General features: G+C 32.4%; 4 protein-coding genes across 9 annotated transcripts in view; 2 read left to right on the top strand and 2 right to left on the bottom strand.

Annotated features, from left to right (window-relative positions):
- Positions 1 to 22610: 22610 nt before the first annotated feature.
- Positions 22611 to 32456, bottom strand: LOC133678947 (peroxisome biogenesis protein 3-1-like). 3 transcript variants are annotated; one of them, XM_062101471.1, is made up of 7 exons: positions 32089 to 32456; positions 31684 to 31845; positions 31393 to 31589; positions 31128 to 31258; positions 27304 to 27431; positions 26535 to 26762; positions 22611 to 23072 (listed from the first exon to the last, which is right to left on the bottom strand). In XM_062101471.1, exons 1-7 carry the CDS (start codon positions 32100 to 32102, stop codon positions 22811 to 22813), a joined length of 1122 nt encoding a protein of 373 aa, XP_061957455.1. In that variant the 5' UTR covers positions 32103 to 32456; the 3' UTR covers positions 22611 to 22810. The 3 variants fall into 3 exon arrangements, with proteins under 3 accessions (XP_061957455.1, XP_061957456.1, XP_061957457.1); XM_062101472.1 differs by having other exon boundaries at positions 31684 to 31801; XM_062101473.1 differs by lacking the exon at positions 26535 to 26762.
- Positions 32457 to 41883: 9427 nt separating this feature from the next.
- On the top strand, positions 41884 to 43892 carry LOC133678552 (small ribosomal subunit protein RACK1). The gene is made up of 2 exons (XM_062100901.1): positions 41884 to 42927; positions 43626 to 43892. The coding sequence occupies exons 1-2, from the start codon at positions 42040 to 42042 to the stop codon at positions 43722 to 43724; spliced, it is 987 nt and encodes a 328-aa protein (XP_061956885.1). The 5' UTR covers positions 41884 to 42039; the 3' UTR covers positions 43725 to 43892.
- Positions 43893 to 64282: 20390 nt separating this feature from the next.
- LOC133677811 (alpha-dioxygenase 2) lies at positions 64283 to 68381 on the top strand. Its single transcript, XM_062099935.1, has 10 exons — positions 64283 to 64440; positions 64561 to 64821; positions 65251 to 65400; positions 65532 to 65665; positions 65799 to 66015; positions 66435 to 66580; positions 66814 to 67041; positions 67344 to 67546; positions 67659 to 67902; positions 67986 to 68381. Exons 1-10 carry the CDS (start codon positions 64348 to 64350, stop codon positions 68209 to 68211), a joined length of 1902 nt encoding a protein of 633 aa, XP_061955919.1. The 5' UTR covers positions 64283 to 64347; the 3' UTR covers positions 68212 to 68381.
- A 765-nt stretch (positions 68382 to 69146) lies between these two features.
- Positions 69147 to 72089, bottom strand: part of LOC133678084 (beta-glucosidase 44-like) — a 6024-nt gene continuing 3081 nt past the window's right edge. For 3 of the 4 annotated variants that reach the window (XM_062100274.1, XM_062100277.1, XM_062100276.1), the window contains 4 exons: positions 70553 to 70770; positions 70421 to 70452; positions 70238 to 70340; positions 69756 to 70126 (listed from right to left, as the gene is read on the bottom strand). In XM_062100274.1, the coding sequence (XP_061956258.1) occupies positions 69849 to 70126; positions 70238 to 70340; positions 70421 to 70452; positions 70553 to 70770 (631 nt within the window). In that variant the 3' untranslated portion in view covers positions 69756 to 69848. Of the gene's footprint in view, positions 69538 to 69755; positions 70127 to 70237; positions 70341 to 70420; positions 70453 to 70552; positions 70771 to 72089 lie in introns of those variants that run through there. The other variant, XM_062100275.1, reaches the window with a different exon arrangement.

Genomic DNA, 72089 nt, shown 5'->3' with positions numbered 1-72089 from the left:
ATGGCTACCAAGTAAATTTGTGTGTATATATACTTTATTTCACACTTTCAATGTTCATTGTTTAAACTATTTTTCTATATCTTTTGTCAAGTTAATTAGAAAAAAAAAGAGTTGAGGGGTTTAATTTAGTAGCACTCGTTAAAATTAAAAATTAAATAGATTAATTAAATGGAAAAAAAATATAATTAACTCAAATTACTTGTAGGGTTTGATTAATTGATCAGTTCCTAAGCAAAAGGAAAAGAAGTGTAGAAAATGATGATGATGGATTTAGGTACGGAAGTTTTTTTTAAAATAATTTAATTGTGTTTTTTACTATTATCATTACAACTTGTTATTTGATGAAGAGAAATCTATAGAGATTTAGAATGAGATAAAAACAAACATAAGAAAGATATGTTTTTATTCTGAGACTAAAAAGTTATTCTTGGATTTTAAGAGTGTAAGGAGTTATTAAAAAAAATAAAAATTATCAAAATTAAAGTTAATATAATGAAGGATAAAGAAGCAAATTCTTAAATATATTGAATTCATAGAACTAATTGTAATATTATATTGAGTTTAAAAATATTTTTAATATAATGCTATTAAAATAAAGAGGTAATTAAAAAAAATATACAAAAAAAAGTAATTTAGATTTTGTTTTAGCTTAGAGATCAAATTATAGCAGAGAAAAGATTACCACATCAAAGCTAAATACTATAGACAACAAAGCTAAACTAAAAAGATTTAGCCACTAAAACAAAAAGTAAAGCCAATAACCCATATAACTGTAACTATGGGGAGTAAATATATAGTTTTGTAATGTCTAAACAAAAGGATTATGGTTATAAATGAGTATGGAGAGATTGAATTTGAAAGTGACATTAAAAAAGGATGAGATACGATCACTTAAGGATTGTAGTGATGTTGAGTATCTAATTGAGATGGAAGCTTTGGTGACTAGAAGATCACTTAACATTCATATTAAAAATGATAATATAGAAAAATAAAGAGAACATATTTCATATCAGATGTCATATAAATAATAAGGTAGATATTATGATTATTGATAATGAGAATTGTGCTAATATTGCTAGTACTATACTTATTCGAAAATTAAATCTGAACACTATTAAACATGAAAAACTTTATAGACTTTAATGATTGAATGATTGTGGAGAGTAAGAATTACAAAACAAGTGTTTATTTCTTTTTCAGTTAGAAAATATAAGGATAAGGATTTTTGTGATTTTGTGCCTATGCATGCAACTCATTTATTATGGAGGAGACTTTTATAATTTGATAGAAAATTCAAGCATGATGAAATTAAAAATAAGTATCTCTCGATTAGGATGAGAAGACACTCTCATTTGTACCATTATCCCCTAGAGCAATTGAAATCGAAAGGAGAAAGTGAAGAAAAAAAAAGATTAACCTTGTAAGGATGTGAGGAAAAGTCAATTTGACTGAGTTTCTAAATCTTTATATCCATAGGATTCATATTAGTTGGCATCAGAGCCAAGAGAGAAGGTTAGATTTAGCCAAAATAGAAATTAGTAGTGATTCAACCAAGAGATAAGAGAAGAAAGGAAGGGCGAGAAAATAAAAGAGTGGGAAAAATTAAAAGAAACATGTTAACTTTTATGTAAAGGAGAGTGAGATTAAATAAACTTATTTTTCTAACATGCCTATGACTTTACTTGTGAATAAGAATGGAAATTTAATGCTAAAAACCTTGATCATTGTCTTCTTAGTGTTTTTGTTTTCTTATTATAGGACTTTAAGGATATTTTTCCTGATGAAGTTCGTAATAGGCATGTCAATTGGGTTGAGTTCATAAAAATATTCCCATATATGATAAAGTAAAAGCAAGGTAAGGAAAATATAATGGTTGATGCATTTTGTGGAGGTATGCACTTCTTTCAACTTTAAATGCTAGATTATTAGGATTTAAGTATGTGAAAGATTTATATGTTGAAGATGATGATTGTTGTTACCCATTTTTGGGTTCCCCATAAAAAATGAAAAAAAATATAAAAAAAATACATAAAAAAATATATTCGGAAGGAATAAAAAAAAGAGAGGAAGAAAGAGGGTAGAGAGGAGAGGCTACAAAAAAAACAAAAGGATACAGCTTTAAAAGAACGAAAGAAAGGAGGAGAGATTGAAAATACCAGAGAGAGCAATAGGGAGAGAAGAAGAAGCAAACTGAACAGAAACAGAGGACACGGTGAAGATATAGCACAACGCCACCTTCGTCTTCGTCTCCTCAAAACTAGGTATGTTTGCTGCCTTTCTCGTTTCCTGTAATGTGATGCCTTTTAATATGTAGAAACGAAAAGAAAATCATGCCAAAACCAACATATGAGACCATATGTATCATGCTTTGTTTTTTTCCGTTATACACTTACATAGGGAAGGGGATGAATAGTGCGAAGGTAATTTAATTACCTTCACACTGTTCATGCACACGTGATACGCTTGCATGTGCTGAAAGGAGAGGCTGGTCATTGGCATGGGCCAGTGACCAGGTTGGCTAGGTCCAGCCCAGCCACTGGGTTGGGCTGAGCCCGGCTCGCAAAAAAAAATATTTATTTAAAAAAAATCTGATTTTTCTGCAATTTTTTTATATGTTGTATTTTAATCAATAGCGGTTTGTATTTTTATACTATAAAGATACAAATTCAGTATTAAAATTCCCGATTTTCATCAAGAAAAAAAAAACAAAAATATTTTGTTTTCTTGCATACGGCCAAGTCTCTCAAAACTAAAAAATCATATTGTATTTTCATACAACAAACAAAATTTCAAAAAATATGTATTAGCATGCATTTTGGCTTTAATAACCAGTTTATTAAAGTCACGAGAACTAGGCTAATATTTCAAAAATTTCAAAAAAATTTATTTTGTTCTCTTTTAATATCTGGGGTTATGATCTTATACGTAAGACGTGTTCCAGATATTAAATTTTTTTTGTTGGCATTTGACCGGTTAGGTTTTACCCTATAAGATAAGGATCTCCTTACCGAAAAGAACTTTTCTTAAACCCTAGATGGACCAACAATTAGAAAGCACGACAAGACCTCAGATTTTATCAAACAATAAAACAATGCAGCTTACCTTTGGTAGGGCGTATTTGGGGTGCTACTACCTTTCATTTACGCAACCAGTCTCCGTATCCGATCTCTGAGACCAGTTAGGGTTCCTAGTGACCAAGATACTAGGTGACGACTCCCATTCCATTTTTCCACTAATAAAAGACGAGAATTCCTTGTCTCACCACATTTGCCATATGAGATAAGATTTGGAGGGTGGATGTTTTTGCCGCGACGCTGCATACGTGCGACAGAATGACGACTCCACTGGAGACCTCATGGACTAAGCTTTGTTTTTGTCTGATAATTGTTTTTTGTTTGGTTTGCATGTTTTTTTTAATAAGCTTATTTTATTTATTTATTTATTTATTACATGTTTGAATTTCTGTACATTTATGTTCATGCATTGTATAGAACTGTCTCATGCATCATATACTTTAATTTTTGGTAAGCACACACAAGCTTCTAAGTTAGGTGAGGAATTAGCAATCTACCCTATGACTATTGGTCAGGGTTCAGATGCGTGAAACACCCAACTCATATCTGAGTGCCTGCTTGGTAATGGTAGGCATACGTGCTTTAACTGTTCCTTGCAACGCCCCCACACTGTCTTTATAAAGATCGTCACAGGGCAAATATGAGACCCTTTTGAGACTAGATAGTCAACCTATCCTTTGTCTCACTTAATGAATAGAACATGTCCTTAGGTTGTGGGTTTTACCTTTTGTTTTGCATCAAAGTAAACCCTTTCTGAAGCATATTGAACTCAAGACTTATGGTTGACACAATGACCGTTACTCAGGAAATTTTTGTTGTGGAGCAAAAATAAAAATGCAAGGGTTACGACCATGTCTCAACCCTAGAAGGGCAAACTCATCATATAAGAACATACTCATACATTTATCATACATGTTGCCAGGTGAAAACATAGGTCCCCTACCCAAGATTTGCTGCACCTGAAAGATGGAAAATGAAGAAAGAGTTCAATTAGAGGCCCATTATCAAAATAAAATTGAGAGCATCAAAAGTGAAGTAGCTACACTTACAGATGTGCTTGAACAAGTGCTGAGCTCTAAAAATGGAAAATGGATTTTTGCACAACCTCCTGTAAAAACACCATCAATCCACATCCCAGGGACAACTCAAAACTTGGGGGCAGATTCAATAGCAGAACAATATTTTGTGCCTATCGCCCCTATCCCATCAAGTCAAGCTCCCATCACCGTGGATTTAACAGTAGATGGACCCCCTAGCAATAGATCCACTGATTTTGTGAACTACGACAAGTTGTTTGCTTTGGAAGAAAGATTAAGAGCAGTTGAGGGTAATGATTGGTTTGATCCCATTCGAGCAGTTGAAGTGTGTTTGGTACCAAACATCATAGTACCAAAGAACTTTAGGACACTAGAGTTCATCAAATACACTGGATTGGAATGTCTAAACACTCACCTTCGATCTTACTACAATAAAATGGCCGAGGTGATTCATGATGATAGGATGCTGATATACTTTTTCCAAGATAGTCTCACTGGATCTGCTCTGAGCTGGTACATGAGACTAGACAATATTAAGATCAAGACATGGAAAGACCTGGTACACACATTCTTGAAGCAGTATAAATTTAATCTGGAAATTGCTCCTGACAGAACCATCCTAATGGCTATAGAGAAGGAAAACCAAGAGTGTGAGGGCATACGAGCAAAAATGACGAGATAAGGCAACATATGTTCAACCTCCACTGATAGATACATAAATGGTGATATTGTTTTCCAACACCTTTCAATCCCTTTATTATAAACATTTAATAGGAAGCTCAGCTCAACATTTCTATGAAGTTGTGAGGATTGCTGAAAGAATTGAACAAGCTATGAAGAGGGGAAAGATTGAAGGTTTTACCATGAATTCTAGAACAATGATGAGAGATGACTCTGAAGGTGGATGAACAAGAGGCAAGTTGAGTGTGTGAAAGGTGATGTCTTTAGCTATATTATCCCTGAACATCTTCAGAATGACAAGTGATAAAAAATGCTTGCTAGAAAAGTTGGTCCAAGAATAGCAATGAATTTTCAATTATATTGTTATGGAATTTTGCTATTTTGCATTTTGTTTTGGGAACATATCTCATTCTTTAACAAAACATGTTTTTTCTTTGTCTCTTTGTTGTTTTGAGGTCATGAGATGTTTAGCAGTTCATTTTTGATAAAATATTTTGATCGAACTCCAACATGCAATTAAGGCTAATCAATCTTGAAAGATTAAAAGTATTTTGATTTCAGAAATGACTCGATGCTTGTTAAAATGATATGGGGTGACCAAACAAATTTTGAGCTCACACATGAAACTGAATCACCCCCATGTAGCTAAGTTTTAGCAGTATATATAATGACATGTAATGGATTCAGTAGTTATGGACTCACGAATCAAGGTTCTTGCAAGTCCAAATCATTACACTAGCCGAGGTCAAAATTTATTGGTTCACACCAACCTTGCTTGAAATGAGAAAAGGCCATCTTTGTTTTATCCTTTCACAATACTGGAAATATATCATTTGTAATCCCATTTTGAGCCTGATAAAATATTTTTTTCAAAAGAAACCATGACCAGGATCACACCTCACGTTGTGGGCAAATAAGAGAAGATAAAAGTGAAAGGGAAGGCTTAGAACCAAAGTCTAACGTTTGAGAGAGAGTTAAAAGAAAGAAGACCTAGACTGGGGGTATGTTAGAAAACTGTGAGAAAGGCTATGTGAAAGCCACATATAAAAAAAAAGAGAAAGAAAATTGCCTACACTTAAAGGCAGATCAAAGATAAAGGAAGGAGAATGCCTATTGAGTCTAGGAAAGACAAAAAGAAGTTTCAATCAAGGAAAGACATAACAAATGTCAAAAGTCGATACCATAAAAAAAAATATTGAGCTACATACATGACTTTTGGCATCCATAATGATTGAGATTGGTTATTCATCAAAGAAAAAGTTGGATTTTCATTATGACTTATGTTAAGAGAATTCTGATATTTGAGGTTAATAAGGTTATATGTCGATTTCTCAACAAAGACAATAAGATAAAGAGAAATAATGAATAGTTGATGTTGATCCTAGGTTTTTGAAACCCTTAAACACCTTTTGAACCTGTAAAATTCCTTTCTTTCATTGCCATAAATCATAGCCTACATTACTTGCTTTTAAAAGTCCTTTTCAATCAAGTAAACAATTTGAACCAATAAATGACGCTCTCAAAGCTTGAAGAATTTTTTTTTCTATAAGAGTCGTGGCTTCATGGATTAAGCTACTTGTTATTATGCATGCTGATAAAATAAGTGCTAAAAAAAAGAAGAAACAACCTTTCTTGATAAAGCTTGAGTTCTGACTTTAGCATCTTGTTTTTGAAATTCACAAAAAGGTCACTTCATCACAGACTATCAAAAGATATATCCAAGATCAGATATCAAAATTAACACAAAGAACTATGAAAAAAACCATTTTAATCTTTTAACGGGTCAATTTCTGTTTTCAAAATACAAGATGCTCAAAGGACTTCATCTATTGAATGGTGCGTGTTGGGTCTTTATGACCAAAGAAGCTTGAATTTCAAAAATACTTTTTTCTTAAAATAAGATCTCTAATTTCATTTCAACAATTAGACTTTGAATAGATATGATCTTTGAAATATGAAGTTGATTCCAGAACAAGAAAGATTGTCAAACAAGAAGAGCATCGATCGAGTTTGCAAAATCCTTGACAAAAGTGACATCAATACTTTTCGACACTTTTTGAAAAGTTGAGCAGCCGGGGGTAATACAGTGGACCCTGAAAAGGAAAAACAAGCAGTATTCAGATCAGCTAGGGGGCAATAAAAAATGATTAAACAATGAATCGGTGAACTGAGGACAATGTGGTTCAAAGAAAGATAATTAATTCAGATCATTTTGAAGGTAAGTCGATGGCTGATTAGCAATCTAAGATGAAGACGACACTAGAAAACCTCTTGAGGAGTGCTGGTAGGATTCACACAACTAATCAAAGAACGATTCTCGAGAGAATCCATGAGATGAATGATTTGTTAAGCTCTTTCATGATGAATTAAGCAACACCACACTTGGGGGGCATTGTCAAGCTTGATAAACAGTGAAACCAGTAATCATCGAAGACAACTTAGGATAGGCGCTATATTTACAGTGGAGTGGATGACTAGCACATGAACAGGCCAGTACATGAAAAAGCAAAGAAGGCTTTGGTTAGCAAACAAAGGCACCCTATGACAAAGGAACATCAAAGAGAGGGGGACCTATATTTCAAATCAGGTAAAGATGCATGCATGACATCTAACCTCAAAGAATTGCACATATATTTTTATTCGTTACAGGAAAATCTTCAAAAAAAGAAGAAGAAGAAAAAGTCCAGCAAGATTGAAAGAAAAAAAGAACAAGAAAAAATAAAAAAAGGAAAAAGAATCATTAAACTGATAATAAAAGAGAATCATTATTGTGACCCTAGAACGGGAAGAAAAATGAGAAGAACCCTACCATTAGAAAATTTTCAAAAAAAATAAAAGAAGCAAGTTCAAATCTTGCCAATAGGAAGAACATAGATTTTGGTTCTAGTTAAAGGGGATCGTCAGAAGGGATCGCCAGAAGGGATCTTAGTTTAGCCTAACCACACAGATTTTGGTTCTAGATTGCCAGATGAGATCTTAGGTAAACTCAATCAAAAGGGCAGGTCGCCCTTGAAAATAGACCAAAGTGAGTATGTGTGGGCAGGTCGCTCGTGAAAATAGACCAGTGTGAGTGTGTCGGTTAATTGCCCTTGAAAATAGACCACTGTGAACATGTGTGGGTAGGTCGCCTATGAAAATAGACCAGTGTGAGTGTGAGGGCAGGTTGCCCACGAAAATAGACCATGTGAACATGTGGGCCGGTCGCCCCTGAAAATAGACCAGGATGAACATTTATGGGTAGGTCGCCCGTGAAAATAGACCAATGTGAGTGTGAGGGCAGGTCGCCCATGAAAATAGACCGTGAGAGTGTGTAGGATGAACAAGCTTACTATGCAAGACATTGATGATGTTTTGCTTCGTAAGCATTGTAAAGAGGGGGCATCTGTTGTTACTCATTTTCGGATTTCCCATAAAAAATGAAAAAAAATACAAAAAAAAATACACATAAAAAAATATATTCGGAAGGAATAAAAAAAAAGAAAAGGAGGAAGAGAGAGGGCAGAGAGGAAAGGCTACAAAAAAACAAAAGGATACAGCTTTAAGAGAACGGAAGAAAAGAAGAGAGATTGAAAATACCAGAGAGAACAATAGGGAGAGAAGAAGAAGCAAATTGAATAGAAACAGAGGACACGGTGACGATATAGCACAACGCCACCATCGTCTTCGTCCCCTCAAAACCAGGTATGTTTGCTGCCTTTCTCGTTTCTTCTAATGTGATGCCTGTTAATATGTAGAAGCGAAAAGAAAATCATGCCGAAACCAACATCTGAGACCACATGTATCATGCTCTGTTTTTTTTTCGTTACGCTTGCATGTGCTGAAAGGAGAGGCTGGTCACTGGCATGGGCTAGTGACCAGGCTGGGTTGGCATGACCTAGCCCAGCTTTGCAGGCTGGCTAAGTCCAGCCCAACCACATGTGTTAGGCTGGGCCCGGCTCGTAAAAAAAAATATTTATTAAAAAAAATCTGAGTTTTTTGCAATTTTTTTTATATGTTGTATTTTAATTAATAGCGGTTTGTATTTTTATACTGTAAAGATACAAATTCGGTATTAAAATACTCGATTTTCGTCAAGACATTAAAAAAACAAAAATATTTTGTTTTCTTGCATATGGCCAAGTCTCTCAAAAATAAAAAATCATATTGTATTTTCATACAACAAAGAAAATTTCAGAAAATATGTATTAACATGCATTTTGGCTTTAATAACCAGTTTATTAAAGTCACGAGAACTAGACTAATATTTAAAAAATTCAAAAAAATTTATTTTGTTCTCTTTTAATATCTGGGGTTATGATTTTATAAGTAAGATGTGTTCCGGATATTAAATTTTTTTTATTGGCATTAGACCGGTTAGGTTTTACCCTATAAGATAAGGATCTCCTTACCGAAGAGAACTTTTCTTAAACCCTAGATGAACCAACAACTAGAAAGCACGACAAGACCTTAGATTTTATCAGACAATAAAACAATGCAGCTTACCTTAGGTAGGGCGTATTTGGGGTGCTAATACCTTTTATTTACGCAACCAGTCTCCGTACCCGATCTCTGAGACCATTTAGGGTTCCTAATGACCAAAATACTAGGTGGCGACTTCCATTCCATTTTCCACTAATAAAAGATGAGAATTCCTTGTCTCACCATATTTGCCATATTAGTTAAGATTTGAAGGGTGGATGTTTTCGCCGCGACGCCGCATACGTGCGATAATGATTTTGGCAAAATATATAAAGCTTGTGAGAATTCAACATTTGACATTTGTTTTTAGGGTTGATGGTTATTTGTTTAAAGAAAAAAGATTATGTGTGTGTCTACTTGTTCTATGCATGAATTGTTTGTTCGTGAAGCTCGTTAGGGCAATTTAATGTGATATTTTAGGGTTGTTAAGACTTTGGATGTTTTGCATAAGCATTTTTATTGGTCTAAAATGAAAAGAGATGTGCAAAGAACTTATGATAGGTGCATAATATGTAGACAAGTATAAAAGTTTTTCTTATGGTTTGTAAACTCATTTACCAGTACCTAAGGAATCTTGAGTTGATATATCTATGAATTTTGTTTTAGGTTTGTCCAGGTCAAAAAAGGATAGGGATTCTTTTTTTATGATTGCAGATAAGTTTACTAAGATGATACATTTTATATCTTATCATAAAGTTGATGATGTAACTAATATAGTTGATTTATTATTTAGGGAGATAGTTCGGCTTCATTGTATTCTTAGAAGTATTGTTTCTGACCGTGATGTTAGGTTTTTTAGTCACTTTTTGAAGGTTTTGTGAGTTAAATTAGGAATAAAATTGTTATTTTCTACTACTTGTCATTCACAAACAGATGATCAAACTAAATTAGTTAATAGGACTTTAACTACATTATTAAGAATCATCATTCAAAAGAAATTGAAAAATTAGAAAGATTTTTTTTCCATTTATAGATTTTTCTTATAATAGAAGTGTGTATTCTACTATTGATTATTCTCGTTTTAAAATTATATATGGCTTTAATCCTTTGACTCATTTGGATTTATTTCCTTTACCTATTGATGAAAGAGTTAGTCTTAATAGCAATAAAAAAAATACATGTAGTAAAGGCTCTCCATGAAAATGTGAGGCGAAAAATGCAAAAAATAAAATAAAATACAATGAGAAATATATATTTAAAGCTAATAAAGGGCAAAAAATGGTTATTTTTAAACTAGATGATTGAGTTTGGATGCATATGTAAAAAAAGTGATTTCCTCATCAAAGAAGATCAAAGTTGATGTCGAGATGAGATGGATCATTCCAAATTCTTGAAAGAATTAATGACAATGCTTATAAAGTGGATATACTAGGCGAGTATGTTGTTAGTGCTATTTTCAATGATTCTAATCTCCTTTTATTTGATGTAGATGATGATTATAAGATGAATTATTTTGAAGAGAGAAGGGATGATATGGTTAAGACTACACCAAAGGATTCATTAGAAGAGTCAATTAGACCAATTACAAGATCAAGAGCCAAGAAACTCAAAGATACAATCAATGGTCTTATTTAGAGTATTTGGGCTAAGATGAATTTCAAGAAACTTACAACTTCAACAAGTGATAATCAGACCTTAGTCATTCTAATTTATATGCAAGAGAGGCCCAATCCATCTATAACATATGGCTAATTATTTTGCAATGGTGGGCTAATTAATTTCAATAGTTAGAGGCTTATTTTTTCTAATTTATAATTTTGCTCTAACAAGCATAATTTTTTATCCAACCACTGAATTAGACTAGAACTTTACCAGAAGTTTCCAAAGATCTTGTCCTATATTGATTTAAAATTTAAGGGCAGTTATACATCAAGAAAGCCTTTATATAAGGTCCAAAATCTGCTGTGCATGAATTGTATTAGTTTTCTAGTTGATTTATGATTTTTTTCTATTTTATTTAAAATTATTTTATTATTTTCCTAGCTTTGTTTAAGATTTTTTTTACCTATTATAAATAATTTTATTTAGCTTGTAAAAATAAATTAATAAAAGATGGATTGATTACTCAAAAATAATATTTATGTGTGAGAGTTTGCTCTTACTCTTGATTTCTTATGGAACTACTTTAACTTATCAAAGAATTAATCGAGCTTCGTGGAATCTTATGTACTTCTAGCTCATGTCTCTTTATAGGTGATAGGTGAAGGTTGGGTTTTTGTAGTCTTGGTGCCTTAATACAGATTATTGTTGTATCAAGCTCACTTACAAACCTGGATTTAGCTTTATTGAGAAGTATTGATTTGATTGTGGATTTTTTAATCTTTATATCTATGGGGTTCACATTATATTTGACTAGAGATCCTAAGATCAAGGTTTAAAAGAAAAACTAAGTTACATGGCACTCCTAATAGCACTCAAAAATTATAATTTCCTTTATATTTTTGTGATGAAAAAAAAAGGTGTTAACTGTAACATAATAAAGGTAACTTATACTCTTAATGATTTTTATATTTTGTTCTAACAAGTGTATTGTAGCAAAATACTTCTAATAAAAGAACACTTATGAATTTAGTGAGAAATGTGGTTGAAAATTTTGAAAGGTTGAATTTTTTAAAGCATTTATGAAACTGAGAGTTTCTTGAGGCTAAAATGAACATCACTATGAGAACTAAAGGAAACCTTTAGCAAGATAGCTATGTGAATACTATTAACTTGGTTTAAATAAAATATTGAATGATTCAAGAGATCACATTCACTAGTTAGTTGAGTAAATCTGATATTTTTCATTAAAAAAAGGTTTAAAGTTAAAAGCTACCTATTATGATGTAGTGATATTCCAATTCATTATCTCTCTATGATTCTTTAAGTCTTCGTATACTAGTCAAACAACTTTCATTCGGTAAAAGGATTGTTAGAATTGTTTTAAAACATGTTTCAATGGCACATTTAAGGCCATGTTAAAAGTTCCATTCACTTTTCAGGTTAAGAATTTGGTTAAAATTATTCTCTAACAAAAGTACTTTAACATGGAGTATTAATATATTTTTTTTATAAAATATGAGTAAATAAGAAACTGATCTTAAAAAATCTTAGGTTTGCATGTTTTTATAAACTCAAGAACCTATAATCCTATATTTAGAGATTACAAGATATTCTTGTAACTTATATGTAGTATAAAGTTGAAGAGTTAAAATAGGCTCTTAGGACACCAAATATTTAGAGGTAAGAGGCCCTAGGCTAATAAACATTGGGCTTAAGCCATATACAAGCGCTCACTTGACTAGGTACAAATCAGTTAAACTCGCATGACATGACACTAGTTTAGGACTAGGTTTGAGGTCTGTCATTGGATTTGCTTTAAAATATTTTTTTACACTAAAATAAATAAATTTTGCCAGCCTATAAATAAATTGTCTAAATAGTAACCTTCTTATACTTGAAAAAATTATTTTTCAAGATAAAAATATTTGGTTTTAAAAAGCAAAAAAAAAAACTATCAAGTTTTATTTTTTTTATGACAAGTAATTAAGATAAAACAACAATAATAACCACAATTAATATTGCATCAGTTTTGGTTCTAAAAAATCAGTATAAAAAAAAGTTGAATGAGAGATGTTCTGTACACCAAACAATAGTTTTTTTGCCTTCTTTTCCCTTCTACGTTTCTAGTCCTTAAGCTTTATTTTCTTTCAGTCATTCTAGAGCTTAGGTTTCTCTATTTTATTTAGTAATTCTAGAGTTTAGGTTCAAACTTTTCATAAAGAGATTTTTTTTGTCTATTTTTAAGTTTGTAGACCTTAATCAATAATACAACTAATCAAGGTGGTGGTATTAGAATCATGAGAGGTTGATTATAGATAATTTGTTTATGCAAAATGACAACAATAAAGCTTTAAGGACAAATGATACAATTCTTAATGACAATGTAATTGAATGCAAAGATTTAGATATTAAGTATATAAATCACTTTAAGTAAGATAATATAAGAAGATCGTTCCTCAAAGATTATTTACTTATTAGCGATTGAAATTATTCCAACTCTAAATTATTTGACAATAAGAAACAATTGAATTTGTGCAAGAAGGTTAATAGATAAGCAAATTAAAGTCAAACAAAAGCATAATAGTAAAAAAATTCACTAATGGACATAATTTCTCTTGAGTAGAATTGAGCCCCCATACAATAACCTATGATGGGGGCTCAATTGTATGTGAGTTTAGATGCATATAAATACATTAAGTTCTATAATATTTCAAGACAGTTCATATAGAGATTTTTTGTCTTTCGATCAATTTATGGAATACATTAGAAGAAGCAAACAACATACATAATCTCTTAATATCAACATGCACAATAATTTAGTTGAATAATGAACAATCACAAGGCATTAGATAAAATGATGCACATTCAATAAGAATCGATAAATACTTTAATACTATAATTAAAAAAGCTCAAGAATGTCATGTAGAGGCTATATCATAGCTTTAGTAATAATATTTATCTCATAATCATATTATTACAAAGCAAATATTTATAGAATTTATGGTGAATGTAAAAAAAAGAAAAAATTATAAGAAACAAATATTGTTTAGATTGAGTTTTTCAATTGTTGACAAACTCTAATTCAATCATCTTTTTCCTCCTCTTACATCTAATACTGAATTGAAAATTTCTATCAGCTTTGATCATTTTCTCTTCTACCCTAATTCCCTTCTCACTTGTCATCCCTTTTGAGAGAGAGGTTTGTAACAATTTCCCTCCTATAATAGCACCCTTGTCCTTAAGGGAGAATTCATGAAAGCTTAGAGAAAAATCCTTTATAAACTCTCAGGTTGCCTCAGATGGTGGTAGGCCCTTCAAGAGAACAAGGATTCGAGTGGCAGTCTAATTATAATGCTTTACCATTGTTTTGTCCAACAATGTTTAAGGTTGAGGCATTGACTCACAAGGCATAACATGTAACTCACTGTACACCCTTTTATTCCTTACATGTCACTTTAATTGTGAAACATGGAAAACAGGGTGGATTAAGACAAATAAAGATAAATCTAGTTTGTAAGCCACTACCCCAATCTATTCTATGATCTTGTATGGGATAAAATACTTAGCTGATAATTTGTGAGACCCTTAAACCATAATTTTCTGCATGTATGGATGCAATTTTAGGTATACCCAGTCACCAACATTGAATGTCCTTTCACTTCTTTTCTTGTCTGCCAACTAAGTCATTTTTTGTTGAGTTGAATTCATATTTTTCTTGATTAATTTGAGCATGTTTTCTCTCTTAGTTAATAACTTATCAACTGCTTTTCTGTTAAAATCCTTATAAAATTAAGGAATATGAAGTGGAAGATCCTGACCATATATAACTTCATGAGGAGTACACCTTATAGAAGTTTGATAATTAATATTATACCACTATTATGCTAGAGAGAGCCACCTTGTCCATTAACTTTATGTGTTTCTATTTATACACCTCAAGTAATTCTCTAATAACTTGTTAGCTACTTTAGTTTTCCCAATGATTTGGGGGTGATAAACAATGGAATAGTAGAGTTTCGCTTCTTGATAGGCAAAAAAGTTTCTCTAAATTGGCTTAGAAACACAATGTCTCTATCTCTAACTATAAAGGCAGATAAACTATGAAGTTTGTAGACATTATCCATGAAAGTAATGGCTATTGTAGTTACAAAATAAGGATGACCAATGACCATTAAGTGTACACATTTACTTAATGTATCCATCACTTCAAAGATAACCTCTTTTCCTTAAGAAGTCCTTCCATAAAATCCATATTGATATTAGTAAATGGTACTTAAGAAATGGGTAAAGGTTGTAGTAACCCAATAGAGAGCACATTCTATGTCTTATTGTTTTTGGTAGATAAGGCATCCTCTCACTTACTGCCTCACTTGCCTTTGTAATCTTTTTCAATAAAATAGGGTTTTCACCATTTTAGCAGTCATAATAGCTCTAAACTATCCCCTTTATAGTTGAATCATGATGCATATAAATTAACATGTGTTGGAGATTATAATAATTATCGATTACTATCTTTCCTTTCTTATTCAAGTGGTTATTCACCCATTTGTAATGAGGGTGAGAACTAATATCCTTCTGTAGATCCAGCATAATGCCTTATATAACACTATCTTGTTCCTATGACTTTTTTTTTTATCTTCTCCATGATATTGGTAGAAATTATAGATACCACTATAGTAAATACTTCATAATTAGAGTTCATGGAGGGAGCATTAGTTGCTATTTTTTTTTTGTACTCAATTTCATAGTCAAACCCTAGTAGCTTGGCTAACCATAAGTGCTAAAAAGGATATGATATTTTTTGTTCTAGAAGATATTTAAGTCTAACATGATCCATTCAAATCTTAAAATATTTTCCCTAAGTAATGTCTCCACTTTACCATTGCATATAATATAGCCAAGATCTCCCTTTTATATGTAGACAAGGCTTATTGCTTTAGTCTTATAGATTTGCTAATATAAGTTATAAGGTACCCCTCTTGTATTAGCATTGCTTTTATTCCAACTTGTTTGGCATCAATCTTTATTATAAATTGCTTGTTTAAGTCAGGTAGTGCCAAAACAAGAGGTCGAGTCATGGCTTCCTTTAGAAGTTTAAAAGCTTACGTTGCTTTTTTAGTCCATTCAAAAACATCAGTCTTTAACAATTATGTCAATGGTTTACTTATGGACCCATAACCCTTTACAAACCTTTTATAATAGTCAGTGAGACCTACGAATCCATGTAGCTATTTAACTGGTTTAGGTAAAGGTCATTCCACCATAACTTTGATCTTTTATGGATTAGTAGACACCCCTTCCTTAGAGATAATATGGTCCAAGTACTACACTTGATTATTTCTAAGAACATACTTGCTCTTTTTTACTACTAGTTTATGAAACCTTAGTAATTCAAACACTATCTTCGGATGCTCTAGGTGTTGTGCCATTAATTGACTATAAATTAGAATGTCATCAAAGAACACTAACTTTCTAAAATGAATTCTAAAAACATCATTCATTAAGGTTTGAAAAGTGGCATGAGCATTAGTTAACCTAAAAGGCATGACTAGAAACTTATAGCAACTATTATGAGTCTTAAAAGTAGTTTTAAACATATCTTGTGAGGTAATTTTGATTTGGTGGCATCTAGATCTCAAGTTTATCTTGGAAAACATAAATGCACCCATTAATTCTTCTAGTAACTCATCCATCAATGGCATAGAAAATTTATACTTGATAATAAGTTTGTTAAGAGCCTTATAATCTATACAAAGCCTTTATGAATTGTCCTTCTTCTTAACTAATACCACAAGAGAAGCAAAATGACTATTGCTTGGCTAAATTATCCTTGACTCTATTGTTTTAGAAACATTTTCTCTATATATCCATTTGTAAACCAAAGTATCTATAAGACCTCAAATTAACAGGTTGAGCTCCCTTCTTAAGAGCTATGGTATGATCATGAGATCCAGGGGGTGGTAACCTCTTTGGGGTCGTTAAACACCTTCTGATAACACTTCAACAAATTATATAAAACATAATTTCTTTCCATATTAGGCACTAAGATAGCAGATATAAAATATATTGTAGTGTCAATATCCTTAATAACTCTCAAACTATATATCTGATTTCTGTTAATTGTAAAAGGCTTTCCAATAATCTATTAAGTTTCTCAAACTTGATAGTTTGTAGCTAAGTATGATTATTGCTCTTAAACAACATCTTTTTACCTTGCCACTTAAAGGATATTTATAACTCTCTGTAGTTAGATATAATGTCATTTAAAATGGCCAACCACTATGTTTCCAACACCATATCATAATTATTTAAATCTACAATGAACACACCAACTTTAAAATTCACTTCTTGTGTTCTCAATTTAAAATTTTTACATATAGTTGTGCAACTCATTGTTCCCCCATTAGTTGCCTCTACTGTCAGAGGCTTATGGCTACAAGATTACATTATAACATATTAGTTGTTTCAAAGTTGAGGAAATTATGTATGCTCTCTGAATGCACCATAATGAAGATTGAGTGATTATCAATCTTACAAATCACTCTCAAAGTGTGAAACCCACAATGCTCTCCAGAGCATAAATGAAGATGTGTGGAATGACTGCTTTAGAATTAAACTCATCCACCTTAGCTTTACCTTCTTTAGTGTCTTCCTCATCATATACTATACAAAGTGAATAAAGCCTTTTATTTTTACTTTGTTGCCCAGGTACAAACTTCTAATCATATAAAAACATAAGTTTTTTATTCTTCTTTCCTCAAACTCCCTATTCTTTAAAGATTTGGTAGGTTTAACAGGGACTTTGTTAGCAAGGTTGTCAAAAATACTTTTTTGACATGACACGAAACATACAACATAAACTCGAATTGTAAAATCACAAGTAAAATATTTTAACTAAAATCATAAAATCACAAGTAAAAATATTTTAACTAAAATTGCAAGTAAAATATTTTAACTAAATTGCAAGATCCAGTCAAGTAGTAAATAATAATATAACACAATTAAAATAAAAGTAAAATAAACAATACAAATGTCCAAACACCTTAAAATACACAATTCAAATAAAAATTCATACATGTCCATAGAATTTCATTAACTAAAAGTTAACAAACTTAAAACAAACATCAAAGGTTTGTCAAGACATCTACAGAGAATAATTAATAATCATAAGACTCCTAAACTTACTCTTATTGTCAAAAGAAAAAAAAAAGCATTTCCCCTTAACACTTCACAACCCATTTTATATTTTCATTATTTTGTTCAGACTTGCAAATTATCGGGATGAAACAATAATTAGCCATTTCTACCACGCCTTAATTTATTAACAAAAATTAATTAACTCATTTTAATTCAACAACTCAATTAATCAAACTCATTCAATCAATCAAATTCCAATTCTAACATCACCAATATGATCATAACTAACCAATCCCAAGTCGTCTTTAGCTATATTTCAATAATTCAATAACGGCATTTTAAGTTCTACTCCAACTTCAACTAATGAAGACCAAAGAGTAAAAAACTTTCACTCAATAATATTCCGACATGAATGAGCTACAATAATATTCCTACGGCCCCATCAGCAAATCATGTTGTTGCAATTGGAAAGAAATCTTGTGGAAGTGTCTCAGTCTGTGTGAATAATTTGTCTAAAATTACAGTAAAATTTTTTAAGCTGGTAATACGAAAGGGCAACTAGCGGTAATAATACTTGTCTAACAAAAATGGAGGCAGTCGTGAGAAACATATAACTTCATTGTATTGAACTATTTTGAATCTTCTGATGTTGTATCAGCTTCGTGAACAGCTTTAACATCATGATTAGCCATTCAAAGATGGGAATAGAGATTGCCACTACATATCCAGTTAAATTTTTTGAGCCAGAGAATTAAAGATCCGACATAACTTGTTGGATTATTAACATGCTGGTAATAAATCATGTTATTGGTAACAAAATTCTCCTATGTAAAATGAAATCATCAGCAAATCACCACATTCAATTCTCTCATATAAAAAGATCCTAAAGATAAGTTTCATTTTCCACTAATCACAGCATCTAGATTATTAATATGCTGTAGGAACCCAAAACTAAAACTTTCACCAGAATCACCACCATTATTCATATACCAGATGAGACAGAAAAAACAAAGTTTGGGAATAAATTCTTACCTTCATCTCGTAAAGAACGCTCTAGATCTCGATAGCAAGCAAAACCAGTTGAGAGAGTGGAGACTGGAGACTGGAGATAATTAGATTCAGATCAGAGGCACTGCTGGAGAGTGGAGAATGGAACTAAATCAACCGATTTCTTAATCTGCTGGCGATTTAGGAAAAGGGGAAAGGGGAAGGGTGGAGTGTTAGGTGGGGGAGTGGCTAGTGGGAACTCGTGGGAAAGGGGAGTGCTGAGTCAGCACAGGCAATAACTCTTTTAAATTTCACGTGAAATAGTGATATCGGTACACATTTAATGTTTTTTACGAGTTGGCCCGATTTTACACGAGTTTGACCGGGTTTGAACGATTTTACTGGTTTTCGAGTTTTAACTTCGATTTTACACGTTTTATATGTTTTGACTCATAAAATCATATATTTTTACAAGTCAAAAAGCGTTTTTGACAACCATGTTTGTTAGTATAATTTTAGGTTAGAGTGGGTAATAGGCCATTTTAATAAGATTTTAGACTGTTAGTGATTAATAAGGGTGAGCTTTTATAGGGAGTTTGATGAGGATTAAGTTTGATTTAGGTAGTTTATGTTGTGATTTGGAACTCAAGACCTCCTATAAAGAACACCAATACTTGTTTCTTTGTAATCTTTGCTCTATTTCATAATATGTTAAAATCCTGAATGTATGTCTTTAAATTCTCCATGTATTTAATATCCAAAAAGCTCCTTTAATGGGTCCTTCTAACCCCCAAACCTAGCATGTAATGCCTCTATATATCCATTCCAAGTTACTTCTAAATTTCTTAGGCTTCTCATGAAATTTTTGTGCTAATAAAGGGCCACACAATCAATATAATAAGAAGCCAACCTAATATTCTCAAAATCCTTAACTTCCACTTCAAAATATTGATAACACTTACAAAATCACTTATACACATCCTCACCATCAAAGTTAGGAAAATCATATGTAAGTTTATATACCTTGTAGTGGTTATGCCTTTATTTACAAGTCAAACCGATTTTAACAACAGAATCACCTCATGAAAAACTTGTTTATCCTTAGTAGCACTAGTTTCACCCGTTGATTGTTGTAAAGTTTGTGAAGTGAGAGTTTGTTGGTAAGACCCATTAATAAGATCTTTTAATTCCCCAAACTTGGTTTTATGACTAGATCTTGTATTTTCTAGTTTTTGCCTCTATGAATTCAACTACTTCATAACTTGCTCATGTTTTTGTGCTTATTCCTTACTGATAATTTTAAGGGAATTTTTTAGCCTTTTAAAATCTTGGGACTGGTGACAGGGGTCATTTCTCAAGTCCACAGAATTTTTGCTCTGATACCACTTAGAACAAGCTTAATAAGAATGGTGCCTACTTGGATTACTTCTAAGTATTTTAATGAAAAAGAATGACTCGATGCCAATGCCAGAAATGAAAATAGAGTGTAGACAACTAACACATAGAAAAAGAAAGAATAAGAGATGAAGGAAATAGGAGAGATTATTAGAAATTGTTCTTCATTTGGATAATCATCTCTCTACCAAATTAGTTACAATTAAATTTAAACAACTCTTCTATAAATTTAAGCCAAAACATGGAATTATCTATAAAACTCATTTAAAAGAAAAGAAACTAAGTAAAATGTTGTGTTTCATCTAACAACAACAACAATTCTAATGGTCACTCTTTTAAATCTCGTATACCCTAATTCTCTTCTTATATGTCATCCCTTCCAAGAGAGAGACTTATAACATGATTATTTATTTTTGGATTGATTTTTTGGTTGTTTGAGGCATAAAAGGGTTTATGTAGGTCTTTAGGTTGTTTTATAGATTTTTTTTTGGGTAAACAAAAAGGTTCAAAAATATATTTTTAGGAGTGAAAAACCCCTACTTATTTACTTGGTGATCCATAGGTCACTGACAACTGGAGATGTAGATGAAAGGTCGTCTACGTCACCTAAAAAAAATTTGGTCGCATCATCAACTCAACCAAGCAAGAAAAAAAAATTGTATTGGTGCATGGGTTTGCTCTTGCTTTTGGACCTAGGAGATGATCCATTAGATCCAGGCTTCTACACTCCTTTTTAAAGGGCTTCCTTCAATTTATTTATAACTTTTTTTAAATAAAATAAAAGAATTTATTTTTTAAAAAAATCATACACTAATTTTATTTTATTTTTTAGAATATGACAAGACAAATTTTTTTATCGCTTAATTTTTTTTTTGAAGCATAGTTTTTTCTATGGAGTTATCCTGATCTTATAATTGAAATTGCAAATTTAGTGGATTAACTTGAGTAGACTAGGTTTTTTTTATGTTTTTTTTAAATTGATTTTCTCGTCATTTTCTTTCTTCGACAATGGGTTGATTAGGAATTGACCTTTGTATTTTTTTTGTCTATGGGGTAATTCTATTTTCATGGCTCGGTCACGGGTTTAGCCTATTTACCTATGATTATTCAAGTTGCTTTTTTTGGGCTCTTTTTTTTAAATTGATTTTTTTTTCATCCTTCAGTATTTGGTTTATTAGAATTGAGCTTTCTATTTTTTTTATTTATATTCTATAGAGTTGTCAAGGTCTCATGACTTGGATTATATGTTTTGCTAGTTAATAAAGGTTGGCTCTGGTCAATTCAATATATTACTGTTTTAATATTTAAAAAAAAACATATTATTTGATATATCACAATCTTAATATTTTAAAAATATTGTGTAATTTGCATTAGGTTTCATCTTTATGTTTTTTAATTAAAAATAATATTTTTACCCATGATACAAAAACAAAGGAGCTAGTAAATGATCTAAGATTGGCTCATTTAACTAAAACTTATTTTAGGTCCGACGAGCATTCTCCAAACACATCACAAACCAATGAGAGCGGAATGGAAGGCCTTTTTTCTCCTAACGTGAATTTGGTCTCTTTTTTGTTTTGTTTTACTGACTTCAAGTCCTTGACTGTGGGGTGTTCTATGTCATATTGCCAAGACGACCATTAAAATAATTTAGCAAGCATGAATTAAAATGACTAATTCAGGACGTACAAAATTTAGAAAATTACTGTACAATTCAACCGCTTTGACAGGTAGAGCATGTTCCTCTTCATTGAAGACCAGAATTACTGTTTTGGCCAAGATTTCAGCTAGCCCATTAATCATCCCTAAACTGACAAATAGCTTTAAAACTTCCATCATTGACTCGCCGCATCACATTGGCTTAGAAAATTACTCGGATGAAACCTTAAAAGAATAACTTGGCTGATTAAGCTTTTAAATTGATGATTACATCGTTATTAATTTTAGAATTTATAAAATTAATTAAAATATATATAAATTAATCCAAACACCGACACTAATCTAAAAAAAAATTATTGGGATGGCAGCCACTTTGAAAAAGGAAGCGCCTCATCAGATATGGTAAGAGCAGGTTCCCTTCAAGCATCTTTACAACAAAAAAAATAGCAGGCCCACCAGGAGATGGAACAAGAAAGTCGCACAACCGAAATGAAATCTCTTCAAAGACATGCCGGACAGGGACAAAACACTCTTGTGCTTCATGCATAGTTGGAGACTTTCTACTTCTGTCATTTTTCCAGATTTAACAGCACAAAAAGACAGCATCCGTCCCGAAGTAAATGACATATGACAATGGTAATGCACTCAATGAAGATATTAAGAGTTAATAAAGAATTACAATTTCAATGAAATATCTTTTGACTCTCTTTTGAATCCTTTCAAGCAGTTCACATTTGCAGACCCCAAGCCTGGTACCATGCAAATTTTAGCGCCGGCACCCCTTGTATGAAAGCCAAAACTCAAAAAAAAGGGACATGGATTAGGATACAATCATGCTCACTAGTCTACAAGGTTGTTTGCATAGAGGAGAGTGAAGAACAGTTCAACTTCTGGTACAGTCCGGATGATTTTGATAAACTGGTTTTGGCTTGCTTCACGGAGTAACGATGGTACTATCTGCATAACTCGTGATAGAAGTTTTGCCAGTGGCATCCCCGATGTTAGACTTGCCCCAGTGGACTGACACTGAGCTTCCATATCCTCCACCAGTGCATCCACTGCCACTTTCAAAGATATTCCCATGATTTTACCAAATTCAGCACTGCAAGGGGAAAAACAACAAATTCTATTTTAAAGGAGCCCAAATAGAGTTAGTTTTATTAATTTTCAATATCTCAGTTTTCAACTGCTACCAGGCAAGCCAAGCACAAAAACATTGAAGGCATGTAATGAAAAATTATTTCAAGGTGGATAACAACAAGCTCTTTAATGTTGTCATGTTAAAAGACAACTGGAAAGAGGGAAAGAATCTCCAGATACTGAAATCCCAGAGCAGCAAGCACAGGTCCATGCAAGCAGGGAGCCACCAACAAAAAAGGAGGGAAGGAAAATAGGGAAATGACGCAGGGGAGGGGAACTTCGGAGGTATTTGCAGCAAAAATGAAAGGATCGGAGAGCTCGGGGGTTATTTCAATTCTTTCCCATGTCATGACACAAGATTAGGCTATAGGATAATGAGAAAGGACATCCATAGTATGAAGCCGACCTAAAGAAGCAAGCCAAAGGATGAGGGAATGCCTTGGGATATGGCCCGAGAACCAGGGTAAATGGTGCATAGTATCTTTGGGTCTGGTATCCTGGAACAATGTTGTCAAAATCACGATTTGACTCGTAAAATTATATAATTTGACGAGGCGACATGTATATAATGTGTGAAATCGGGTTAAAAACTCGAAATTAATCAAATTCGGTAAACCAGCAAAGCCAGACTGATTTCACGAGTTTGACCAAAGTTAAAAAATTTGCTAACCGAACGAGTCACTCCATGAGTCCTTGTCCCTGAGTCCCCCGACACTCCACCCACAGTCCCCACCCCCCAATCTCCCCTTTCCCCTTTGCTCAAATCTCAAATTCTCAACCCCATTGCCTTGCATGAATTTCAAAGCTGCCGCCGCTGCTAAAAACTGAGAGACGAAGTCGAAGAGAAGAGCAATAACTCCCATCATTTGAGATTCAGACATATTGTCTTGGCCTTCTCGCTTCAGATCAGCTGAAAAGGTATGTCATGTGATTTTCTCTTCTGTTTTCAACTACCGGTATCTGCAACCGCAGTAAAGATTATAGATCTATATGTTCCTATTTAATCACAACAAGTAATTGCATCGAAGAGATCGTAGATCTATATGCGTGCGTGCATAAGGGATTAAAAGAAGACTGTAGCTCAATCATGCCATCCTTTGTTGTATTTGGTGTGCTTGTAAAATAATTGTAAGAAAGATGCAAGTGACATTGCCAAATATTCGTCTTGTATGAGAGAGGAAAACTTGGAAAAAGGTCATAGAGCCCCTATGAGCCTTCTTAACCACCCTCTTGACAAGTCGCTTGCATGGTGCTGGAGAGGTTACTCCATCTCTGCCCCTCTCACTCTCCTCTTTAATTATAGCCTAAGGAATTTGGTCATGATTGGTTTTTTCACCTGAATATTATATCTGAATTTCACCTGACTTTGGTCTTCGAGAAGATTTGGTAAGAATTAATTTTTAGTTAATGAAATTATATGGACATAATTGTATTATATTGTATTTTTAAGTTATTTAAACCATGTATGGATTTTTATTTGAATTATGTATTTTAAGATGTTTGAACATTTGTATTGTTTATTTCACTTTTAATTTAATTGTGTTATATTATTATTTATTACTTGAATGGAATTGTCAATATACAATTTGTTAAATATTTTACTAATTTTACGATTTTACGATTCGAGTTTACGATATGAGTTTATATTGTATATTCTGTGTTGTGTTAAAAAAAGGTTTTTGACAACCTTGTCCTAGAGAGTCTTTCAAGCTGAATCAATCGAGAATCTCCCTAAAAAATGACCTTTTCAGACATAATGATTTGGAGAATTGATCTAGGGATGGAAAGGAACTGGATCCCATAAAGGTTGCAGGTCTGGACTACAGAGAGGATATGACCATTAAAGGCAAGAGAAGTTCTCTAAAATCCAAAATTCAAAATTTTTTAAAGAGAGGACGGTGCTATCGGAGCCATAACTTCTCTGACCACCGTTAGATTTTGCTAATTTTCAGATATGTTGTTCGTTTCAACACCAACACGGACATCGACAAGACTAAAAATCCCCCAAACACCACCCCACGACCTCCCCAAACCAACCCTAAATTGAAACCCACCTTGCCCCACACAAAAAACCCACCCCACCACCACCCAAAACTCCATCACGAAACGAAAAACCACCACCACCATAACCCCCCCTACCACAAACTGGCTTTCTTCTCAATCTGAAGATCAGTCAAGTCAAAATCTTTCTTCCCCCTTGTTTATATACCTCTAACCAGCCAAGAAGCTCTTGGGTTGATAGGTTGAAAGTGTTAAATTCTACAACCCGAGCTAAGATTGCTTCATTCCTGAGGCAAGATACAGGCATAATTTTGAAAATTTCAAACCATGTTGTTGATGAGAGCACATCACAATGGAACCGTTGTTCGGTTGGAATTTTTTTGGGTTATGTGATGTCTTACCATGCGGTAAATACTATTGCCGAGTTCGGAAAGACTTTGGCCTTGACAGTATCATGACAACCCAACAAGGCTTCATAATTTTCCAGTTCAAAGGTGAGGATGATGTGCACTCAATTATGGAAAAGAGCTAGGAAGTTGAAACATTTGGGGTCTTAATGGCCCATCAAAACATATAGCAGTAAAGGCTTGGATTAACAAGCACAAATTGAGTTTTATCGGTTTGTTCGAGACTAGAGTTGCCTCTAATCAGATGGGGGTAGTTGAGTCTGCAATTAATAATCCCTCTTCTATGCAATTTATGTCAAATGTCTTGGATGCTATCAAGTGTAGTATTCTTATTGGATGGGACCTAGAGAAGTTCACATGTGAGGTCCTTAGCTTGGTTGATAAGTGCAGCTTTGCGGTCACCTGTGTGTATGGTCTCAATACTCCTACTAGACGTCAAGATCTTTAGGACTACTTGAGACAACAAGCTCTTGCATTTCAGTCTAAATCCTGGCTCATCTTGGGTGACTTTAATGCGATTATGAGCTCTATGGACAAATAGAGGGGTGATCTTTCTTGGCATGGATACATAGATACTTTTGGTTGTTATGTGCAGGATGTGTAGCTGGTTAAAGTTTTTTATTCAGGGTTGTGATTCACTTGGCATAATAGTCAGCATAGTAGGAGTACTATTCTTGAGAAGCTCGATTGGATATTCAGGAACTCAGCTTGGTTCTCTATTTGGCCAGCTACATCTCTGATTTCTTGCCCAGGGATGCTTACTGGCTAAGGAAGGGTTGGGGGTGTTCAATCCATCTCAATTGAGAGATTGAATATTACAGCCTCTGCTCGTAAGGGAATTCCTAAGCAGTTTGAGTCGACCAATACAAAAAAGTCCTTGACGTTTGCACTTCCAAGCAATGTAATCATGTAACTAATTTTCCACCCATGTGTAAATTAAATGAGTAAAAATAACTATATTTTTTGCCTGAAACATAATAAGTCCCTTTTTTTTGCTCTCTAGAACAGAAAGATACCTTGATAGCACTGTTCGTGCCTCCACCATAAGCTGATCAAAATTTGTGCTATTAGGAAGGACCGTGTCGTCAATGCTGGAGCTTGTGCCTAGTTTGTAGTGCCCACTATCTTCAGGCATTAAGTAATCTATCCATTGATGTAGACTTCCCAAGCTCATAAACTTGTCAAGTATTTGCATGACAGTTTCGTAAAAAGATGTGGTGTTGAACAAATCAATCAACTTCTTTCTGCACGGATTACGGTTATAAGCAATTTAAGCGACCGTCCAATGGTCAAAACATTAGACATTCCGTCTAAAAGATGCTTCATGTTTGCATTTTTCATTAAAATTAGCTTTTTGTTCACTATGGCAGATGTTACTGTAACAGATTTCATTTAATGAGAGATTCTAATGAGCCCCTACCCATTTGCTTGGGAGTTGTTCTCATGTGCCTAAAGGAGTCTCTGATGATGTGAACTTCTTCATGCAGTCAATGAAGTGTGAACAAAGTCAACATAGTCCAGATTCATTCTGGATTGACTGAGAAAATCATGGAGTTCCAAGTTTCAAATTTAGTTGAAAGATTTTCAGTTAAATTTCTGACTTTTGCATGTTTATTTTGAAAAGTGAAGACAAATCAACAGAGGCAAACACACATCACTATCCACTCAGAATTTTCTGCATATGATGTTGCTCCATTATTTTAATCTATGCAATGCAACTTCTTGATTTAAGTAGAATATTACTTAACATACATGCCATTTTTCAAACAATATGGAAACACTTACTCCTCAATAACTTCTGTTACCACAGCCTGGATATTTGAAATCAATGCCAGCAGGCCATTATTAGCAAGAAAATCAGCACTCGCCAAAAAATTTTGCTGGTCATCCCTATCAATGAGATCGACATTCTCCTGTGTGAAATGAATGAAGTGGATTAACTTAAGAAAAATGACAAGACACTTTAGAACATCCAGAAGCAGCATTAAAAATACAGAAGGCATGAGCATATGGTCTACCAAGAGTGTATTATAGTGTTTTCAAAGTATTAACCAACCACAATACCCATCAAATACCTAACTGGGTGATAAAGGTTAATTTGAACAGGAATATAAAATATCATAAAAATCCAAAGATATGAAGGGACAACGACCAAAAACAAATGTTTACATCAAAATTGCAGAGTGATAAGTTTAGCAGGTCTATATAAATTGCTGGCTCTCCATATCATCACGCCAATCTTTTTGATGAATACTATAATGCACTTCCATTGATGGCTGAATAACTGAAAATGCGTCTCCATTTTGGCGTTGCTCAGGTTGAGGTAGCATAAAGATGACGGTACTGATAAGAAGAAAAAGATGCCACAAAAAAGGTATGCCACAACTATAATGTATACACCCTAAGCAGCATGTACATCAGAGCACTCAGAAAAAGTCAGTTCAACCATCCTAAATTCAGCATTCTCACTTACTGACAAGCAGAGGACTCATTAGGGGCAAAATCATTAAACCTTGAAAGAAACAGAACCACAAGACATGTTTTATTATCATTGCTTCTCTAATCACCTATAATCTTTTCCATTTAGATGCATTGTTGCACAAGCAGCCAAAGGAGGAGGAATTAGGACTATCGGTAAAAACTTTAGCTCAAGAGATATTTTAATTTTATGCCTTCAAGCCAATGACCTCAAACAAACATCTGCATCTAAGATACCAAGTCAACTATTGAATACCTGTTCTTGTTCATTTGAATTGGAAGAGGTGGAATGCAAACACAAGTATAACAAGATATTCTCTACAAAGTAAAAGGAAAAAAGAAGAAAGAAGGACAAAGACAAAGCACTATAGCACATCAATCCTGATGCCACAATTGAGGAGACTCCTCTAAAAACCTCCAAAAGCTCAAGTCCATAAAGAGAGGCCAGGAAACAATTCCATCCCAAAGTAATTCCTCAAAAGAGAACATTCATCAAATGTTCTTGAGTTCTTTTCCATCCAAATGCTTTGATGCATGGCAAACATAGTAGAAATGACACAAGATTTTACAATCTCCCATCCCTACTGGAGCCTAGCAAAAGGACCCAACACGCATTATTAACAATTTATCCATTAAGCTCAGGACCAATACCACCAATGTTTATGGCAAGTCTCCTGACAGATCCCATGCCATTGGACAAAATATTAAGAAATAATCAGAGTATATATTATATTGTAGGCAGACTTAACTCATGAAACCCAGCAAAGACCCAGAAATATACAGTCACTTGTACAGCTAACAAGTAGCTAGTAGCTACTACCTTATGAGTTGCTTAGGAATAGCTTGCAAACAGGTATGTTCTTTACCTCGTGAGAAATTAAGTATATATAGATACAAGGGAGGGGGATTTTTTATTTTTTATTTTTTAAAAAAAGAGACTATGAATTGAGTGCTGGAGCTCTACCAAACAAATTATCACCTCTCTCTTCCTCCCCAAGAACTCTCTCTCCTATTTCCTCTATGCATAAATTCTTACCCCTCCTCACAGCCTCCAAAGCCAGGAGTTACACCTTCATTTTATCATCGCATCCCAACAGCCTTCCAAAGCCGGACATCACATACCTCATTTTTCAGCGCTATCCAGCATCACACATGCAGAAACATTCTCCTGCCTGCCGATACAATTGCTGACACACAGTTTCACAATGTATGTGAAGGGAATTCATAAAGGGGCTCACAGTAGGGAAAACTAAACACCAGACTTACATTTCTTATATGGAAGATGCCTCAAGGATTGAAACCTTCAGTAAAAACAAAGAACATTGACCTCTAAAGCCATATAATACGTATAGGAGTTGAATGGGGGTCTCAAATAGTGATCACATCATTCCTATACCAGAGATAAAAGGCGTTATTCAACAGCTGTCCCAGCTCCAAAATTACAAATATAGACCTCCATCAAAACAACCATCCAGAAACCAACCATTTCTTTTCAGCACATTAATGCAGTCTATTCATGAATTACAATTTTAAAACATTATTTATTCTTATCCCAGTTTCTCGAGAAGAAAACATTTAACTACTATGTGCATCAGATGATAATAATAAATGTGCTCCTCTGAACGCCTCCCACCTCCCCGGCCATAGTGGAGGATGTCATAAGTAAAACCTGTCTTCATCAACAATTCAATTTAGCAAAATCCTGGACTATCTCGGTAGATAATCAGTTCCCATAGGCCAGCTATTGTAAACTCTCCAGAAGTGAGCTCTTAATGAATGACTTCAGATCTCCATTCTACAGAACATCAAGAATCTAGATATGTACTTAGTTAAACAACTTCAGTCTTAAAACATTAAGTGTGTGTTTGGTATTAAGGTGCAAGGTGCTTTTCAAAAGTGTTTTTCACTTGAAAATGATCAAAATGATTTTTTTTTTTCAGATTTGTTTTTATTTTTGATATCAGCACATCAAAACCATTGGAAAATACTAAAAAAGCATCAAATTCATGCTTTTTCAAGCTATACGCAATTTTAAATGCAAAAACAAACAGCCTCTAAGTGTCATAATATGCTGTACTATACGGCTCTTTCTATATGAAACCAGAATACTCTACATAAGCCTAAAGTCTAGACTGACCCAAATGCCTTCATGAACATAATCAAGAAGCATAAGAGAAAAACAATGTGTTAGGATCTGTGATTAATGCCCAGGCTCAAAACACAACATTTTAACATGGTTCAGTAACTGTCTACATCCACGGAGCAACTCATTTCATTATATAGAGGGAAAATTGCAATCTGGAGGAGAAAGGACACCTCATCTCAACTCCCAGTTCTCTCTATCTCTCTGCTGCACAACTGCAGCTGCAGCTGCTGCTACCCACTAAGGCATCTCCTTCTACTACATGTCTTGCTACTTATTTCTCTGCTTGCCCATGCATCTATTTATAGATGAAAATGTGGGTGGGGGGGAGGACATCCCCATTTTCAGCCACTGCTCCTGCAACAATGGCAGACAAACCAGCCATTATTCCAGCCTGTTTTCAGCACATTATCCAGCTTACTTTAGGTGCCTAACCAGCTGGTTTGTGGGTGATTTGTCTCCACGCTCAACACAACAAGCATTCAATAATTCAACTGTGGTGACAACTGACATCTAAATACGGATCTACAGATCCCCAATTCTGCTTTTTGGATTAGTTCATGATCTGAGAGTACAAACCTTTTCACAGTCCAACTAAGTCAATGCAGCTTAACAACACAAATAATAAAGATGAACATTAAGGAACGGAACAGTATTTTGGTTGGTTACAGAATGTAAACTTCATTCTCGGACTAAATTGCTCTTTGAAGAAACCCCTATGATTAATCAGCTCAGAACATATTTGCTTAATTGACATGCTAATAGCAATCTGTAACCAAATAACAATTAGAGGGAATCTCAGCGATTTTCAGCACAAAAGTCAAATGCATTGGACTAACTAACCAGAGAACAGCTATCTGATAGCACGACTGACATGCAAATGAAGTTTAACAAAAGTTGCTTGAAGAAACATTAAAAGTTCGGACAAATGATGGTTGTGTATGAGCATGAATCTTAAACATGGGAACAGAGACAGAATGGATCTTACAAGTAAAAGTGAGCTTCCAAGGCCACGTGCAGTATCAATATACAAATGTCTTCCTAGAATATTTACTTGAACTTTGATATATAAGCTAAGTATTGTCACAGCCCACAGCGACACCACCATTTGTGTGAAACCTGGAGGAACCACACCCGTGAAAAACATACACTAAAATGTAACTTATAGAAATGCAGTAAAAGAAAAAAGAAAAACTAAGACGTTATATATCATATGCAACGTGAACAGGCAGAGAGAATAAGTAGCGGCGTACTTAGGATTTTGAGTCTGTCCCACAGTTCAAGTTTCTCTGAAGAGGTAAGCGTGTATGGCTTACCCTTCCCTTTCTGTAGCCTTTCAGTGAGCTGAGAAAGGTCCAACTCTTCCGCTATCCTACTTCTTAAATATTGCATTGCATGAGGCAATGTTGTATCAGCTATTAATTGCACATTCTCGAAATGGGCTTGCAATCTATCAATACAAGTCATAAGGTAAAGCATAAGGATCAACAGAACACTAATAAGAGGGGGGGTGGGGGAGAACACCGTATTCAATTTCTCTTAACTGGGCCTTGATGAGTTCATCATTTGCCCGTTGGCGAGCAAGTTCTCTTTCCATATCAGCGAGCCTCTGTTCGTGAGCATTGTATAGTCTATATAGAAAATACCCACTTCCTAAAACACCTGCTGTAATAAGAATTTTACTCCTATGCCTTCTCCAAAAATTCCTAAGAAACATTTCCGAAAGAGCGAAACAGTTATTCTAGCAAAGATTATGGACGAAAAAAAGAAAAAGACGCACACCCAGAATAATAATAAAAAAAAAACAAGTAAAGGCACAAAAACAATAACATAGCCAGAACTCCCACATAAAGATTGATAGATATGAGAACCCATTTGAAGAAAAAGATAATTAAAGCAATAAAAGAGCAAGTTAGCATAAAACCAGAAGATTAAACACAGAAACCAACCTTAAAGAAAGCATTTTTGAATACTATGTTGCTATGCAAACAACCAAGAGCCCATCTCTAAGTCCATAAACCATTCAAACCCATCAGTTATAGCGTCAGTCGCAGGCTGGCTAATGATAACCTGCCTTTAGGCAAAGTAAAAGGTTATGCTCTTATCTAAGAGTATGAGTTTGTAGTGATGGAAAGAGAGGGGAAAAAAAGAGTATCAATAAATCATTTTTATTACAATAGCTACCAACAGCAAACACCATAAAGATGGTTGTTGAGGCACCGGGATTGGAAGTAATACTTTTGAGTTATGTTTTGTACTCTTTTTTGCTATTTCCAGGATCAAACACTCACAGATGTTCTTTTCTTTTGGCTTTCTATGCCTTAACTAGGAGTTTTATGAAAATTGAGTCAAAGCTGTTGTATTGTATAAGCCTAATAATTCTATCATCCTTGATCTTTTGAAAGATTTAAAATTAGTCCCTTAACTTTCAATATTGAGTTTAATCATTCCTGAACTGTTTTATTTTTTGAATTAGGTCCTTCTGTTGATTTTTATTGTATGTATACCATCTAGGATAGAAACTTTTTAACACGCATACATGACATAGGAAGAAAGTAATGTGACTCCTTGTTATTTTCAGATTAAAAAAAAAAATGATCAAATAAATCCAAAAAAACATTGATTTCAAAAATAAAAAAACATGATTAATTTTCATAGTATTTATAAAAAATTATTTTCTTATTATTCCAGAAAAATTATCATCACATTAAATAACATGGTTTTTAATAGATGTTGTTCCAATTTTTTTATATGTCATATTAAATTTTTTTTCTTAATTTTCTATAAAAATTTTAAATCGTGTTTATATTTGATTTCACTTATTTTTATGTGATTTTTTAATTATTTAAGTCGTGTGACTTTCAAGTGTCCAAATCTGTTATCTTACAACCATCCCAAAAAAATAACAAAAGGATTCATTTAAAGAAAAGTTCAAGGAAGGTCAATTGGTCAAACTAGAAATTACAAATCAAGGGTCTAAATCTAAACTGGCCAAAGATTATTTAGGCTTTATTCATTTAATATTAATATTTTAAAAAATATTTTTATATCAAAATCATTAAAAAAATATCTATAAAATACATCAATTAGTGTAGTTTCATTTAAAAACTACCTTTTTTAAGAATACTCCCACCTCATTACCAACATATACTAAAAATGAATTATCATATTAGGTTTGCATACATCTCTAAATACTAATCATGTTGCTAGCGATCCATTATAGATCGAACAATAATTTTTTTATGTAAAAAAAATAAGATGTATAAAAAATTCAAGTCCAGAGTTATTGGTTAAAATGACATTTTAAATAATATGAAAAAAAACATGATAACAATAAATCAATTAACCAAAAAAGCAATGAGAAAAAAGATAGAAAAAACCACACTCAAACCTATCTGAATTATCAAACAACTCAATGCTAATCTAACCGAAGAAAAACCAAAATAAAAGAAATCAAACTTTAAAAAAAAACATGAGCTTAAAAAAAAGATAAAAAACAAAAGCAATCTTAGGCGAACCTCTTAAACCTCATTTAATCTAAAAAAACATGCAACTTGTTAGATAATAGATCCGAGTTCAATTAAAAAGCATAGATGTCATCCAATTTAATTTTGAAAGATGAAAACATTAAAAAAATTACTAATAAAAAAACTTGCAAAAAAAAAGGAGTAGCAAAACAAAATGGGCTTAAAATCTGACAAGAAAAAACCAAAGAAAAATGAAATTTGAAAACAAAAAATCAAATCTAAATTTGACATTAAGGGATGAAATTGAAAAAAATCAATAAAAAAACCATGCAAAACAAAAAAAAATAGCAATTAAAAAAATTATAACTAAATCTGACATAAAACTCAAATGAAATTAAAATCCAATTAGAAATAACCAATGTAAATACAAAAATTGCAAATAAGAGAAGAGGGACGAAATCAAAATAAAAAAAACAATTGAAGGGCTGGTTTGTTTTTCTGCATGGCCTACACACAAATCTAAGAAAAAACAAAAGAAAAAAAAAAGGAAAAAAAGCCATTTTTAGCCAAACTGCATCGAACCACCATACACACGTAATCTAAGGAGGAAGAGGACACCGAGAGAAGTTCAATAATGCATTAGAAGTTCTAGTAAAACCACCAGAGTCAACTATATGTGCCGCCTAAAGTCGGTGGAGCAGCTAACACGCTAGCGAGTATTTTGCACACACCAGCAACTTTTTTGTTTTTTTTAATTGCACAAAATCAAAAATACCCCCAAGATCAATTAACAATCACAAATAGGCCATAAGAAAATTACTAAAAAACCCTTGAATGCAGGGCTAAAAAATTGGAATGGCATGAGTAATGTCGTCATTCCACTGTTCGACTAAACATGAAAATACAAAAACTCTATTCTACAGAAAATATTGAATTATTATATTCTAGGGTTACATTCGCTATTGTACTATGCATTAAAAAATGCAATTATCAAAATTACTTTACTCAATTCCCAAAAGACATACACGTCATGAGGAAAAGACCATCCTACACCCGAAGCAAAAGTAAAAGAGAAAATGATCAAGAGGTAATATAGTAATTACACTATTGAAATAAATAGTAAACTATGTCTTGAAGCATAATAATATCACTATCAGCTTTAGCTTTTTGTTAATTTTAAAGGTTACGAACGATTTGCTCATATGAGTTAAGTAATGTATGAGAACTTATTATGAAAATAAAATTATTTGTTTTCCTAGTTATTTTATTTCTATTTAATTTAGAAAAATTAAATATTATGATTGTTAATTTTATTTTTTTCTATTTAGTTTAGGAACCCTACAATAAATCTATAGTTTTTTTTTCTCTTCATAATAGACTTAGGAGTGGTATAAATAAAATTGTTAACTTGTATTTCATCAAACTACTTAAAAAAATATTAAGTATTAAAATTTTGAATTAGAGTTTTTGTATGGTGATTCTACTCAACAAAATTTTATGTTGCTCATGTTTTTTATCTTTCTTATGTTTTTTTTTGTGGTTGTTTGTACTAGAGCCGAACAATTCTTAGTTGTTAGTGTGCTAAAATGATTACAGCTAAAAAAAAATAACAAAATAGGACATGCTTGCATAAGATTCTCTAGCTGCACCAACCGGCCTGTTAAACACCCTCTCTTGTTATAGTTTCAGTCATTTTTTGATACTCTTTAACTCTCATTTCCTCTCCAGGGTTTAAAAAGGATGCATGCAGCTGGGTTGGGGGTCTTCTCTTTGGAAAGAATGAGAGGGTATGCTACATGCAATTGGCTAGTTTTGCTTTAGGAAAAAGGGAGATTATTGTAGTCTATGGTTTTTGGCCGCCCATTTAGGGAAGAGGAAAAGTCACCCCCTCTCTTCTTGCATTTATACCCCATTTTAAATGATAAGGGGGTGTTTGGGTGCTGGATATCTTTGGTTCCTATCTCTCTCTTGAATTATCCTAAGCTGGTTCATATTCTAATTCTTTCCTAAAATAGGTCAGTCCAACATTAATTTTTTGTTGGGTTTTATAATGTTGATGTCGATTCAGAAATCAGCAGCAAAAACTGTGTCGCTGTTGATTCAAAAATCAGCAATGAAAAACTGTGGCTCTGCCGATTCTGTAAAACCTCTAGGTGAAAAATTATAAATTGACTAGTTTCATGTAAAACAAAAGGAAAAAAATTCATAACTCTCGATCGGGTAATCAGAAAATTCTAAAATTTTGCATGGAGCCTTCTAATATGATGCCTTAGCTTTGGTTAAAATTTCAGATTTTTTAGAGAAATTCAGAAAATTTGATGAAAAATCACAATTTGACTAGTCTTACGTTATTGGGTCTAATTTTAAATCCGGCCATCAAATTGAGCTGAAATTTTATGAGGAACCTTAAAATATATTGAATAAAATCTGGTTAACATTTTAGGATGAACAGAGCTCGGTAGTGCTAGCAAAGAATAAGGACCGTCAAATGGAAGCAAAAAGGCTCATTAGGAGTAAAATGGTAATCTGCCATTAAAACTAAAACAAGGCAGCCCCTTTTCTATTATGAACTGCCGACTGGGCAGTAACAAAAGTGGAAAGAAAAAAACAATAAGAGAAGAACGTGAGAAATCAAGAGAAAAACAAGAAAAAGTAAGAGAGAGCTTTGAAACTTGTAAGATTGAAAGACTTAGAACATTAAATTAAGGAAGAATCAAGTGAAGGAAGACATAAGAAAGGTGAGGAGGGCTGGCCACATTAGGAGGAGAAGAAAAGTTGGGAGAACTTAGCTTGGTAAGCATGAAAAATTTAGATTCTTACTTGAATGAAGTGTTTTTGGGTTTATTTGAGTAAGTTATCAAACAATGACAGTTAAATTTGATTTAATTTCTTATATTCTTGATTTTTGTTAAATTAGGGTTCTTATGAGAATTTGGGGGTTTTGAGAAAAGTAGTAAACATGATGGAATTGAGGTAGAATAGTATAGAAATAGTGAATGTAAGTAGCAATTAAGGAAGAAATTGAATAATTTTGAAGAAAAGAACTTGTAATTAAGGATGAGGAAATATAGGGATGAAGTTTTGATTGTTTTATGTTTGAGAAATGATATTCTTTATCTTATGTGAAGTATTCAAAAGATGAACAAGTGAAGAAACATCATGAGAATGTGAAAAGAAGAAATAAATAAATGGTGGAATAGTTCATGGGAGAATTCTTTAAGTGAATTAAAAGAAGAAAATTGATTAAAACTATATGTTGAAAATGAGGTGATAAATGAATGAAAATTTTGATGTAAACTCCAATTAAATAAAAAAAATATTATGTGCTTCAAATTTAGGCACGTAAGAGAAATAATAATGTAGTGCAATTTGATTTATTCAGGAGTTGTTTCAGGAGCAGGGCATCAGGCAGGAGGAGCTGGGTCATCACGAGTAGACAGTAGGTGATTCATCTCTTTCTTTAAAATTCAAAGTTTCATGATTAGTTATGAGTTGTTTATGACATGTTGATATGGAAGAAGTAGAAGAAGAAACTGTTGGTATTATAATGGGGATGTTGGGTGGTTAGTATGGAATTACCGGTTGATATAGAATTACCGGTTGGTTAGCATGAATTACCGGTTAGTATAGAATAGTATGGAATTACCGGTTTGTATGGAGTTACCGGTTAGATTGGCTATTATAAAGAATAGCCGGATGTTGGGTAATTCGTATGGAATTACCGGTTAGAGTGGCTATCATAGAGAATAGCCGGATGTTGGGTAATTCATATGGAATTACCGGATGTTGGGTAATTCGTATGGAATTATCGGTTATATTGGCTATTGATAGAGAATAGCCAGATGTTGGGTAATTCGTATGGAATTACTTGTTTGATTATTGGCCATTTAAAAGGGTTAGTCGAGTTTGAGATAAAATTTATAAATTACCAAATTAAAAAAAATTAAGCAATGAGTGTTGGTTATAGAGGTCTTATAAGTATAAGATTAATAAATTATAAATGGGTTATTAATGTTGATATATTTTGAAGACTTGTGAACATAATAGCTTTATCATTTTTAATGTGTTATCTTTCTTATTTCTTATTAATGTTATGTATACAGGTTGTTCATAAGGTGATGCGGAGCATTAGATATAGGCTTTGTGTTCTAATCTGTTTATTTTGTGGGATGTAATATATTTGCTTTATATGTAATTTGGATTATACGTAGATTGTAATGTATGTGTCATGAAGATATTTGCTTTTGGTACTTATATATTTAAAAAGTATGAGTAAGGAATTAATATTATTAAACTACTCGAAAAAAATATTTATTAATTATAATCATGCATGTTTAAAAGATGGATGCATGTTAATGTGATAATTAGTTCAATATGAATCTTTTGAATTTATAATTGTTTGTAATTAATGTTTTATATGTTGATGATGTAAGGTTGAGAAAATACAATGAAGTATAGTTATGTAGAATATTGTATGATGAGATGAGATATGATCCAGGTTGGTTGGATCAAAATGAAAGTTTTGAGTATTGTGGTTGAATGAAGTATAGTCGATAACTTGGTAACATAAAAAAACAAAGGAAACTCTGCCGAAATTTTCAAAAAAAAAAAATCCCACAATCTTAGACATATTATTCAATAGTTGATATTAGTAAAGAAATGGTTGAGATTTCATGATATCATAATTTGAGGGTGTTACAGATTCAGAAATCGATAGTGAAAAACTGTATCGTTGCCAATTCAGAAATCGGTAGCGACGATGGAGTCATTTTTAGCTTCTCTCTTTGTTTTTTTTTTGTGTTTACATGAAAAGAAATAATAAGTAATAAAATTTTGATTCAAGGTTTTTATGTGGTGATTCTATTTGGCAGAATTTTGTGTTGCTTATGCTTCATGTCTTTCTTATGTTGTTTTTGTCTACATTAGTTGGTATTAAAGCCCAATAATTCTTGGTTATTAGTGTTGTGTGTTAGAATAATTATAGTTGAAAGAGGTCAGGAAACATGACATGCTCATATAGAACTAGATAACAAGGTCCCCTCGAAAAAAAGACAATCAAGAACTTGTTATAGAAGAAATGCAGAGATATATTCTAAAATTAACCCATTAGTTGATGAAGGTAAGGGAACATGAGAGATTGTGCAGAGAGTAATCATGAATTCATGACTTGCTTTGAAAATCCATTTTAGAAAAAACAACAAAGGAGGTAGTCTCATGATCATGATACAATCATCTATTATGGTGATATTAGAGATCTCATTTATGATGAGATAGATGTTGATTAGTATTCTCCACCAATTCATGTTTTTTTATTTTAATGATGATTATGCGAATAATAATAGCATAAACACTAACAGTTGTCATAACCCAGTTTTAGGTCCCCTAGATTTTCCTAATTAATATTTTCCTTTCAGAAAAGTTCAAGAAATTTGAAAAACATTTTTTGTTTTTGGTTTAAGAATAAGCAATTTGTGGTCTTGTTAAATAAAATTGGAATTAAAGGCAAAACTAGCTAATTTTCCAAGCCAAGGACCAAAATAAAGGAGATGAAAAAGTTTGGAATTCCAATTAATTCAATCAAGGATTTAATTGAAAGAAAACTAAGAATGAGTTTCAATTCCACTTATTTGAGTTTAATCATGGGTTTAATTGAAAGAAAATTATACTTTTAAGGTTAATTTGATCAAAATTACATAAATTTAAAAGTCAATGATTGAGGTGTAAAAGACGTTAACATAAAAGGATCACTTTAAGTTTAATTAGGGATGAAACTAAAAGAAAAATCAAAATTCAGGATGAATTTGACTGAAATTGAAACAATAATAAGTTCAAGGACCAAATTAAAAATTAAAAAGAAAATAAAATAGAAAAAGGACTTAAATGAAACAGTGTATTTTAACTAAAAAGACATTGTTTCACTTTAAAAAAAGACACCACAACGATGTCATTTTGGAAAGGGTAGAGGTTGCCCCCCGCACATGCATGCCATTAAATGCCTCTCTTTTGATGCTTTTTCCCCAGCTTTTAGCCTTTTATTCTTTCTCTCACATAAACACTAACAAACAAGTTCACATTATACTTTTTCCATGAACAGTGCCATTTTATTTTTTAAAGTGTTTAAAATTGTATAATTTTAAAAACCAAAGACAAATCTGTAATAAGTGATCAAATCTTGAGGTCCAATTGATTCAATCAGAGATGAAATTAAAAAAAAAAATATGATTTGAGGTAAAATTGATCAACACCACATGATTTTGGAAACCATGGACTAAATTGAAAGGTGGTTGTACAAAAAAAATTCATGTATTAAAAATAAACTAAAAATGGTGTCAAAATTACAATATTGAATTTGATTATAAGAAAAGGTGAAAACTCTTTTGAGGTTTTCTTCATATGCACAAATCTTTTAATTAACGGTCAGATCAAGATCCTGGTTTGGATGAGAGGATTTTCACATGAGCCTATAAGCTTTAACCATGTGAGATCTTTAACTTGATTTGATTTGATGAAGATTATTCACACGAGCTTGAAAATTTTAACTATGTGAGATCTTTGACTTAACTTGATTTAATTAAAATGAAAAGTACTCACACGAGATCGAAAGCTTTAATTATGTGAGATTTTTAACTTGAATTGATTTGATGAGGATGAAGAGTTTTTACACGAGCCTGAAAGCATTAATCATGTAAGATCTTAACTTGAAGAAGGAAATGACTTTGATCCTTTGCTTCCTTAATTTAACGAAGGAAAATACTTTGATCCCTTGCTTTCTTAATTTGTTGAAGAAAATGACTTTGATCTCTTATTTCCTTGATTTAATTTGAATTTATTTGAGAGAACTTCCAAGTATTTGTACTTGGCTTTTAGTCTCTCTCTCTCTCTCTCTCTCTTCTTTTCTTTTATGTCTTCTCTGCTTGTCTTTTATGCTTGTATGCTTTTTTTTTCCTGATTTGATGGTTTTGTTGTCTATTTATAGATAGGTCAATACAATTTACCTCAAATGTCCTTTATCTAAAAGGAAAACTCTTTTGAGGTTCTCTTCACATGCACAAATCTTCTAATTAACGATCATATCTAGATCTTGCTTTGGATGAGAGGATATTCATATGAGCCCATAAGCTTTAACCATGTGAGATCTTTAACTTGATTTGATTTGAAGATTATTCACATGAGTTTGAAAATTTTAACTGTGTGAGATCTTTGACTTAACTTGATTGAATTAAGATCTAGAGTACTCACACTAGATCAAAAACTTTAATCGTGTGAGATCTTTAACTTGAATTGATTTGATGAGGATGAAGAGTTTTTACACGAGCCTGAAAACATTAACCACGTAAGATCTTAACTTGATGAAGGAAATGACTTTGATAATTTTCTTTCTTAATTTAACGAAGGAAAATACTTTGATCCCTTGCTTTCTTGATTTGTTGAAGAAAATGACTTTGATCTCTTGTTTCCTTGATTTAATTTGAATTTATTTGAGAAAACTTCCAAGTATTTGTACTTGGCTTTTAGTTTCTCTCTCTTCTTTTCTTTTATGTCTTCTCTGCTTGTCTTCTATGCTTGTATGCTTTTTTTTTCTTTTTATTTTTCTGATTTGATGGCTTTGTTGTCTATTTATGAATATGTCAATACAATTTATCTCAAATGTCCTTTATCTAAGGCATTTTAGAAAAATTATATGAAAATTACTTAAAATACCCTTATTTAGAAAAATATTAAAGTAAGAACTATCAAATATATTTGGACTAGGTTTTTTTAATTTAATTTGGTCCCAAACCCAATAAATTTAATTTAGGCTAAGACCAATAAATTTAATTTAAGCCTAAACTTAATAAATTTAATCTTTTTTTTTTCTCATAAAAAGCTCAGGTTATTAGTCAGACTTGTAGAAATTTTAATGTTTATAAATGTCCTCTTAAGATGTTATTCGTGCTAGAGCTTTAAGAATAAAAATATTATATATATATATATACACACACACTAGCAAAAAAATTGAAAATAATTTCTAAAGTATAGAAAACAAAAGGCAAAAACCAACAATGATACCAAATGATCATTGTTTTTAAAAATTTTAAAACCAATTTTAATTTTTATTTTAGGTAAGAAAAAGACACAAATTTGACAATTTTTTATGTAAAAATTTGAAACAAAAAATTGATAGCAAAGAAAAGAAATAGAAATATAAAACATACAAATAATTTTATTAAGAAATGGTGGGGCCTTTGCTGGGCTGACTATACAGAAGCCATTAACCCATTTACCATATCATAGCCCAGTGCTGATCTCCGAAATTCTCAAAACCCTAGTTTGGTTCCGCTTGCTCTTCTCCCTATATAGTTATCTTATCCTGGCTGCCTCTCTTCCTAAAGGAAAAAAAAAAAAAAACCCTAGAAAACAGCAGCAGCAGCTTCTCTCTTCTCTGTCCAAGCCATGGCCACCGAGACCCTTATTCTTCGCGGCACCATGAGAGCCCACACTGACCAGGTCACAGCAATAGCCACACCAATTGACAACACTGACATGATTGTCAGTGCATCCCGCGACAAGTCCATCATTCTTTGGCACTTAACCAAAGATGAAAAAACCTATGGTGTCGCTCGCCGTCGTTTGACTGGTCACTCCCACTTCGTACAAGACGTTGTTCTCTCCTCCGATGGTCAGTTCGCTTTGTCCGGTTCCTGGGACGGCGAGCTCCGCCTCTGGGACTTGGCTACTGGTGTCTCTGCTCGCCGATTCGTCGGCCACACCAAGGATGTGTTGTCTGTTGCCTTCTCTTTTGATAACCGACAGATCGTTTCTGCTTCAAGGGATAAGACAATCAAGCTGTGGAATACTCTTGGTGAATGCAAGTATACCATTCAAGAGGCTGAATCTCATACCGACTGGGTTTCGTGTGTGCGTTTTAGCCCAAGTACGTTGCAGCCCACGATTGTTTCTGCTTCATGGGATAAGACAGTGAAGGTTTGGAATTTGACTAACTGCAAGCTGAGGTCTACCCTTGCAGGGCATAGTGGATATGTGAACACGGTGGCTGTTTCGCCAGATGGGTCATTGTGTGCAAGTGGAGGGAAAGATGGGGTGATTTTGTTGTGGGATTTGGCTGAAGGAAAGAAGCTTTATAGTTTGGATGCAGGTGCAGTGATTAATGCGTTGTGCTTTAGCCCTAATAGGTACTGGTTATGTGCTGCCACAGAGAATAGCATTAAGATTTGGGATCTGGAGAGCAAGATGGTTGTTGATGATTTGAAGGTTGATCTAAAAGCCGAAGCTGAGAAATCCGAGGGTACTACCGCAACTGCTGTCAGTACCAAGAAGAAGGTAAGGCATTTATTTTTGCCCGTTGTTGTTTCGTGGTTTTATTTTTCAGTTTATTTTTGGGTTAAAAATACGTTGTTTTATTGGTTGAATCTGGATCGTAATTTGATAATTTTCTTGTCTATCTAAGATTGTGCTATATACTCGAGTTTCCTTTTCTTATAATTAATTGCAAATTCTCGCGGTTGCGCGTGTTAAGAGTTTTGCTTGAAGTTTTCTGTTGTAGTGTTTCCAATTCTTACATGTGCTAATCTGTTTGCATGTTAATGTTAGTTGCTACCTAGAAGCTGTTGTTTTCAGTTGTATTGGACCTGCCACACTAGTTGGTTTATGTTTTTTTTATGGTTAATCTTTTGTGTTATCGTCTTTTGTTTGTGGACATTGGAAATGTTTCATCAAAGACGTATTCTTGGTTTGTTCATGACTTGTAAACCATAGAGTGGTGTCTCATTCGGGCATTTGGTTCATCTGAGATGCTTAAGATCTGGTTGTTGCGAAAGAGTATTTCTTTTGATTGTATGCTTTAGCTGATAATAGTGAAACTGTGCATTCAGAATTGGCAGCTTATCATGAATGCTATTATTGGTGACACATTGAGCTCTTTATACCTGTATGCTACTATGAGAAAGATAATGGTGCATGTGTTTTTTCTTGCAACTAGAAAGCAATCCCGATTAACATCATTTTGCTGTGTTTTGTAGATCTACTGCACAAGCTTGAACTGGAGTGCTGATGGAAGCACCTTGTTCAGTGGCTATACCGATGGTGTTATCCGGGTCTGGGGAGTTGGTCGCTATTAGGAAGCTTTGAGTAGTTGCCAGGCGCCTTCTTTTTGTTTGATGATAAAGCAAACGCTTTTTTTTCCCCTTACTTTTTAGTAGTTAAGACCTCTTTAAGATTTTATTGGAAGTATTGGATCTTATGCTCTCTCTTTATGATGGATGTTATACTTCTGTTTGAGCCCCTGCGATATTTTTGTTTTTGATATCACATGTTAGATGCGTTTCCTTTTGAATTTCATATTTGTACAAGTGGTTTCTCAAGTTTTTGCTTTTGATTATCCCTTGTGATAGGCCTTACGGGTACTAGTGGGTGCATCATGACCATTGCTGCTATCATCATTCTGAAACAATGCTGAGTGTATTTTGTTTCAAGTATTCTGGTGAAGGTCAGCTCTCAAAGGACTAATATTTTAAGAAGCTTATATTGCTGATGCTAGATGTGTAGTGTTTCCTAGCAATCCTGTATTGGGGGGGGGGGGGATTGAATTCCCCTTGAGCTACTTGTTTGAACAAGAGGGATAAAATGACATTTAGAAACAATCGATGTGTTATTGACAAGAATGTCTCTTTGGTGTAGCTATTTGCCTCTACAATCTTGCATCTTGTTGTTCCCTTGGTATGCCCATTAAGCTGGTGAAGGTGAACTGTAGATGTATGATGAGGGAAAAAAATGTTCTGGGAAACATTGCATCTACGGAGAGGATAAATTCCTGTTTGTATTGAAGCTTTAGTAATTTTGATTTTTTTTTTGTTATTTTTAATTGTTTTGCTCAATTTATTTTGTATTCTTAGATTATTTTGATATATTATATTAAAAATAAATTTCAAAAAATAAAAAAAATAATATTTTAATATATTTTTAAACAAAAAATACTAACCTCAAATACATTCTTCATCAGATCCTAAGGCCTCTTCTTGGAAAGCTTATGTTCTGAAGGTTATTTGTGTATCGATTAACTTAATTATGCTAACAATTTTTTTTTTAATGGAAATAAAATTCAAACTCTGCTGAATGTATAAAACCTCTTCGGTGGTGTAATGATGTTTTTGACCCTCCATGATACAAGCTAAGAAACCATAACACAAGCTAAGAAAGCATCAATTTAGAAGACAAAAGTTATTTTACTTTTTCTAGCACAACGAAAAGATTAAATTATCTTAAAAAAATAAATTGCCTGGCATCAAGGGGCGGGCTGATTGGTCTTTTTCTTTCATTCATTTATTTGCTAAGGAGTGTTTGATAATTTACAAAAATTAAATATTATTAAAAAAAATAGTTGATATATAAATTGATGCATCAATGCATGAGTGTGTTTGCAAGGTTTAAACAATGTATACAACATCACTTGTTGGCCACCACACTAAATTCTAGGGCTTTTATGGTAAGCGGATGCCACTTTTCTCGTCGGCGATCACCGTGAGTGGGAAGTTGTTCTTTCAGTCTTATCCGAGCGCATCAAAGAACCTTTCTTTTTTCTGTAGAATTTTCAGCTGTTGGCAAGGAGCTACTCTTTCCCTCCACTCCGGGCTGGCAAGCTTATATCTCTCGATAGCTGCGTCGGATCTTTCCTGAAAGCTGAGGAAGGTGCTCAAAATCCGCTTTAAACGAGTGTCCAGTGCGGTCAACTCGTAGAGAGGCGATACAGGACAGAAAGAGCTCCTAAATCCATCTTTCTCGATCAAACTTGCCCAGGCTTTCTTTCGGGCAAAGAGAAGCGCTTTTGCTACTCGAATCCTTTTGATGTCCAGTCCACCACCCAACCCATCCTCCATCAAGAGGTAGAACAAAGGCATCCTCAAATGAGACAGATGAAAGGATTTTGTTTCTTGCTCTCCCTTATAAGCAGGAAAGGAGGATCGCTCGTCGGGCCTGATAGGTGGTGGTATCAGCGAAGGAAGGATAAGAGCGAACGATTCTTATTCTACTTACAGCCCCTCTATCGAAGCAGAACAAGTAGAAAACGGATGCCCCAGTTTTTGGGGATTCTATTTCGATCCAAACCCGACAACCCACATCTACATTTATATACGAAATTAGAAAGACCCCTTTTTTAATTTCGTTTTGGCAGACTGAATACCAATCTCGCGTGGGTAAGAAGAAAACGGTGAAACTAGGTGCTTCATTCAAAAAGGCGCAGAACGGTGCAGGAGTTCCTGGAGCTGGCTTTTCCGAGGCTTCTTTCTCTAAGAGCGCATGCCGAATGGGCCCAATTATGCACCTGGCTGCCTTATTGCAAAACCCATCAATCCTCGGAGGTTGGTATACGAAATACAAAGAAAGGCGGTTCTGTTTATTGAAGAAAGTCCTTTTCGGGCTAAGGTCTATTGGAAAGTATTAGGCATTCTTTTTATGTTTGGACAACATATGTGGTTAATAGACTGCTAGCTTAACCTCGATGAGCTTTTCTTTTATCTTTATCCCCCCTCAAATCCAATGCCAAACCATTAATTTTTTCAAATCAACTCTTCAACATGGTTTTTTTAAAATTTAGTCCATACTCTTTTGATTCTATTTGTTTTATTTGAAATAATTTATAGAATTGAAATGTTTTTTGAATTTTATCATTCTTTAATTTTCTGCATTTATCAAACTAGATCCCTATTCTTTTAATTGCTATTTGGTTTTTTTAATCATTTTCTTGATTTATTTTATTTTCAATTTAATCCCTCATTCTTTTATTTCATTTAATATTAACATCAGATTTGATCCTTATTCTTTTGATTGCTACTTTTTTTTTTTATCATTTTCTTGATTTATTTTGTTTTTTAATTTCATCTCTCATTATTTTATTTCATTTAATTTTTCTACCGGATTTTTTTATTCTTTTAATATCTATTTATTTTGTTTTTTTAAATTTTTTTTGAATGATTGAGAATTTTGCTTCGTGATTTTTTAGGGTTTGTCTTCTATAGGGTAACTCGATCTTATGACTCGTGACACGAGTTTTGAAGATTAGCCTAGTCTGACTCTGATTTTTTTTTTCTTTTTTAATTTCATCATTCAATATTATATTATCGGGCCTTCATCTTCATGAGTTTTGTTGCTTTCCTTTCAATGAGATTATTCCAATCTCATATCTGATGTCATAAATTGATTGAGTTAACCTAAGTTGACTCGAGTTTTTTCTCAATGTTTGTTTATTGGTTTTTTTAGTTTCGCCCTTAATTATTTTGTTTGCCTAAAAGTTGACCTCCATTATTTTATTCAGTTTCTTTTGTACAAGGTTATCTTATACTCATAAGTTGGTTGTGTGTTTGACATGCTGACTATAATTATTTTTTTAATCCTTGTTTAAATTATTTTTTTATTTTTTCATTTAGTGTATGCTTTGTGGGTAATTGAGCTTTGGTTTTTTTTTTTCTCTTTATAAGGTTGTTCCATTTTTATTCAATTTTTTGCTTTGATATCAAATAAAATCGTTGAGATATTTTAAAAATATTTATTTAGTATCTTTTCATATTATTGGCAAACACTTTTTTTTTTTCGATTAGTCATTTTGATTTTTTCAATTGTCATTTGCTTTTTATTTTACAATTATATTATTAAAGTTACCAAGCTTCTTGAAACTATTTGAATCAATGACCAAGTCCTAAATTTTTCTTACTCTTTTAAAAACCCTATCCATTTTTATTTAGTGATTCTAAAAGAAGTCTTTATTAAAAAATCAAATAATAATTGTAAAATTGATAAAAATAAAATAAAAATAATGTTGAAGGAAAATGGAGACTTGAAAATTATGATGTAATATGGTGTTGGAAATTACTGATGATAGCATTTCTTCCATAGATCCAATTAGTAATTCCCATGTAATATCTTCTTGTCTTTATTAGAAGACTTTTTTTTTGTCGTCTAATCGTTATGAAATTTTAAATTTTTAGAATTATTTAGAAAAATTTAGTCCGATTCAACTGTCATAACAAAAGCTATGCCCATTAATATAAATATACTCATTAGAAAAATAAACCCAACCTGCATGTAAGCAGGAAAATAAGTTGAATCAACACAATATTTTTTTTTTTTATGTTTTTGTTTTTAATTCTACATGTTTTTTAATAACCAATTTGTTTTGGTTCAATTGGTTCAGGTTTTCAGCTCAAATTTTAAAATACAAAAAATTCAATATATATATATATATATATATATATATATATATATATATTTGCATGCATTTTTAGATTTAATAACAAGTTTATTAAATTCATGAGAACTTGACCTATATTTTAAAAACACCAAAAAAATCAATCTGTTTATTTTAATATAAAAAATTATGAACTTACAAGTAAGACGTATTCTAAGTATTAAAAGAAACAAATGAAACAATATGTTTGGACCTAGAATAATTATGTTTTAATCAATAGACAGATCAACAGTTAGAAAAACACAATAGTGTCTTAGAAATCAGATAAATAACAATGCAACTTATCTTAGATAGGGTGTACTAAGGGTGATATTGTTGTTTTTCATATACATAACCAGTCCTCTTATTTAAATTCTAAAGATCAGTTAAGGTTTTTAGTAATCAAAATACCGGGTAATGACTTCAAACCTTTTTAATTGATAAAAAATATGAATTTTTTATTTTTTCCACTCACACCTGAGGATTCCGATTCAAGAAAATGATCGACTTGATGTTGTACACATGTGATATATTTTTCATTGTTTTCTACGTAGATAAAAACAATATATATATATATATAGTCAAGAAAGAATATATAAAAGTTAATTAGTGGTGGGTCATGATTTAATGGCAAACATAATCTTATAGAATATTTTGAACTAGAAGTGTAAATAATATATTTGATTAACATAATGATTTTAGAGGATATTTAAATTGTTTTTCCTCGTAACTAGCATTGTAGACTTGTTCATTGCAATAATTGTTATAATCAATTTTTTACTCTTAAAATATTTCTAAAAAATAGTGAAAAGATATATATGAAAAAAAAATCCAAAAAAATTCTTAAATTATGACAATCAAAATTTGTACAGGACAATTTTGTTTTTGTTTTTGTTTGAAAAGCATATTAAAAGTGCAATTAAAGAGGAATCGGTGGTAATTTAAAGGATTAAGGATCAAAGTTGTCAAATTAAAATAATTGAAGAGGTCTTATTAATTTAATCATAGGTTTAATTGAATAAATTTCTAATTTGATTGCTCATTTTGATTTTAATTGAGAAGTCTTACAAATCCAAGGATCATTTTATAAAAGTATAGAAGTTGAAGGGTTTAAATTCGACCAAGGACCCATTTGAAGGTTATATTTGTTTGACTTGATTTTCATCCGAGATTGTCAAAATTTTGGAAGGATTTAAACCCAAAGGCGTTGACTCTAGGGGACCAACTTGATTTTTGACAGTGCCAAACGCTACCGTTTTGAGGCCTTACTATAAATGCCATTCAGACTCTGTATCTTTTTCTTCTTCAAAGAGCTAAAACCGGGAACCCTAGCTGTCACCATCCTGCCCTCTTGACCAGACCTATCATTGTTATTTTTTAAATAAATTTTTATATTAAAATATATATTAATGATATTTTTTTATTTTTTAAAAATTATTTTTAACATTAACGTATCAAAACAATTCAAAACATATAAATTATATTAATTTTTTTTAAAAAAATTAAATTTTTTAAAAATACAGTTTACACGTTCCCTTAATAGATGCTAACAACCGGGAGTATAATAAAATTTCTCTTTGGGATAAACTTGGGAGGTCCCAGTTAAGCATAGTGTTATAAATTGGCTTATGATGAGCCTAACACCCCTCAATCCTCCCCTTAGAAAATATCATTCCTGCGCAACAAAAGATCATGCAATCAACCTTCTTATTTTTAAGCCTTTTTTTTATATGAATTTATTAGAACTATTTATCGGCAAAACTAAACCTCCAAGCATATCTTTTTTTTTTTTTTTGGATTCGAGAAAACCCCACCTCCTGGAAAGCGCACTTTGTGGGCCCAGACGAGTGAGTAAAACCCCGGCTGTCCCAGGCTCTTATAAGAAGTGCACGCCCTGACTCGAACTCGAGACCTGCTGTGCAAATCTCAAACCCTTTGCCACCACGCTACACCCCTTGAGGACCTCCAAGCATATCATTAAAACGTTAAAACTAAAACAAAGATATTGGAGTTAAGACAATAAAACAATATACTATGATCACTAGCACGAACACTATTTGATATACCTAATTTTAACGAGTCTGGAAATTTCTTTATGACCCTTTTTTCCTGGGCACATCTTAGAAAATAAGCATGCTTCGAGTGGGGCTTGATGGTATGTCAATTCTAGCCATGCAGGAGCTCGACAGTGTGCCAGACTTAAAATACTTTGACTTTATAGTTAGCTAAATTTAAGATAACATGGGTCTAGCAAACATGTCAGATCTAAAATACTTGGATGTGACAGTTAATCAAGTTCAAGAAAATACATGTCTGACAAACATGCCAGATTCAAGGTACTTGAAATTGACAGTTAGCTTAAATACAAGGTAATGACCATCCTCTCTTGGACACGCTCAATGGAATGACCATCCTCCATCGGACACGCTCAATGGAATCAGGTAATGTTGGTCTGCCAAACATGCCAGATCCAAAGCACTTGGATTTGACAGTCAGGCAAGTCTAAAGCCAACATGAGTTTAGCAAACATGCCAAACCCAAGGCATTTGGACTTGATAGTTAGCTAAGACCAAGGTAACAACCATCCTTCCCTGAGTTTAGTTACATTTGATGTCTTGGAGCCTAATTTCCCTACAAACCCTCATTTTCACAAAAAAAAAAAGACTAATGGACTATAAATATACCATGAGATCTTTATATCAAATGTTCATAACCTTTATTCTTTACTGCACATATATTTTTAGAACATCTCTCTCTAGAATAATTTTTTATTTTCTCTCTCTAAAAAAACAATTATTTAAGCATCGAAAAGTCTTTACCACCATTGTAGAGGATATTTTGCAGGTATTAGCTACAAGCCACCTTGGCCTACCAAGCACTAAATATAAGATATCAACTGCCTTAGTTAGAGATAATGGATGAGATTGCTAGGACCTATTGATTAATTGATTATCTAACCAGGTAGCCGTATTCCTAAGCTAGTTGGATTTTTAGGACTTCATCATTATCCAAGAAAACTTCCCAACCCTTGTAAACCCTAAGGAAAACCTCTTCTGGTACTCTAGCAATATGAATTCTCTTTGACATTCATGTGAATCTTGTACATATTATTCCACCTAACAACAACACGCATAAAAACACAGACCATATGGTTAATGCATATTCTAACATTGGAATGGATATGGTCTGCATGTCTGAATAAATCATATTGAATGTGAAAAAGGGAAAGGAACTAGTTTATTTCCACCATTGCAACTATCTAATTAATTGTTCATCAAACTCTAGGCCTATACATGCAATGCCAATTAATTTACAGGTATATGTCGCTGTCCAGTTATGCATAAATAGGAAAACTACTCGTTGACACAATAAGTTATCTTCTACTTCTGCTGAAGAAATCCCTACACGAATTCATGATGGTGGAGCCTCATTGCCTCATATCTAAATATATTTTGCATTAAAATTGAAAATATTGAAAGGAAAAGTTGGCCTGATAGCGAACCCGGCCATTGCCTTCTCGTGATCTCTCCCTTCCCCCACCACCTAGAAAAATTACAGTATGAATCTATCGTAAAACTTGATAAAAGTAAGAAATTTGGGCCAAACGGATTGGTTATTTCTAATCCTAAAGCTTTGATTTGTTACCACTCAGCAAAAAAAACCCATTGAAAAATATCTCAGCCAAGTTTAATTGAGGATGAATTTTTCAGTATAGCTGGTTTTGTACTCCTCTGTCTTGTAAGAGACGGAGTCTATAAATTATTTTATGGTAGATTGTATGCTTATGTAAGAAATGTAAGTTTATTTAATAATTTTTATTGAATTACAATAAAGTTATTTAATTAATCAATTGACAATTATTTGATTGATGCTTGGATATAGCTCCCTCACTAATGCTATTTCAATAAAAGAAAGCTGCAAAAAATAGATGATAAGAAAATTATGAATTATTTTATTAGTAGAGTCCATTAACAAGGTTGTTCAAATCATGAGTTAATTCAAAAATCATGTAATTATACAAGTTAAACTATATTTATCATGTAAAATCACATAATAATAATAATAAAATCAGACCAAAATTATGTAAAATTGATAAAATAAGGTAAAATCATTATTTTACTACCAATTTTATAATTTTACAATAATTTCAAATTTCAAATTTCAAATTCTTAAATTTCTTAGTGCTTATTCTTGTATTTACTCAGTAATTCATGATTCCCACAAATACTTGTATCCATGAATTCTTTTTTCAATTAATAGTGCAAGGAATAAGGTCATACTTAAATCCTTTCTAACAAATAAAAAATTGTTTATTATGGAACTAGACTTTAAAAGTTCTTAACATATAAACATATCTTTATAAATAAGAATAACAAACTATACTCTGAAGTTTAATCCACCATGTCTTTGTGCTTAAATACCATGGTCTTTTCAATAAGTTTTATAACATTATAATTTATCTATAAGAAATCTCATAACTTGTCTAAGATATGATTTAACAAGAAACTAGACTTTAAGATTAGAAGGATAAAAAAGCCATACTTTGAATTATTTGATTCATTCATTTTAATTTATATAAAACCTATATAATTTCTTATTAATCTACTTATTGAGATTCATGGTATGTAACAAACAATAATAAAACTTATAAAAGTATAAGAAAGCATTTCAATATCCAAAAGTGATTTATTGTTCATCAAGGCAAAATATGTCAGATAAGATAAAACTATTACGATAGATGATCATGTATTCAGATAGAGAGCATTGGATCTATATTGCCCAACAATGAAGCATAGTTGTGAAGATATAGTAGTTTTCAATGCTTTACCTTGGACATAGTCTTACCAACCGCTTTTAATATTTTTCTTTGAATCTTATATAACAGGATTTTATCATGTAAGAACAAGTATACTATATCTTTGTTGATAAAATTGTTTATTGTTATAATAAAATATATATATAAAAAAATATTTATAATTTTACAATTCGAGTTTACATTGTATTTTCAATGTCCCGTCAAAAAAAGCATTTTGACAACCTTGTCCATTAGTATTTCATATTGGTTTGTGCCATTGGATGACTCTTTATTTTTCCTTTAAAATATCTATTTACTAATAACAATTTCTACAGAGAGTGATGCCGAGTATATATTGGGAATAAAGAAGAAGAAAAACATCTAAAATACACAGAGATATTTTATGGGACCATTATACAAGAAATTTCATAGATTAATTATGGCTTGAATGAGATGGAATAAAAAGAAAAAAAATCAAATTATTTAACAAGCATAATTTCTGAACAATAAAACTAAGAGATTCATCCAATGATTAAAATGATATGTTTTATTTTTCCAAACTTTAAAATTAATATTGAAGAGAATTTATTAATTTTTTTAATACAAATAAAGGGTGAGCTTTTTAAATTGCATAAAAAAGATTTAATCTTGATTAACATGTAAGTACAAGAATGCTTTTTTACAGTAAAAAAAGATAAAAAATAATAGTAAAACTAATTTAAAATGAATTTCATAACTGATTGTATTAAAGATTTAGATTTTGGCATAATTCGAGTGTGTTTGATATTAAGATCTATGACGTTTTTTAAAAGTATTTTTTACTTGAAAATATATTAAAATATTATTTTTTTATTTTTTATTTTTGATATTAGCACATTAAAAAAATACTATAAAAAATATTAATTTAATACTTTTCAAAAGTATTTCACTTGAAAATATATTAAAATATATTTTTTATTTTTAATATTAGCAAATTAAAAAGTACTATAAAAAGCATCAATTTGATGCATTTTTAAGTGAAATATATTTTTAAAAAGCACCGAAAAGCATTTTAGAATTCAATTCTTAACACCGGAAAAGATTTCAAACATGAAATTTTATTAAAATATCTAAATTGAATTCAATTCAGATAATTCCAAACATACTATTAAAGATTTAGATTTGGGCATAACTTATGGTGTTTGGTATTATAGTGTGTGGTGTTTTTAATTTCAAAACACATTAAAATAATTTTTTTTTCAGATTTATTTTTATTTTTAACATCAACACATCAAAAAATACTATAAAAAATATCAATTTAATTTTTTTCAAGTAAAATATATTTTTAAAAAGCACTCCTAACCCTAAACTAGCATCTTCCCAATAAATCTCACAAGGTTAGAATTCAAAGGCGTTCATCTAGAAAAGAACGAGTATATTTGGAATAGCGACGTGGTGAGGTGTATTTATATTTTTTTATGAGAAAAAAAAGCATGTAAAACTTATTTTGGGATTGACCTGTAAAGCATGTAAAGCATAGTATGAGCGAAGTGCTTATACAACTACTTTCAATTAATAATAAAGAGCAAATGTGGCATCAACCATTTGTCTGACTAAGGAAATTCAGAGATTGACCTGATGCAATTTATTTCGACAAGAGATTTCTACGATCTGATTGGAGTTAAGGAGTACAGCTTGACTGCACCAGATTTTAAGTCCCTCCATTAATGCTATTAGTTATTACAGAGTTTTCAACTGGCAGCAATTGTCTGGCTGGGAAATACTAGACGTATACGTGGAGAAAACATGTATTAAATTTAAAATAAATAATAAATAAAATAAAATAAAAAAGAAAGCCAAATTGAAGTAGCTTCAACAAGCTATGACAGATATTTAATATTTTTCAGACAACAGGGATTAAGTAAAGCCAAGTTGTTATCAGAAACTAAAAACGACTCCAGATTTGATCATCTCTGCAGCTGGTGGGATTTCACTTTGTCTTGTTCGGAGAATTATGGTGTTTAGTTCCACTGATTTGCCTTAGAAAGGGCATCTTTCCTTGTGTTTCTGGGTTTTGTACAAGGGCTGAGCCCTCCTGCCTTTGCTGCCTTTGATGCATAAAATCTTTTCATTCATCAAATTCTTTTAAAAAATTAATTTGTAATTAGTAATTGAACTGCGCGTTTTACATTAGACACATCGAGTGGTGATATATGTGTAGAGATTAGGGGTGTTTAAAAAAATCAAAAAATCAATTAAACCGAAAAAATTAAACCGAGATATTTTATGTATTTTTTATAATCAATAATTAAATTTAATTTATATTAAAAAATATTTTTAATTCATAAAATTTTATATAATATTTTACAAAAAATCACTTGATTACAAATATCTTTCAACATTTTTTAACAAATATAGTTATCATTTCCATTATAGATGTTGAAATCACGGACCATCTAATAATTTCATTTCTATTTTTATTGTCATCACCACTCCATTACTCTAGTAGCACCACCATCTTAGTTTCGTAAACACGACCAACTTTCATGATAATTATTATTATCATTATTTTATTATTATAATTAAATTTTTATCATTTCACTATTGTTGTATTTTTTACATCATTACATATAAAACAATTATTAAATATTTTATAGATAAAAAAATATTTTACACAAAAATAATCGTGTTTAAATGCTATTAATGGTATAATGTGTTTGATGTTTTTCTTTTCATTCCAAAAATATCTTTGAGGCATAATGAATGTTATAATAAAAAAATTAACCATTTGAGATTAAATTTAATTGGTTGAAGAGTTTACTTTTCATCAAAACTCATGTATTATTCTTGATTAATTTTATTAAAAAAATATAATAAGAAATAGTCTTTTTAATGGAATAACCTAAATCTAAATATGCATGCTTTTTTTTTTTTATTAAAGAAAATAACAACTTCATTATACAGGAAAATAACCTAAATCCATATGATTTTTCATCAAGGTTGCATATGGAGCTTCATTGGGCACAAGTTTCATACTTGTGGCAGAGCCAGTCTCCATGCCTTGTTTTTAGAATTCATTAGGAGATTGGTTTTGTGGGTTTCGAAGCTGGGTTCATTAAAGGAAGACCTAATTAATTAATTATTTATTTTTTAGCCTTTGTTAACAAGTTGAAGCAGTTTAGCCTAGAAGAGAGCTAAAATTTTTTAATTCAAGTTTGACCAAATTTTTTTTAATAGTTTCTTTCGATTTAAAAATATTGTTTAATTAACACCAAAACAATTTCATTTTGAGAAAAAAAATCTTTTGAAATAAAGCAATGGTATTAAATAAAAGTACAATTACTTATTTGAACTATAGTTTTTAGACCCGGTCCGGTCTAAGGTCCGGGTTTCAGATTTTGATAGGGTCAATTTTTTTTTTTAAAAAAATCAAAATGACGTCGTTTTAGTAAAAAAAAACAAAATTCAACGGGTTGCAACTGAGTTTTTGATTGGGTCAACCGGGTTGCCAGGTCACACTAGGTTTTTCCTTCCCCTGTTTTTTCTTCATCCAAGCTTGGTTCTAGCCCCGGGTCGACCCGCCCGATTGGACCGGGTTCTAAAACTATGATTTGAACTCTTTTTTCTCCAATTAAAATGATTATTTTCTCCATTAGTTTTTTCCCTTAAAAAAGCTATATATACCCAAAAAAATGTTAGTGTTTACATCACTTAATTTCAAAATATCTTTTTCTAATGGCAACTTTCTACATTATATATATATATATATATATATATATATATATATATATATATATAACAACGATGTTAGTGTTTTACATTACCCTTTTCTTCTATATTATTAATTATATTGGGAATCTTTTATTGATGAAATGATATGCATATATATGTTCTCACTCTATTGAACTCTCTAGTTTTTTTTTTTTGTTTTAGTTTTTTGAACTTTACATTTTATAACAAATAATTTGTAAATTGAGAAGTTAAAAATCATTTAATAAAATATATTTTTTAAATTATTTTTTGTACTTTATAGTGTTTGTTGTTCACTTTATATCTAATATTTAACCAATCACTACTTAATTGATTTGAAACTGTGTAAGCACAGTATAGTAGTAACCTGTTAAAAAACAGCTAGTGACATGTTTTGTCTTGTGCTCTTGCTTCCTTTTTTTTTTTATAATGTTTTTTTTTATGGATTTTGTCTTGTATGATATCTTCGTAGATTCTACTCTTATACTTGTTAAGATTTATAAATATTAGAAAGAAATAAGAGTTTGAAAAGTTAGAGATTATCAGAGCTAGAGACAAAGTTTGTGAATATGAGTTCTACCAATAATAATATAAACGACAACTATTACAATATTTATTTATATTGTTGAAGATGTTTCAAAATTCAATATATTCAAGAATGAGAGTTTTTTTAGTGTTTGGATAAAGGATAATCACATGTTCACATTAATATTTACTTCTCCAGAGTTCACGAAGTTGATGATTGGTAGGGGTGAGCAAAAAAACCGAAAAATCGATTAAACCGAGAAAACCAGAAAAATATAACTGAAAAAACCGAGTCGTAAAAAAAATCAATTAAACCGATCAGAAAAATTAAAAAACAAGCCGGTTCGGTTCGGTTTTGATTTTAAAAGGCTGAAACCGAATAAACCGAACCGAACCGGTTCAAATAAAAAAAAATCAATAGTACTATAAATACCTACCTTTCCAGCTTTGCCCATCTACTTTCTAAACCCTAGCCGCCACCCATGTTTCACAATCTTCATCTCTCAACACAGCCCCCACCCTCATCTTCACTCTCAACCTTTCTTGCCCATGTTTCTCAATCTTCATCTCTCAGCACAATCCCCAATCTTCATCTCTCATCTCTCAACCTTTCTCACATCTCTCAACCGTTCTCACAGCCCCCAATCTTCATCTCTCATCTCTTGACCTTTCTCACAGCCCACCATCTTCATCTCTCATTTCTTAACACCCCCCCTCGACATCTTTATCTCTCATCTCTCATTTCTCTCAACCTTTCTTTGAGACTTTAAGTATAACCACCCCTCCCCCAAAGTAGATCTTGTGAACGAACCATCCCTATCTCTCATCTCTCATCTCTCATCTCTCAATCTTTTTGTCCTTTTCTTTAAGTATAGCCGACTAAGCTCATGGATTAATAACCAAACAGCAGCTTTGGAGCCCCTTTCACTTCAATCTTTATCTCTTAATTTTTTTGTCCTTTTTTACTTTTTTTTCTGATTTATGTAGATCTATTATGTATTCATTCCTATATTTATTTACAAGGTTATTGATTTGCCATAGTATGCTCATGTTGCGATTACTGTAATGGATGTTGTGAGAATTATTTTTTCCAAATTTTTGTTTGACTCTACTTTTGTTCTTTCTGTATTCCTTATTTTCAATTTCAGAGAACCTGCTCGATATGCCTTGCCAAGATGAAATCAGGTTTTTCCGGTTTTTCCTTTCAATTAACCGAATTGAACCGAACCAAAACTAGTCGGTTTGAACTGGTTTCGGTTTGGTTTTGATTTTGATTTAAAAATGAATAAATAAATTGGTTTGGTTATTTTTTTCGGTGAAAACCAGACCGAACCGGAAATGCTCACCCCTAATGATTGGTGATAGAAGGCTTAACATCTACAAAATAGTCTTTTTTAATGGAATTTAGGGATCATCCGATGATAAAGTTAGTGATTTTTAATAAAAGATTGTAATAAATGAAAGAACTAACTTTAAAGGTATGAATACTTTAAGAATAAAAAAAAATATTTTTTTCAGAGGATATATATATATATATATATATATATATATATATATATATATATTAGCCCCTAAAATTTTTCATATTACTTGAATTAAAGAGTTTGACACCATTTCCTTCTAATAACATTAATGAAGAATAAATATCTCTTACATAACATTAATGATTGATAAATATCTCATATCTCAACATTAATGAGCGAAATACATCACTTATAATACTTTTATACACCTAGAGACGTAGAGAGATGATCATTATTGACTTTTAGTATTTTGTGTTAAAAAACATATAAATAAATAAATAAATCCTCGTGACCCAATATAGGGCCTACAAAGATTATCAATTTCATATGCATTTGGGCCTCGAATGATTCCAAACTCAATGGTGATGGGTCTAACAGCTTGTCAAATATGTATTTACTTGGGCTTAGTGCGTAACTAAACCCAAATGTGTTGGGTCTATCATCTCACCAGACCTTCATATATTTGGGCTCAGCACATAGTTGAACCCAAGGGTGTTAGGTCTAGCATCTCGTCAGACCGACTTGTACTTGGGCTTAATATGTAGCTGAACCCAAGGGTATTAGGTCTAGTGTCATGCCAAAATCGCATGGAATGTGTAGCTAAATCTAATGATTGAGTATGGCGTCTCACTAGACCCTCATAGATTTGGGCTTCATTCGTAGCTAAACCCAAAGGCGTTGTAAAAATTATTAAGAAAACATGTGTATCTATTAAAAGAGAAGCTGAATTACTTAGCTTAATACACTTAAGACTTAGCAGATTTAAAATAAACTATGATAAGAGAAGGTAAGTTATATTTTGTGACCTTCATAGATGATTTTTCAAGATATACAAAACTTTACCTGCTTAGAAGTAAACTTGAAGCTTATAACATGTTTTTATTATATAAAACAAAAGTAGAAAATCAACTAAATAAAAAAATCAAATGAGTTAGATCTGATAAAGGGGGTGAGTATGTTCTAATGATTGATTATTGTGAAAAAAGGCATAGTACATGGAGTTACTCCACCTTATTCACCCGAGTCTAATGGGGAGCTGAAAGAAAAAATAGAACTTTAAAAGAAATGATGAATGTTATGTTAGTTAGTTCTTCAACACTTGATAATTTTTTGGGCGAAGATATTTTATTTGTATATCATTTACAAAATATAATTCCTTATAAGAAAAATGGTTTAGCACCTTATAAATTATGGAAAGGTTATTCTTCTAATTTAAAATATCTAAAAGTTTGAGGGTGTCTAGCTAAGGTTATGTTACCTGAACAAAAAAATAAGATGGATTCAAAAACTTCTGATTGTATTTTTATTGGTTATGCTATAAATAATGCTGCATATGTAGTTAGGCTTGACATGTATCTGAATCCATGGATATTGGGGCTTGTGTCTCACCATACCATTATGCAATTGATCTTAGGGCGTAACTGAACCCAAAGTGTTGGATCTGACGTCTCGGCAGACCCATATGCATTTGTTCTCAACGTGTGGCTGTACTCATGGGTGTTAGGTCTAATATCTCACCAGACCTCCATATAGTTAGGCTCTGCACATAACTGAACCCTAAGATGCTGGGTTTGACATCTCACCAGATCCACATGTACTTGAGCTCAACACGTAGTTGAACCTAATGATATTGGGTCTAGCATCTTGCCAGACCAATATGTACTTAGGCTTAACATATAGCTGAATCCAAAGATATTTGGGTCTAGCATCTTATTAGATTCATATTTATTTGAGCTTAACACGTAACTAAACTCAAGGATGTTAGGTTTGGAAGCAAGCCAAAACCGTGTCATTTGAGCTTGACATTCTGCCAAGTCTAGGTATATTGGGTTATTACCTTAGATGGGTAACACACACACACACACACACACACACACACACACACACACACACACACACACACACACACACACACTTTTAAACATGGACTTTTAAGCAAAAATATTATATATATAAAATATGTTGATCCATCAGTAGCTCTCAAAGTCTTTGTGTATTAAATACAGAAAGATTTGAAAGGTTATAAGCTTTAATGAGAGACTTTTGCCTTCTTCATGATATTTGTTTGTCATATGTAGAAATATTAAGATTCTTGTTGCCTGGCTTGTTCTTATTAAAAGAAATGGTCAGGTAGCTTATCTTTATTAAAAGAGGTGTTCTTTGGGAAACAAAATGACGACGTGTTTTTAATGCAATAATTAAGTAGGTTTCTAGAGATCTGAGATGTCATGAAAGGTTATTCATCCAACAGTGAGGGTGAGAAATCATCTTTTTTATAACCTTATCCACTCTTGCTTTCTTCTTTTCTTTTACTTTCACTTCTTGCAATCTTTTTGTAAAAAAAATTGATTAGTTGAAGACTTCTTGAGCAAGTTTTGCTATTTCTATAGAACTATCAATCATAGGTATTTCTCATCTAAAAAAAATCTTTTTTTTCTTTTCTATTCCAAAAAGTTGAACTTTAAAAGAGTTAGATCTGACGCTCAAAATATGTACCTTGTTTCCTCTGGCGATGAGTTCAAGTTTCGACCAAAACCAAAGGAAATAGTAAAGGACAGGGTCCAATTAGACGAGGCCGTAAAATTAAAGGGGGTGTAAATTTAGTGTCCATCTCTGGTAGGGGAAGATAGTTCTTATCATTGGAGAAGTCATTCCCCTACTGTTTTCAGGGAACCTTAGGGGAGAGAAAGACTACTTCAAATCCTTAAAGACGATGCCCCCATCAGTTTAAGCATAGATCAGGGTGCATTCATTAATGGATGTCGGACTATACTGTACACACCACCCGAAGAGCATAGGCATACCCACGGGCTTTTGGGTAATTTAGTCATTTTATTATGTTGTAAAAAAAAAGAAGTCAAAATAGCATCTAGGTTCGAGTTTAATATTTTTTTTTCTTTAAAGGACAAGATAATCATTTTACTGTGAAAAAAAGTGAAAATATCATATTACCCCTCCAATAGACAAGCCAATTGTTTTTGTCAAAAAGGGTAAAATAGTAATTTTAATGTTCCAATCCACATTACCAATGAGTCTATAGCTACAATAAATTTTTTCATGATAAAGGAGTTATCCTTTTAGTTTATTTTAATTCTTGATAGACCATCTCAATATGTTTAGTGAGTGAATAGAAATTGGATTAAGAGTAGCTGAAGTTATGGCAAGTTTGCTACTGGTTGAAGACAAAGTAGTATTCTGCTTAAAGAAGGACAAACCAGCTTTGTCAATAATCTTTTTGACATACTTTTTTCCATTGGGATTTCAAGGGAGAATTTGTATGTGCAATCATTTTATTTTTCCACCCATAAATCTCTTTTTTAAATTTATAATATAAATAATCATTCTAGTTGTTGAAAAGGAGCTTTTGAGACTAATAGGAATCTCAATGATCAATTAACTTTATTTCTGATTACAATGCACTAATAAATTTTCAATGCACTGATAAATTTTCCCTTACTTATTATTATTATTATTATATAAAAAAGCTAAATGGTGTGGTGAAATCACTATAGATCAAGAGAGCTTTTACTATGAATGGTAATAGTAGTTTCACTTTCAATTTATCATCTTTTCATAAACGGATAAACATTTCTTTGGCTTTCTTCCACAATGGTATTTAGGTTTTTCTAATTTTCAAGTTTAGTCAAATAACGCTTTTAGCAAAAAAAAAAAAAAGCTTGGTATTTTGATAATTTTACATGGGTATTTTATGTAATTAAGAGGATTATGACGGCGTTTTAGTATTTTCATGATATTTGTTATTTTTTAATTGAAAAGCGGCAGATGCGTGTTTCTCATGCCATAGCAAATGGACGGCGCCTACGCCATTAAGAAGGTGTGTATGACACTTCTCGGTGGTCAAATCTGGCTATCCGTCATCTAACTAGATGTGCAGCCGTGTCGTGTTCCACATAGTGTGGCACGTGTTTGGCAACTATGGTAGACTAAGACACCTAGATCTATCATGTTTGCCATACCCAAGTCGCGTGGGCTAGCAAGACTGCCAGATCTAGATGCTTGGGTCTGTGCTTGGGTCTAACATAGTTAGCAGACCCACGTTACTTAGATCTGGCATGGTTGCAAGACCTACGTTACTTGGGTTTGACAAAGAGTTAAGTGAAGGTTTAAAAATTAACTCACTTTGTTAGATTTAATAACACTATTAAAACATTCTTCATACTCTTAATATTTTTTTTATATTTAAAAAAAAATTGATATCGACCGGCTACGGAGGACAAGTCAATATACTAGTTATTATTATTATACAATACACTCAAAGGAACTGGTAAATCACATAAATAACAATTTTGTAAATTTCTTCAATTTTTTATTGTAGCAATGACTAATTTTTTATTTTATAATTTTTTTACTATAGCGGTGTCAAGTTTGTAAATTTTGAATTTTTTTTGGCAAAATTTGTTTTTTCTTTACACTTGACATATTTATCATTTTACACTTAGCCTTTTTATCATTATTTTTGTTTATCATCATTCTTTTATAATTTTTTTTTAATTTCTATTTTTTCCTTGAATGTTTTTTTGAAAAAAAAAATTATTTTTTATTCTTGATAATTAAAATATTTACCATTCTACACTTATATGCCAATATGTGTGGGCTCTTATTTGTTTTTCTTTGTTAAAGGGACACAAGACATGTCATTGATCCATTTTTAAATTGAGTTAGGTGCGTAAACCTGGCTTGTCAGGCCTTGTAGCGCTTGGCTTCTTTCTTTTATTTTTTTTTAATTTTATTTTTGTAATTGATATCTTTTTTTAATATTTATTTTTTAAATAATTTTTTAATTTATATTTAAATTAATACCTATTCTCTCTTATTGTTTAGATTTTTTATTTAGTTTTTTTAAATAGTGGTTGTTTTTTTATTATTTTGTATCTATTTAAGTTTCAAATAGATTATTCTAATTTATTTATAATTTGTTTTATGTTTTATATAAATAAATTTTATTCTTAAAAATAAAATTACATATTCTTGGTAAGAAACAATGAACTTTAAGATAAAAAAAATTATGTGCATCAAAGAAAAAAGATATAATTAAATATCATACTTATCTATTTTTTAGTTTTATAAGAATGATTGTCTTTTTATTTTAGAATTTCATTGTCATTAACAGCTCTTTATCAATTTATCAGTTTATACATTTTAAGATTTATTTTATTTTACGTAAATAATATCTTTACATTTATCGATGAAGAGAATCATGATATAGTGAAATGTAGTCATACTATTGTTATATTTTTCTATCATGTTAAAAATTAACTTGAGATTCTATTTGTTTTTATTAACAAATATCATCCTTACTTTATTTTATTATGTATAAGCATCAATTTTTCCATTCACAATTATGTTTTTTATTCAAAGTAAAAAAACATGTTAACACTTACATTTTCATTTTTTTGTATTAGAAAAAAAAATATTAAGGCAAGTCAAATAAATGCGTTAACATTTTTTTTATATTTATTGGCATATATGATTCTCGTTTTATTTAATTAAATATATACATAGATTTTTTTTATTAAAAAAGCACGTTGAAAATGACTGTATTTAATTGATTTATTTTTTTGTTGACATCACTTTATTAATTTTAGATTTTTAAGAAACTATATTAGAATAGCATTTTTTTTTAAAAAAAATTGTATTTTGTTTAGCACTACCTCACAAGCATATAAAACAGCCATTAAGAAACTAAAAAATATATTTATTACATATAATTAATTTGGTCCTGCAGCTACTGCAATATTCAGCGTAACTACTAATGAGAAGATGCCAATGTAGTGTACCAACAACCCACGTTCCAATTTACAGTGCTTTTCCTTCTCAATTATTCTTATGCATCTTTCCTTCTTTGGCTGTGAAGAAAACCGAAATATAACTAGCTGGCCGAGGCGTACAAAAGCAGCATAAGCTTAGCCAGTACCAAGTATCTCCCACATATGGCATTCTCTCTATCCTCTTCCTCCTTCATTCATCCTCAGCTAAGGCATATTGTTTACAAGATGAATCTTTTTGACACTCTGTTGTTCTTTGTTAGTATCCCATTATCTGTCCATCACCTTCATTTTCTCTGCTTAATTAATCATATGCCTTGATTACATGTATGTTCTTCCCACTGTTGATGTGTTTGTTTGCATGTCTGAATTTACCAGGTTATACATTTCGTGGACAAGCTGGGGTTATGGCACAGATTACCAGTACTTTTGGGACTTGCTTATATGGGAATTAGAAGGCATCTGCACCAACGTTACAATCTCTTGCATGTCGGAGGAATCAATGGTCAGAAATATGAGACTGAAGAGTTTTCTTATCGAACGGCTGATGGAAAATGCAATCACCCCAGTGATGACATTATTGGAAGCCAAGGAACTTTTTTTGGTCGCAACATGCTCCCAGCAAATTCAAGATATGGGGTTTGTGTAGTGATCCAATTGATTATATACTTGGAATTCATTGTTAAGAAAAGAAATCCTTAATCACCCTTTAAGCATTCCATTAATACAATTTGTTTTTCAAACTCACCCTTATATTTCTCTACGTTCATTTCCAACATATAAAAACTCTAGCTGTTTCAGTGAGTTGAAAGCTAGCGAGGTTGCTAAAGATCTACTAAAATCATAGAAAAAATTGCTAAACGATGAATCATTTCAGTTTACCTTGTGATATATATTTCCCCATTAAAGAGTCTAAAATTAATGTAAACAAAATGAAACCAATGATTATTATATTATTGCTTTTGGCAATGAAAGTTCTGTAGATTTTGGATACACACATACAAGTGAAGAAATAGATTTAAGATGATATGGTGCTCTAGCATACATTTAAGATGTTTGTCTTTGCAGTTGCTGGATCCTCATCCAACAGTTGTGGCCAATAAGCTTTTGGCAAGGAATAAGTTCATAGACAATGGGAAGCAATTCAACATGATAGCCTGCTCATGGATACAATTCATGATTCATGACTGGATTGATCATATGGAGGACACCCAACAGGTCCACACTGTCAAGATTATTGCAGTAACTTTTTTAGTTCTTACCAGAATTAAGAAAATATACAAGGATCCTAGATTGGACTCCCCTCATAGAACTTCAACTAGGAAGACTGATGTTTAATATGTTAGCAGGTTGAACTTAAAGCACCCGATAAAATAGCAGATGGGTGTCCATTGAAGTCATTCAAATTCTACAAGACAAAGAAAGTTTCAACAGGTTCACCATACATGAAGACTGGATCTCTAAACACAAGGACTCCTTGGTGGTAAGTCCTTCTCACATTAAATTTGCGTTTATTGGCATGAAGACGAGAAAGTTCAGGATTCTATGAATTGAACATATTGTACTGTCTTTATTTTTCCCTTTTCAAATTTGCCTGCTTCTTCTAATTTAAGCAGGGATGGAAGTGTAATTTATGGGAATAATGAGGATGGGATGAGAAAAGTTAGGGAATTCAAAGATGGGAGATTAAGGATTGCAGAAGATATTGGACTTCTTGAGCACGATGAGAAAGGGATTCCCATCTCAGGAGATGTCAGGAATTGCTGGGCAGGCTTTTCTTTATTACAAGCCTTATTTGTCAAAGAACATAACGCTGTCTGTGACATGCTTAAAGCAAGTGCTCGTTCTTTCTCCATTTTTTCGTTTTTAGTTTTTCCTGTCTACTACCTTTTTGTGACTCAAGTAAAACTGAAATATCTGCACTGTGTTTGAATGCTGAAATGTGGTCTTTAAGCACATTTGTAAAACCCTTAAGTGCATATTTTGATCCTAGGCAATTATCCTGTCATATATGCTACAATTGCCTTCTCATACAAAAAATAGAGATGAAAAACAATGTCATCACACAGTCATGGTCCCATTGAATTAAGGTCACAAAGATTGAAACTTTTTCCATTAACTAGAATGCAACTCTTTTACAAGCAAATTAGGAAATAAAAATTTAACACGAGTATGAACTTTCTGAAAGAGGAATAAGGATGTCAATACATTTGTTTTGCTGATGCTCCGGTTTATTTTCCTTCTGTTTTCAGGAAAATTACCCTGATTTTGATGATGAAAAGCTGTATCAACATGCCAGATTGGTTACTTCAGCTGTCCTTGCCAAAATTCACACCATTGATTGGACTGTAGAACTCCTTAGGACTGATACTCTCCTTGCAGGGATGAGGATCAACTGGTGAGATGACAATTCTATTGAATAACTATATAAATTTGCTACACTATAGAGATTCCTACAACTTGCAGAAATCGGATTATATATATATATTAAGGCAAGCAGTAGTGAACTGTATGCAGCTGCCATTATTCCAGTTGCTTTCAGGCTCCTCGTAATTAATTAAAGCTAAAACATCTTTGCAGTTGTTTGCATGTCGCATTTATAGTCAAGTTAATGAGTTGTGTTTGGCACAGGTATGGATTTTTGGGGAAGAAAATTAAGGATTTATTTGGGCACTTTGGTGGCCCAGTTCTGAGTGGATTGGTTGGTCTTAGGCGACCAAGAGATCATGGAGTTCCCTATTCACTGACCGAAGAGTTCGTGAGTGTCTACAGAATGCATTCACTACTGCCTGACAAACTCATCCTGAGAGACATCCATTCCACAGCTTCAGAATATGAATGCCCTCCAGTAGTTAAAGAGTACTTGTCTTTCCCTCTTCTTTCTTAATATGCTAAATTACATCATTAGAAGTTTTAGACATTGTTTGGTAGAGAATTTTTGAAAGATCATTTAAGGATACCAAACCAATCTGCTTCTCTACCTTTTGCCTAAAACAGAAAGCATTTAGAAGCATGGTGACTGTTCTGAATTTTGTTGTCAAACATAATTTACAAATGCTAGCAGTGATAGAAGTAATTATCTTTCAGAGACTGGTTCCATCATGATGTATTAAATTCTTGACGACTAAGACTAACTCTATTTAATCTATATGATGAATTAGGGTGCCGATGAGGGAAATGGCTGGAAAAGATGGGGAGAGAAGATTGTCAGAAGTAGGAATGGAGCAGATGCTGGTATCGATGGGTCATCAGGCATGTGGAGCTGTCAAATTGTGGAACTATCCATCATGGATGAGAAACCTTGTTGCTCATGATATTAATGGAGAAGACAGGCCAGATCAAGTTGATATGGCTGCTATGGAAAGTCAGTCGCTTGCACACTCAAAACATCTTCATTTTGTTATTTCCTTTCTTCTTCAAGTATTGGATTGACTCCCTCATAATCCAAGTGTTAACATAAAGTTTTTGTTGATTAGTTTATAGAGATAGGGAGAGAGGAGTTGCTCGTTACAACGAATTCAGAAGGAACTTACTGATGATTCCGATTAGCAACTGGGAAGATTTGACAGATGATGAAGAAGTTATAGAAGCTCTTCGCGATGTGTATGGAAATGATGTCGAAAAACTAGATTTGCTGATAGGCTTACATGCAGAAAAGAAAATCAAAGGCTTTGCGATAAGCGAGACTGCTTTCTTCATCTTTTTACTTATTGCCTCGAGGTATGCTCTACCCCATCTCACATTTCAAGATAGAATGATCCCCACCTTCAGTTCTTTCTCTAATTGATATAAGACAATATCAGGAGGCTAGAAGCTGATCGTTTCTTCACCACCAATTTCAACTCTCGAACCTACACAGAGAAAGGCCTCGAATGGGTTAACAAGACAGAGACCCTTAAAGACGTGATCGATCGCCATTTCCCTGGTATGACAAAGAAATGGATGAAGTGTACGAGTGCATTCTCAGTCTGGGATTCAGAACCTAATCAAACAACCTACGTTCCCCTGTATCTAAGACCAGCCCCATGAAATGCTTTCTTCGATGTGTAAAGCAATCCCAATGGCCTAAAGTACTCGTAGAATCCGGCAAAGCATGGGAAAACTTAGACTTACTGAAAATTTATTCTGTATACAACGATAAGTTTGCCAAAACAATCTCATGCACATAGGAGAAAATAATATGAACGCAAAATGCATCATATATATATATATAGAGTGCGAAATTCAATTTTGTACGTCAGAATACTCATCAAGAACGCATGAATTCTACAAATAACTTAAAAGTTATTTGATACAATGATTCCCACTTCAAATTAAGCAATTTCTTGATCATTTTCTGCACCGTGGTTCTTTAAACCTTACCTCTAGGCATCAAAAAGGTTAATTCAGTAGAGGTTGTACATCTAGAATTCCTTCCATCACATATATACTCTTAGCCAAGTATTTTATGAGGCAAGAACCTGTGTTCATACGTAGACCATTCCAGGAGAAAGGAAGCTTTGTTTCTTGACAACGAATTTTAAAATCTACAAAAACTTGATCACCATGGAAACTGTGCCATCTTCATCCGTTTAGAAATTTGGCTTCTGGTATAGCAGTTTTTCTCTCAAGAAAAAACGACTTCGAAGCCTCTTTCTTTATAAACCTAGCTGTTAATTTCTAATTATTAAACGTATACAATATTAACGATAAGAAAAAATCCTTTATTCATTTAATTAATGACCTTAATTATCTCCACTGAAGAACACATATAAAACCCTATAAAATCTTCAATTCCCCACCATTAAACAAAAAAAGAAAAAGAAGCCATGAAGCTTTCTAACATGATCTCATGGTTCATGTGCGTGGCTTTGATCATTTGTGTGGTTCATGTTGAGGCTATTCGATATATTAGACCAGGAGATCTTAATAAATGCAATGTGCCCGGACATCGACCTGAAGATTGCCGGCCTCCTCCTAGACCCAAGAAAGTATGAATTCTGAGCCTAAAAAGAGTCCTAACGAAAAAGATAAAAATGAAAAGGAGAAGAGAAGCAAGCACAGGAGCTTAAAGAACACGAAGAATACTATTTTGAATTTCTTTTCTCGTGTGTAAGCTTTCCATCTCCGTGGTTATAATTCATAGCCCATTTTTGCGTAACTATTAGGAACCTTTCATCGAAATTCTGAAATAGGCCACTGAGAAATTGGTATTAAGATGTGGATTTGAGATCAAACTGTGAGGTAGCAAGGTCAGTAGAAGTTGCGCTATTGTTGTCCACCAAAGACGAGGACTGCATCTGCATGTCTGCATGGCTATTTGCAGTTTCTGAGCCTGGCTAATGAGAGCTGAGACTGAGATCGATATCCTGGTTGCTTATGGAGATACGAGATTAAATTTTGCATTATCATTCAAAGTTAACGCAGTTCATTCAGAAAAATAGTCAACTAAATTTCACAAACAAGGACAACTATAAGGCCATGCTTGTGTACTTAATTTCTCAGCAATTTTTATGTTCTTGATCGTTTAAGCTGTTTCATTAGGGTTGCAGATCTGTAAATTATTATTAGCGCCACTGAACAAACTCAAGCAGTGAAAGAGCCCAAACACATTGTTCTTGATAGCTTTACTGTAAAAATATTAATTTCCAGACAACTAAATCGAAAGGAAAGCCTGGATGCCATGTTTAGTGTTTGTTCCGCTCCAGTAGTTTCTTGAACCAATAGGCAGACATTTTGGGGTACCTCTTTAGGTTGGTGTAATCAACATATACTATGCCGAACCTTGAAGTGTAGCCTGACCTCCATTCAAAGTTGTCAAGCAATGACCATGCAAAGTAACCAGCTAAATTGGCTCCTTCATCAGCTGCCTTCTTCAGCTGAGTCAAATAGGCCTTAAAGTAGCCAATTCTAGTGGTGTCGTGTAATGCTTTCGAACGGGTGAAATTACCAGGATCATCCATCCCTGAATATATATATATATATATATATATATATATTAACAGAGTATAAAAACAAGCCCACAAAAAGTTATAATTTAACTGAGAAAAAGAAGAAGCATATAGGTAGCTCATACCATTTTCAGATAGTATAATTGTAGGGTTGCCATAGCGCTCTTTTATGTACATCACAGCCTTGTACATACCCCATGGTACATTGTACAGCCAATTAGAATTTTCCTGCAAATATCCAATTATTCATATGAAATAAAATAAAATCCATAGCTCATGCATTATTAACACACAGGTGAAAAACTTACTCTTGGACCAATTGGCACTCCATTCTTCTTATCTGCAAAATTCACAAGACACTGCAATTTAGTGACTGAAGGAGTAAACGAAGTTTGAAGCTTCATTTATTCGAGGGGGAAAGGAATCCAGGAGTTTCTTACAAGCAAATCCAACATTCCAATCTTGCTGGTAGCCCAAGTACTTCGGTTTAGGCTGATGAGGATCATACATGTAGAAAGTTGTATATTGGTTGATGCCCACAAAATCCATTGAGCCCTTCACCATCTTAACTTCTTCTTTTGTAAACTGGGGTAGTCTATTCCCGACAATATTTTGCATTGTTTTTGGATATTCACCATACACAATAGGATGGATAAACCTACACGAAGCAAAAGCCATGTGATATGAGTTTTTGAAAGCTACGAAGATATTGTCTAAATTATATCATAAGGTTAGTTGATTGTATCATATGGAAGTGTGATTCAACTGGAATGCCCTTGAAATATCTTATTTGTCTCATTATAATGAAAATTGTTTATATCCAAAGTTTTAGACTATACTTTCATATTCTTTTCAAGGCACACTATTTAGACATATCTATTTCACCAACAATCTAATTGTTTTAAATAAATTTCAGATAGTTGTCACTAAGATGCAAGTTCATAAAATGTGTCAGTTAAATGCATCAAATTTATATTATCTGCAAAGTAGCATGCAGCATGCTGCTATGGTTTCCAAATTTCAGCTCATCATTGTGAGCTGTAAACTCACATTTCACACTGGAATATTCAATTACTTGGAAAAGAGAAACGTTGCAACCATCTTTCTTTAACTCTTGCAGAGTAAGTGGCTGGAAAAGCTGAAAATAGAGGTGTCAAATATGGCTGCAATCACAGGGGGGAATGCTGAAAATGGAGGAGCAGCCAAGTCAAAAAATGGCCGCAGTAAAGTTAGTCTTTCTAGCTGGTTTTTTTTATTAATATGTAAAGAAGCCCTCTACCATAAAAACAAATAGAGACTTTCTCCTTAGTTTTTGATAACTCCTTTCACTGTTGTTTCTCCTAATTAAGAAGAGAAAGAGTTAATATTGTAGTGTTCTCTCCATGTATTCAGATGAAAAGTTGTGGTGATGAGATTAGTGATAGAAGAGTTGTTGAGAAAGTGTGTTGTTTAGCCTTCCAGAGAAGTTTGATCCTACTGTGGCTGCTATAGAAGAAACAAAAGATTTGTTTATGTTGGGCGTTCCAGAGTTAATGGGTTCATTATGAGAAGAGATTAGTTAAGAGAAGTGAAAAGTCAGTAGAGATTACTTTTCAATCAAAGCACTCTTGGTACACAAAATCCTTTACGGGTGGAGGATATAGTAGAGGTAGAAGTGCAGGAAGGGGTAGAAATCAAAGGGAAAGAGGAAAAAGTAATTTTGGAAGCAATTATGGTGATGATAGAAGTGTTAGAAGGTTTCATTCTTATAATAGACTAGGCCATGTGCCTAAAAATTGTTGGTATAAAGGGGAGACACGATGTTTCAATTGTAAGGGGTTTGGTCACTTAGCTAAAGATTATATTATGATGAACATTCCATAAGGAAATATTATCAAAGATAGAGAAGGTATGAAAGCATGTTTTATACTTGTCAAAGTAGCAACGGAGACAAGAATGGACAATGGCCCATTGATAATTCTTGTAGCACTCACATGA

This window comes from Populus nigra, chromosome 18 (genome assembly GCF_951802175.1).
Source record: "Populus nigra chromosome 18, ddPopNigr1.1, whole genome shotgun sequence".
Lineage (NCBI taxonomy): Eukaryota > Viridiplantae > Streptophyta > Magnoliopsida > Malpighiales > Salicaceae > Populus > Populus nigra.
Note: the sequence above shows the minus strand (reverse complement) of the source record. Positions and strands in the feature narration are given on the sequence as shown.

Coding starts and splice junctions, on each gene's coding strand:
- LOC133677811 (XM_062099935.1), top strand. CDS start 64,348: ATGGCATTCTCTCTATCCTCTTCCTCCTTCATTCATCCTCAGCTAAGG. Junction 64,441..64,560: donor TTGACACTCTGTTGTTCTTT/GTTAGTATCCCA, acceptor TGAATTTACCAG/GTTATACATTTCGTGGACAA. Junction 64,822..65,250: donor CAGCAAATTCAAGATATGGG/GTTTGTGTAGTG, acceptor TTGTCTTTGCAG/TTGCTGGATCCTCATCCAAC.
- LOC133678552 (XM_062100901.1), top strand. CDS start 42,040: ATGGCCACCGAGACCCTTATTCTTCGCGGCACCATGAGAGCCCACACT. Junction 42,928..43,625: donor CTGTCAGTACCAAGAAGAAG/GTAAGGCATTTA, acceptor TGTGTTTTGTAG/ATCTACTGCACAAGCTTGAA.
- LOC133678947 (XM_062101471.1), bottom strand. Junction 31,590..31,683: donor GATGAACTCATCAAGGCCCA/GTTAAGAGAAAT, acceptor TTGTATTGATAG/ATTGCAAGCCCATTTCGAGA. Junction 26,763..27,303: donor GTAACAGAAGTTATTGAGGA/GTAAGTGTTTCC, acceptor TAATCCGTGCAG/AAAGAAGTTGATTGATTTGT.